Source organism: Clinocottus analis, unplaced genomic scaffold, assembly GCF_023055335.1.
Source record: "Clinocottus analis isolate CAN_PGR_092001 unplaced genomic scaffold, fCliAna1.0.p SCAF_20, whole genome shotgun sequence".
Lineage (NCBI taxonomy): Eukaryota > Metazoa > Chordata > Actinopteri > Perciformes > Cottidae > Clinocottus > Clinocottus analis.
The window spans coordinates 12,167,078-12,239,166 of NW_027175932.1; the positions used below are offsets into that span (position 1 = coordinate 12,167,078).

Consider the following 72,089-nt stretch of genomic DNA (forward strand, 5'->3'; position numbering starts at 1 on the left):
CTAACCGAACCACCCGACAAGCTTTCTATCTCTTTCTTCTCACGCTGACGGTATGAACGTGTGAAATAACCTACAAACCAAGTCAAGACCATTTCATTAACGTAGCCCTGTAAAGCCTTTACACAGTCAGTTGCCAAGGAATAGCTAAACAATATACAAGAGCCCTGCTTTAAATCCAGTCATGCCAAGAACGGGAAGCAAAAAACACTCTAATTGGTTTTCAGATGCAAACATGTGTGAGCGATGGTGTTCATGCCCCATTCACACAAGGGGGAGCGCTATGTGGCGTGGCACCTATTAGGTGTCAGCCGACAAATAAGAAGGGATTGGACGTGATAATGGGTGAGCACATGCATGGGTCTGAAATGACTTATATATCATTATTATACAGTGTATGATGTATTATATACTGTGTCATATGGAGGTCTCCGTGGTCTGAATGCAGCTCAGTCATGAAACATTCGCATGAGTAGATGGACTGCTCGACTCGGCAACGCATTCGTCCCAAAAAGTTGAGCGAGAGGTTTCCAAAGGATTTCAGGCGCTTGACTCTTTAAAAATGCAAAAGACTTTATTAACCGTGGCCAACTCATAACGCACCGGTGCATTTCTGCACACCAGCGTTCTTCGAGTGGAGCATTTACTCGGAGGTTCCTCTGGAAGCTTCAGTTCTACATGGCAATGTTCAAAAATGTGGGCGTAAAAACAGTGTTTTGAAGACGATAAAAAATGTATGTCAATATTTCCGCCAACCCGTGGCCGCGAGTGGAGGTGTGGAGCTTTGCGTGCAGCCCGAAATATGTGACCGCGTAGATGGTGTGACCCACCATCCGTAACTCCCATCCATCCATATGTGCAACGGGCATTTAAAAAACAACAACAATACATATATTTTGCCCAGAATCAGAGTATTGTGATCATGTGAGAGCACAATACAAGACCGCCGCCCTGATGAAAACATCTGCGTTGAACCCATAAGCCCGACCAACCCTCTTGTTCATCAGTCATGTAAGAAAAATATCTGCAGAAAAACAATGTCTGCTGGTCAATCAGAGGCAGAGTGGGGCAGGAAAACATCTATAAAACCACGTGAATAACAGCCCGCGCTACTGCCAATGGCTGTAAAGAAGGCAATTAGGCATATGGACGAGATTGTGCTGCAGCATTTCCAGAAAGCTCTGTTGCACACGTGTTGCTTGTGTGCCTCTGCTCCTGAGCGACAGAGTTTTAAAAGGAAGAGAGGAGATTCACACACAAACGCACACGTGGAAAACAATACTCGTCCTGCTTGTAATCACCTAGGGGCTGTACAGAAAAGAGAGTAACCTTCAATCAACGTTGCGTTTCCCTACTCTGCTGCCAAAATGCCCTCTTATCATAAGACAACTGTCATAACGTCAATCCCACCTCCAATTATTCCTGTACCAGCTTGCACTGCGCACACGTTGAGCCGCAGACTCTCTGAACACTTCCAAAGAGCCTGCGTGGCGGCGTTGGTGCTCTGGAGAGAGAAATAAAAAGGTAACCTGCGTGCGGCAGGATTTCAACTCACGACATTATTGTCACGCGGCCACCAGGATGCTGAAGATCTCATTTTGAGGCTAATCAACTAACTAATCGTTATGAATAATCTTTCCTCCTCCTCCTCTTCCTCCTCTTCTTCCTCCTCCTCGTCCTCCTCCTCTTCTTCCTCCTCCTCCTCCTCCTCCTCCTCCTCCTCTTCTTCCTCCTCCTCCTCCTCCTCGCTAGTTTCTCCTGCTTTTCGCTCTCCTACTTTTCTACCTTCTCTCACTCCATCACTCCTACGGCTCTGGTCTCTCCCCGAGAGAGCAAGATGAATAATGCAGTGTTCTGCTCTGATAATCATCATCATCATCATCATCATCATCATCATCATCGGTCGTTCCTCTGATTTTCTTTCTTTCTTTGTCAGGAGTGGTGTCCCTCTTCGTGCTCTGCTTGTCAGCCAGTGAGACCTCCATCACAGCAGACACGGCATATTGTCACAACACAGTTTGAATCTGGAGCAGATTGTCGAGCCCTCGGAGACAAGCTCGTGATGTTTGGCAAGACAAATATCTGTGACATTATTTCAGAGGTCGTTTGAGTTGCCCAAAGAGAGCCGGTGACTGCTGGTGACTGGGGATTATTCCTTCTGCGTTTGGATATTATGATTTATGTGTCTATATTTCACACGGCTGTTTTTCTTAAAATGTAATTTTCCTGCAAACCTTATTGTCTGTCACTATTCGGGTCGAGGTGAAATCTTAAAAAGAGACATTTCAAAATGAAGCTGAAACTATCGGACTGAGAAAGACAGAAGTGAAGCAGGGCTGCAGGCAGGGATTAGATTAGTGCTCCAGAGAGATTGATTTTAAAGGAGATTATTTAATGCAATTCTGAATCATAATGAAAAAAATCATAGAAATAATTATAACTCATAAATGTGAGTCTATTTGTATTCTTTGTGTGTCTGCATCTGATTATGATTTAATTTGTCGAATTTAGTAAAGCAGCAATCTTTTTAGTCTCTTTGCCTCAATTCTCGTCCTTGTTGTGGACGCTCGTGTTTACAGGCGTCGCTCTCATCAATCGTGAGGTAAGTAGTAATATAATGTTCAGAGATATAAGGAAACAAACCACATATATGAGCATTATCTGTCGTAGGAATAATATATATGACATTGAAAGTTGCTTGTTTTGAAATATGTTTAACATAAACTATATATCTGTATAAACCTACTTTTATGTTTTGGTTGATTGACACACATTGACAGATAAACCATACATGTGTTTTTTTTTAAATACCGAGGTTGTTTAGCAGAACCTTTGACCCTGAAAACCTGAACACACACACACACACACACACACACACAGAGTCGGGACCAGCAGTGTGTATTCAGCGTCGACGTCAACACAAATACACTCTCTCTCTGTGAGGTCTGCGTGTGTGTGTGTGTGTGTGTGTGTGTTCACGGAGGTGTTTCACTCCCTCAAAGCTACAGGTTGCACGATCAATTAGCACACACACACCTACTGACACACACCTACACACGCAGTGCGTGTAACCCGTGGCCTTCACTCTCTTCCTCTGTTTATTTGTCTGAGTGTCTGGGAGGCAGCAGAGCAGCAAAGCCCTCGTCGCCTCAACTCTTTCTTCCCTCCCCCTTTCGCCTCATACTCCACAACCTGTTTTCCATCACGTCTCCCCCTCCCCTCTTTATTTTCACCTCCTCGTCCTCACTCACTCAGTTCCCTCTGCCGTGTTTTGTGTTGCAGCCTTCCTCAATAGCGTGTTTGCATTAGCCTTTGCATGTCCAGAGTGTGAATGAGCACGCGTGCGCTTCATTCATCTCCTTTCAATACTGTCATGCAACGCCGGCGTTTCATTTTCCGTGGGACAGAGAGAGAGAGAGACGCACGATGCCGTGACGCAAAGCGCCGTGCCATCAATTACTCCGTGTTGATGTCCTCAACAGGAGCGGTGTTTGCTGTCGCCGGTCCGATTCGTGTGCTGACGCCCATCAAACAAAGAGACAAGCGCTTTTAAAACGGGCGTGCTTGGATCCCAACATAAATCACACAGAATTCACTGTGCAAGCAAGTCTAATCCGGTTCATGTAATTTAGGATGTTGCTTGTGATCTCGATGGGATTTTGTCTGTCAGAAAAGACTCTGCTTGAGGTTATGCGGGTTACTACAACACGGCGTCGTGTTTCCAGCTCGTGGACCCGACTGCTCACTTGAAACCTGGAATTCGGTCAGGTTAATACAAGTCATGTTTATTTCTGAGGAGGTTTGAACACACGTGAGGACAGCCGGAACAAAAGCAGAGCGGGCGGGAAGGCCGAGTAGGCGCGTGATGACCTCGAGAAGTTTGTCCCCTAAAACTGGGGGACGCAGGTTATTTGTGGCGTCATCGGACGTGAATTCCAAAATAACCTAAGAATTTAAAATTTCAGCCCTCATCTTGCCGCCCTAAGCCCCTCCCATCAGACCAGCACGTGGGCATGGCATTGCACACGTTTTCTACAGCATCCCGTACGCTAGTGATGAGCAGATTCCGGCTCATATTGTCGGGTGATAAAATTGATAAATAAAGTGCTGCTGGGATGACATATTTCTGGATCACACCGGTTCCCTCGGCAAAAAAACAATGTGATTTTTTCATTGCATTTTGTAGTATTGCAGAAAATAAGTACTTACAATATAATGTAATATAATAATTTATGATTTTTGAAGCATAAGTACAGCCTGTTACTGTTTTGAAGCGTGAATACAATCAGCAGAAGTAAAGAAAACAGACTATAAATGACCTTCAGCAATGTCGCACGGATTCACGTCGCCTCCACTAAGTTAAAGACGACTAATGTTCTCGAGATGGCCTTTAGTCCTGTCAGTCAGTCAACTGTTAGCAACGGCCTTTAAGTAAAGCTTCAAAATTGATGAAAGGGTTATTCATTGACGGATTTTATGTGTAGAACAAATCCTTAAAAAAATCTCTTAAAACTACTAAACGTGTTGCTTCGAAAGATTCGACATGTGTCGCCTCTTTCTTCTGTGACAGAAGAGATACCCGCACACTTTGACCGATGCAGAGTGCAACTCCCTTTGGGCTTTCGGTCTGATGGAGCGTCATCACAGCGTCATCTGAGCGTCATCAGAGCGTCATCAGAGCGTCATCACAGCGTCATCACAGCGTCATCAGAGCGTCATCAGAGCGTCATCACAGCGTCATCACAGCGTCATCAGAGCGTCATCACAGCGTCATCACAGCGTCATCACAGCGTCATCACAGCGTCATCACAGCGTCATCAGAGCGTCATCAGAGCGTCATCACAGCGTCATCACAGCGTCATCACAGCGTCATCACAGCGTCATCACAGCGTCATCACAGCGTCATCAGAGCGTCATCACAGCGTCATCACAGCGTCATCACAGCGTCATCACAGCGTCATCACAGCGTCATCAGAGCGTCATCAGAGCGGACAGGAGTCAACTGAAAGGCAGGTGAAGAAACAATCAATCACGTTCCAACCAAAACACCGGAGAGGAAGGTCTGCCAAAGGGAGCTCATCTGTGTTGACTATTTTGATACGCTTCAGCCAAAAGGAGGAATCTGAGACGAGTGATATGCTGTGATCCAAAATGTTTCAAGTGAATTTGGTATCTGTGATTCATGATGGTGATTTGCTTGTTTATTCACCTGCACCGCGTGTGCGCTGCATAGATCCACGAGCACGCTCAGTTTTTGGACCTTGGTATTTCTAAAACCCTGCGTACGCCCGTACCCGCTATGATTGTCGTACGCGTGCTTTACACAACAGCCAAGCGTCTCCCGTCATGGGCTACATTTACTAAAGCCTGAATACAGAGCGACGAGGAGGTGCACGAGTTCACTTTTCTCGCAGGCCGTTTGAATTTCAACATGCTCAAAGATGATTAGACAAATTGCACGAGGATAGACTACAGCGTCAGACTGTATTGCATCTGCAATTAACTGTAACCGCAGTCTGTTCCTGACCTTCAGCCGGTGATGTTTCCATCCTGCAGGCTCGTCTACACAGGAAGCACTTCAGTTGTCTGTCTCACACGGAAAGCGACTCACACGGCTGTCGACACAGGATGGGATTTGGCTCGCGTTTTCAAACTTCCAGGCATTCACAAAACGCGCAGCAGCGTGTGCCTGAACACACCCCGCGATGCTCTGCGTTATGATGTCGTCAATCATGAAGCCATCGTCAAGTTACCATTAATACGATTTTTACATTATATTAAACACCACAGCGGCCATGCTCACATAGTAGTAAGTGAGAAATAGAGTATCAAAACAATTCTCAAACGTTTTACGTTTGCAGGGTGATGCAGAATCTGGCAACAGGGTTTATGTGTATTTATTTTTTCCTTCACTGGCAAAATCTGATTTAAATTGTCGCTATTTAATGAATTCTTTTGTTGAGATGCCTTCATCAAACATTCAAGTTTTTTATATCACACCAGTACACTGTTTATTGTGTTTGTGCGTTTTATTACATGCAAATATATCAAATAAACTCCTCATGACGCGTGATCTTTGGTGGCGAGGTGAGCAGTGTTGCAGCAGGCTTGGCAGGAGAGAGTCAGCGGGACGCCGCCGTGAGGAGAAGGGTTCACGGTCAGGTGAGAGCCGCAGTGAACTTGAGTTATCTGCCCAAACGAGCTCGCAAGCTTTGTTTTAATTGATTTATCGAAGGAGGTATTGTTCATCTTGGTTAAAAGGTTGTGAGTCACTTTTAAAATCGCCAATTGCACTTTAGTCCCGTGACATTCAAAAGACACAAAGATTTCAAAGGAGACAGTGGCCTTCACCCGCTGCACTGGTTCTACGGCTGTAAAGCCGGCAGGTAGCTGGAGTTCATCGATGAGGAGTGGTTTGATTGACAGCTGATCCTGACAGGCGTTCACTCTTTTTTGTCAGTAGAAGAGGCGACCATCCGGCTCAACACCAGGAGACAAACAAGCTCACTTGGTTGTAAAAACAAAGGCGACCCCCACACGGCTGACACATCCTGCCAAAAGCCCCGGGGCCGTTGATGGAGGGTCCATCAGCGTCAAGCTGGCTCTAGTAGACGATGCCACACCTGAGGCTGAAAACATCCGTCAATCCAGGTAATGGCAAAAGGTTGCAACACTTCCCTGCTGGTGAGTCATTAGGATTCAATTTAAACATGAAAGAGCTCCACTGGGGCTGTGGCCATGCTGTCATGGCTGATTCTACATCTGTATACCTTATTTACCACCATGAGTGGAGTCCTGCAGGGCCTGATCCTCTGAACACAACCGAATGGCGACCAAAACACAAGAAGCACGCCGCCCCTCTATCCTGACTGATATACGTACATCACATTAGAGACTCTCTTGCTTCTAAGACGTTATGAAACTCCCTATTTCAGGCGCTACGCATGCGTTTCCTGAAAATCTTGCGATTGATTTGGTGGATAATGTCATAGCTGGACAGCTAGCTGAAACATACTCGCACATCATATTTGCAACGCAGTGTTATTGATTTGAATCTTTTGAGCATAATGTTAGCACTCTGGCTCGTAGCTGAGCCAATGAGCTCATGAGCTGAGCCGATTAGAGAGACCTCCCGTTGCCAAGTCGTACTTAGTGGAGTAGTGCACAACGTGTCTGTTGCATAAGGACCTTACAGGGTAGTAATGCTGGTTCTAGGTATTATGAATACCTTCAGGACAGCACGGTGGGGGTCACCTCGTGCCGCTCTGCGGGCCTTCACCCTCCCGGATGATGATCTTTTGGGCGCTGCCCTCAAATCCAATTACGAGTCACAGAACTGAAGAAACATTTTTAGGAAATAGAAAAACACTAATGCAGAATTGTTACAGCAGTAAATTAAAGTATCTTCAAAAAAAACTTCTCTCAACCCCGACTGCTGGGCGTCAGAGCGCCAGCTAGAGGGCTGCAGAGGTACTGCCCAAGAGAAACCATTAATCTGATTTTTGGGGTAATTTCCGCAACTGTTTTTTTGTTTGTGTGGAAGTTTGAAAGACGAGAACATTTCCCAGCTGGAAAGTTCAAATGAAAGAATCTATACTGATGCATTAAAGGGAAATGTTAATATTTTGACCTGTCAGGATAAATCCGGCTCATTGCTTCTCTTTCTTGTTTATCCTGTAATTCTGCTGTGCGTCAAAGTTAAAACTACATAGTGAGATGTGAAGTGAGGTCACAAATATGATATATTAAATCAAAGCTATGACATAGTCAAAATGTTTACCTGCCATCTCATAGGTTTCAACTTTGTGAGTCAACATTTTTACCTACTGTGACACAATTCTAAAATTTTGTAAGTCAAAATGTTTATTAATTATATCATAATTTTCGTTTTGATCTTTTGAGTAGATTTAATTTCATATATCTGTATATATATATATATATATATATATATATATATATATATATATATATATATATATATATATATATATATATATATACACACACACACACACACACATATATATACACACATATATATACACATATATATATATGTATATATACATATATATATATATATATTTTATTGCAACTAGATCTCATTATTTGTATTGAATACAAACATCTCTTCTTAAACATTTCTTTTTGAATCTATCCTTCCTTCCTTCCTTCCTTCCTTTTCTACCTTCCCTCTTCTGCATATCCTCTCCTCCTCTCCATCTTTCTCTTCTTCGTCCTTCAGCCCTCTCAGCTGACTTTTCCTTTGCTCGGCCTCAGCCATCCCCACTTTCTCCTGTAGAAACTTCCCCCCGCTCCTTTCATATTTGATGATTTCACCTCGGCCCAGGATAATTATTACACAGTTGTCACGTCACGTGGGGATCCCGAGGGGCCCGCTGGAGACGTGCTCGTTAAAAATTAAAAACGTCCTTTACAGTGATGATGCTGAACCAATGAGGGACCTCGTATGATGTATGACTAATGCTTCGTCATTGAGGGGGAAGAAATACACTCCACAGTGTTCCTCACTCCGTAACATGCAGAGAGTGAAACGTGCATGAGCGCAGACGGGTGGGAGCTTTCCTCCTGACGGGATCTGTTGGGGGAATTGATGCATCTCTCCTTCCTGCTCCGGAGATGTCTCTAACATTTTATAAGTTTGTGTTTGCAGCTGAATGCCAGGTACTTATGTGTTAATTGCACAAATAAAGTACACATTTTACCATGAGTTTTGATGAATGCCGCCGTGTGTGTTGGTGCCACTAACATGCGGTTAGCAGGACGCATCACAGGCGAGACGTAAACCTGGTGATGGTTAACTCCAGATGAACGACACGTCTTTTGTTTCAAACGCACTCTCCCTCCTCCAGTTCGTCCTCCCATCTGACGGCTTGCACCCCTTTTGCTTTGTGACGTTGTAGGACCGTGGGAAATGAATGAGGGGACCCATACGGTGGTTTGGTTGTGGGACATTGGCACAAAGCTCTTTTTTTTTAGATTCTGTTAATCATTTTTATTCCGGTTAAACAATTGAACTGTGGAAAAAGTTCTTTAGACGACGTCCAGACACGGCAACAAACGCAGTCTAGTAGAAACACTTACAGACCACAGACCTACAAACAGATTGAACCATTTTCTCACATTTCAATCTATGTGTTTAGAGTTACAAATACAAATGTTAATGGACTGGGTATCTGTTGGATAACTATTGTGTTCCTTTAGAAAACGCTGTCGCTTTCGGTTGTAAACACATCTGTAAAGGCGTTTCCAGTGAAACCGGCTTTATGAGGTCTCTCGGCTCCATAGCACACAAGTGTCCAAACATTTTGAGAATGTGCCTCTGATCGGCTAAACCTTCTGTGAGACTGAGGATCTGCCTTTATGCTTGAGGTTTGGCAGGCTCCAACTGTGCAAACAATAATCTCCATCAAAAAGTCTAAATCCAGCCACAGCTCTTTGATCAGGGCTCAGCCCCAGGGTGTGCATCAACTCCTACTTCTGTTAGAGTTTAATAGTCCATCCACCACCCACCTGTCCAATTATCAGTCAGGTCAGATCTTGCCTGTGTGTGTCGGCCAATAAAAAAAAAAAAAGCACATATAGCTTTACCAGATGTGTTGTTGAGATTGACAAGACATGGAGGAAGAAGACCAGATGTACAGCCAGCAGAAACACTGAGTCTATTTTCATCAACTCAAACAAGACAATTCAGCCGCAGCCACAGACTGGAAGTGGGCGAGGAGAGAGAGAGAGAGAGAGAGAGAGAGAGAGAGAGAGAGAGAGAGAGAGAGAGAGAGAGAGAGAGAGAGAGAGAGAGAGAGAGAGAGAGAGAGAGAGAGAGAGGGGGGGGGTATGACATGTCATCAACAACCCAAGGCCAGAATCAAACCCCGGATGTTGCTGTTTCACACTTATAAGTGTCGGTCTAGAAATCCCCTGATGAGAACTCGCGACCTGCTGGAGGACACGTTACACTCCCTGTAGGACCAGTGGACATGGACGAGGGTAAATAAAATGACAAAGCGCCTTTGAGCAAGGCATTAAGCCTCCAGCTGCTACAATAAAACTATAAATAAGCTACATGTATACATCTTACTGTATGCACCGGTTTACACGGACATTGAGACATTTAGGCTTTCTCACTCTTCAAGAAGGTCACGCGGACTTTGTGTGTGTCTGTACTATACAGCAACTTCACTGTAATACACACACACACACATATATATATATATATATATATATATATATATATATATATATATATATATATATATATATATATATATATATATATATATAATTATTTTTGTTTGTTTGCTCCTGATTACATTAATGTATAGAACAAAGTGTATTTTGCTTCTTAAACTCGTTCAAGTTTTTTTTTTATTTTGTATTTATTGATCAAGGAATACAACCCTGTTTGAAACGCTGCGTCTTGGAGAAACCTGTCCAACGTCAGGCAGCACCACATGAAGACCTAAAGGTTGCTTTGGTCACGCGCACACACATGCACGCTCCTAATTCGATGCCCTAATTCATGTCAGCAGGCTCGCTCCGCTGACAGACAGTGGCAGAATGCAAGCAGGTCTTTGCAGCAGCGTGTGCCAAGAGCCATCTGTCCTGTAACAGAAAGAGAGCTGTAGATTATGTTGTCCAGAGAGAGAGAGAGGGGAGGGAGGGAGAGCGAGAGAGAGAGAGAGAGCGAGAGAGAGAGCGCGCATTACGCACACCCTGATCCTCTCCACGCAGAACCAGTGTGACGCGGAGACAGGCGGCAGTCCTCAGAAAGTGGGAAGTTTTCGCCAAAGGATTCTGTCTACAGACTAATCACCTTCATGTCGACTGTGTTGGATACTAACCCGCCGATGCTATGGTTACCTTTATTACGGTAGGAAGGGCTGCACTCGTGTTTTCATGGGCTTCTTTGCACAGCGTTTCGTTCTTTTCCCTCTGAAGAGCTCTGCGGTCCTTGTGGAATCTGACACGAGTGGAGTGACAGAGGCTGACCCAAAGTGTTCAATATGTGCAGCTGACTCGAGTTGTACTTATAGTGCACCACATCGTGTGATGGAGCGCTTTGGAGAGCTGCTGGAGTAGCTCTCAGAAGTTTTGGCAAATAGCAGGATTTGGCCCCGCAGCGGCGTCAAAATTGGTTGAAAGTGCTCCAGATTAAATATTTACTTTTTGTACAGCAGAGGAGTTTGCATGGCGCGTTCAGGGACGTGTTTCTTCCTCTAAACGCGAGTTTTGGCAGTTAAGAAAAAAACAGTAGAATGAGTGAGACACAAGGCCTGTGCGCTTCCTCAAGGCAAACTCTCTCTCTCTATCACTCTTTCTCTCTCTCACTCTCTCTGTGCACAGGTAGACAAAAGGGCTGGGTCTGGCACAAACACATTGGAGACTCTCCCTCTGTTTGTTTTTCACATGCACTCGGAAGTGTTGCTCTTTTCGGCGCTGTGGCTGTGCGGCGTGTCGGTGCGCACGGGAGCGTCTGTGGTTCCGGTTCTTTGCATCTCGTGGATTACCGACGCGCTACGTGTGCCTCGCTGTGCTCGCAGTGAAAGCTGAGCTGTCACTTTGACTCCCAACACTAAAGGCTTCTTTCCCTCCCGGCGTCCAGGTGTAAATGTAGATATTTAGTCCCCTTTAAGAGAAACATCTTACAGTTTAGCCAAATAAGATGTGAAATATGCAGCTGAAGTGTTGCTTCCTGCATGAATGTGAGTGTGTGATCAGTTCGTCACGTTCCCCATTCAGATATCACAATTGTAATGTTGTTGGGTGCTGTTGATGGGATTACAGCCAAATAGCCAAATAGCCCAGTAACCCAAAAATACCGCCGCGCGCGCCTGTCTGATAACGTAACATGCAGACAGATAGCAGTGCTGCTGCGTGAACAGCTGGTTCAACATCTGGGTTGCAGATATCCGTAACTCACGTCATGATTTATATTTCATTTATCCACAATGTCAATTTTCAACCAAACCCACTTCCACATCACATTTGTACAATCCAATTCTTACCACACACACACACACACACACACACACACACACACATATATATATATATATATATATATATATATATATATATATATATATATATATATATATATATATATATGTTTGAAATAAAAGGATTCCAGATAACCATTATATCATTTTGCCAACATTCATTTTATAGTTACAGTACAAATCCAATGTCCTCTACAGTCAACAGTAAGACGAGAAACTGTTAAATCTGTTCTAAATGTCCAAAAAGAAAAGATTTGCCATAATGGGCCTCTTCAGCTCTGACGTGTAACAGTTAGGTCTATTGAAGACGTCTGAAATGCACATTTTTGAGGATATTTGAGAAGTTCTTTTTGACAAAGAAAACTCAAAAGATGTAGAAATGCAATGTGGATAGCTCGAATGTAAGAACAGGTGAGAGTGAGGTTCCATTCAAAGCGTCCTGCCAGAGCCGTGGTGTCTGATATGCCATGTGGTCTGCAGCTTTGCGTAATGGCACAAATAAATGGGCGTCTTGAGCCTTTGGTGAATGACTTCCTGCTGCCGTGGGAGTCCTCTCATGTGTGTGTGTGTGTGTGTGTGTGTTGGAGTGTGTGCACGTGGGCCAAGGCCGCTGTCCGAGCAGCCGGAGCAGCTGTTGCAGCAGGGGATTTGACGCAGAGCCCCTCCTGACATGCCGGCACACAGCAGGACGAGGAGATTAGGATGCAGGGAAGGACACGAGAGAGGGGCCGGTTCCATTCAAATGAATCCCTTTACGGGCACTTGAGTCCTAACTGGCCTCCCGGGCAGCCTGAGAAACGCCTTCGATACAGATATACAGATGTAGTCTGTTGCGTGCACGTTCAAGCTCTGAGGGCTGTGCAGCTGTGCCGACTCACTTTAACAACTCACATTTTGTGTTTAACTGCAGGGGAAAAGAGAAAAATCAGAGGTGAGGGGTGTGATCATATCAGAGGCTGGGCTCATGGGACTAACATAAAGGAGATGAGGGGGTTTAATACACATGGGAATGTTACTGTGGAGAGTTCCTCTTGTCCCTTTTGGCTCTGCATTCCAACCTTTCAGAGTGGATCCAACTCCCCGCCTCTCTCTGCTTCACTCTTACTCCCCGTACCGGTTTAATTTGCTGCCCAAATTGATATCATTGATGCTGCAGGACTTGTCTGGCAAGAAGCCAGATGACACGAGTAAACAAAGTCGATCTTAGCCTGAAGGTTTACGAAGCAGGGCGCCGGTTTAAATTCACAGGCAAACTTAAATAATGTGTGAGGGGAAGACGCATGCGTAATATTGGTGCCAGTGACAAGGAACAAAACGTGAAAGACGGACAGACATGTGCATGAAGTGATAAACGCTGCACATTGGAAGACATCTCATAGGAACGCTACAGAGTTAGATAGATGAACCTTTCCTGGTCCCATTCAACCCGCTGGTGAGCGATGATTCTCCATCTCTTACAGGAGACACAGCGGTCTTCTCAGACTGTGCAGGACATCTAGTGTCCCTGAATCTCTCCGTCTCACTCGGCATGTGATGTTTCACATTTCTTAACCTCCTCTCATGCTGCGTCATCGCATTCATTTTGTTATTTACACTCAATACAGATTCAACATCTTCCCAAAAACAGCAAATTCAGTTTTATCATACCACTGAATAAAAGTCAGGAGAAGAGCACTCATGTTGGAAGCTGGTCCTCTTTTGAACCAATTTGACTCCATAGCACAAATAAAATGACATGTAAACATAAGGAAAGCATCAGGGAGGGTAAGAATTGATGTGGAATGATGTTCCATAGTCTATTTAAACTTCATAAGAAGCTGGTCAGTCAACTCTTCTTCTGGGCTGAGCGGAGGAACTTTTGTACTCTCTCGCAGTTACGATCCCGAAAAATATAGTCATCAATCCCGATGCCAGTGAAATATCACAATTCTCCATACCTTGTATGTGTTTTATGTGGTGTTTAGGTACGACTGTATTTATCAGTTTTCTTTTCAAAAACAACCTGTAATTTAATTTGAACTCACAGTAATAACGCTGTAATTTACTGCCTAATAATTATGGAATAACGCTTGAATGGTATCCGAATGAAACTCAATGCAATGCCTGTTAACGTTAGCTGTTAGCTGCCCACTGGCTGCTAATGTTAGCTATCTTAAAACGCACTGAACAAGAATGGTGTCTCTTACATTGGTAGTAATTTAGAAAGAGACCTCTATATGGTCAAAGTGAACAAGAGCAATTATTACTCGTCTTGAGCTGAAAGTTGCTCACCAGGAACCCGTGACCCAGGGATCATGTGATTTTGGATCCAGACCCCCAACTCACATGAGACACTTGAATAATCTAGTGACCTTAGTGCTGCGTTTGTCGAGATCTAGTTTGACAAGCCCAAAACATCCAGTCATGAGATATGAATTAGATGTTCAAAGTACATTTTTAAAAGTAAAAACACAAAGAGGAAAAGGTTGGTGGGTGACAGTAACTCAAAATAAATCAATTTTCAACATCTTGCCACTTGCACTGTTTCCACAATTAGGACCTTCAAAAGCACCAACAGTGTCTGAGGTCCACGCATCACTCTGCAGCTCTACAAACCTGTTTCTCTCAGGTCCTTGCTGCTTCTCGAGACCTTGGAGGGGTTCCTAATGAAAGTCAAGTGGAGCTCAAGTACTTTTCTAATAGATTTGCGTCAAATGTGGTTTTTGGAAGACGGCAGGGGTCAAGCGCCTTGAGGGGTTTTCTAGCAGGTTAGTGAACACGAGGGACGTCTGCAAGGCGTTGCGTGAAGTGATGCGCGTTAACGTGACGCTTCATTCCAAAGAGATGAGGGAGACAAAAGATGTTCCGCTTGTGTTCGAGAACAAGTTTGGATTTCCTCCCCACACTTCCCCCACCGAGTCTGTGTGGATCAAGCTGTTCCCCTCAATTCTATACGTTTCACAGCTTCACTGCTCCGAGATGGTTTACACATTTAGCCGACTGTTTACACATCGCACATTCTTACGACTAGTCAGAGCAACACACGCCGGCAGGATTTGGATTTCACGGCGTTCCTGTGCTCATTGGAAACCGAGCAGTGTGAAGGAGCAGAAACACACACACACGACATTCATTTAAGAGGAATTCATTCCTTTAACCTGTCACCTGAAACACTTACCGTGATGTCAACAAGTTCAAATCTTAACTGTAATCCTAGCGCAGAAACAAAAGTTCTTCTCCTCGTCTTTCCCACAATTGGAGACGGAGCAGATAGAGATCATGTGGGCTCAAGGTGAGGCCTTCCAGCACTTCAGTCATATGACAGCTCAGCCCGCCGCTCTCTGTCCGTTTTGACCTGGTAATCTGCCTCAATGATTTTCTTTATCTCCCTCACATTAACTGTCTGGGATCTTTATACCCCCTCACTCGGTACATCCCCCGCTCCATCTCCTCCCTCCCTCTCAGACTCAGTGACCTCCTGATAGCATCCCGGTGCTGAGACAGCTGATGGCTGACAGACTGGACCGGGATGAATTCCCATCCCGGACTATCTTTCACTTACTAATTGGCGTTGACTGATGGGTTATGTTTATGTGTGGATTATATGTATGGATGTTGCTGTGCATCTTTCATGGCCACGTTGACCTACATCTCAAGCCGAGATCGTCACTTTATTCTCGTAGCTTCGTCTGTCAGGTGACTAATCAAATCGACTACTTCCTGTTTGTATTGGATCCATATTGAACAATTTAACCTGAAAAGCCACAAGTTGTTGGAGCTGTCAGATAATTGTTATCCAATAAGAAGGTACACGAGTCGATGTAAAATGTAGTAGAGAAGAAGTAAAAGGTTCTTAAAGTTGACCTTCAATACAGTACAGAGTAAATGGTCCAAAACCTTCTACAAAGGCTGTGCATATTTCCTTGACATTTGGTAGACGAGTCAGCCTCATCCAATGTGCTATTGGATTATATTAAGTGATTATATCAGATTTAGATCTAGAGCCTTTTGCCAGTAAGGCGATTACCGTTTCCTGATTAGAGCTATGAAACTACAACCAGAGTCAAATCTGCCCAAGATCTGTCAGTTTAAACAGAGATTTACACTATCCAGTTCTTGTTAATCTGCTAAACAAAAGCCCATTGTATAATTTGCTGAGACATGGAGATGTTGTTGTGGCCACATGTTTTACCTTCTTTCACTGCTCTTACATCACATCCATGAAAAAAGCTGAAAAAAAAGAGCTTTGTGTTCAAGAGCTCTTGTGTTTCCTCCTCGTTTCACACATGATTCATGCACAGGGATGGAGTCCTTGTTGTTAACAGCTTGTAATGCTCCAGCGTGTCTCGCAGAGTTTGTCTGCAACTCGTTGTCGTGTAATGCCAGCTCAAACACACGGACAGCGGCCATCTTTGTTTCCTCCCTGCAGAATGCGAGGCCTATCGGTGACAGCTGTGTGGACTGACGGGTCCGGTTGGTGGCCACCTTTGATATTCAAGCTGACAGATGTTCAGACAACCCGAGGGTGAAACCAGCCACTCACAAAAAAACACACACACCCAATCCCTACTTGTCTTCTCTTTTGGTTAAACTCTGACCCTAAATTGAGACTAATCCTAACCTTAATCCGAGCCCCGAAGCCACAGCCTGAACCCTAAACATGGCCCATGAAGAAGTGAGGATTGCGGCAGAATAACACATCGTAAACCATGCATATTCGAAATGTCAACGATTTTTAAGATAATTTAAAGGGTTTTTAAATCAATACTTTTGTTCAATTCTGACAAAACTATATTTAATCCACAAAACATAATGTAGATACAGGACATGTTTTTCACTGGTAACTAATCTACATGTTCACACAGTGTGATTTCAAAAAGGCTTTATTGCTGTGATCATAATGAGATACCTCAGGGTCAAAGCTCTGGATTAATAGTGACATTAGTAAGGTGTAATCTGTCACCGTATTATGTTGCCTTGAGACTTTTATGTAACTTTGACAAATGTTAGGCGATAAACTTGAAGGCTTGAGCTGATACAAAAAGTGTGCCAGTGTGGTGCGTTCATGTGCTGGTTGATGCTGAGATCTGACACTTCAGAGCTGTGTGTGGGGAAGCAGTGTTGTGCCTGGTGTTGCTGTTGGGTAGAGACTTTTAAACTTTAAATTTGCTTTTCATAAGTGCTTTAAGGATAAAAAAAAAAGTAGCAGTTGTTGAAAGAAATCAAAGTCAATTGACACCAACATGTGAAACCTCAATAACTCAACACTGTAGTTTTATTACATGACCTCCAAACAGTAGGAAGTGGAGAGCCACTGACCAAGCATCGGTATTTGATATGAACATGTTTGCTGTGGGGTTTCACAGAATTTAAGAGCCTGTGTTCTTGTTTGTAACATCTGTTGCAGCTGTTCTGAGACACTAGTCTTGCGTGTCTTGACCCTTTTTTTTTTTTTTTTAATAATAATATGGCCCTTGTGGCTTTGCAAGTTCCTCTTTTTAAAAAAAAAAAAAATCACAAAATATTTGGTTCTGAAGAAAAATACAAACCAGATTCCACCATAATATTTTGTGTCTACGGTTTTCTACCAAACCACGAACAGCCTTAAGCATCAGGGCAGAAGAGGAAATTCAGATTAGTTTTGGAGCAAGTTGGGTTTCTTTGATTGAGCTTTCAGCTTGAACTCCCATGAGCCTCGTGGTTGTTAAAACAATGAGTAAAACCAGAGGGAAACAAAACCCAACCTCATACGATGCTTTGATGCTGAACAACACACCATGTTGCCACAGTGAGTGTAAAGGACAACAGTGGTTTGTTTGTTTACATCTAAACCAAAAAGACATGTAGAAAAAGCATGACAGGCTAAACCACTGGTGCTTGGTGGTGCGCACAGGCGCCCCACCTGTGGTCAGACGGTTCTGTCTGTCAAAGGCGGCACCCTCTCGAACACCTTACCATCGTCTGTTAGGGAGGGCCCAACCTTTTCCACTTTTAAAAAGCACATGAAGAGATAGATGGTTGTTGTCCAGACAAACTTGTGAACATCGATAGTTGTATAGTTTTGGTCCTGTCTTGGATGTGTGATGTTTTGATGAGTGTTGTTGATGCTTCATGAGAGAGTGAGACCATGAATGTGAAAACTGATGGATGCCCTTGTGTAAAATGTATCTGTGTGCAGCGTGAGGTGTCTTCCCTACAATGTGATTATTGTCTCTTGTTTCTTTAAGATGTATGTGTGGTATGTGTGTCTATGTATGTATGTGTATGTATGTGTATGTGTATATGTGTGTGTGTGTATGTATGTATGTATGTATATGTATATATTGTATATATGTATGTATATATATGCATGTATGTGTGCATGTATGTATGTATGTATGTATGTATGTATGTATATATATATATATACATACATGCAACTCTTTTTTTATCCATTGTTGATGTGTTGGCGAGCTGTTATGTATTGTCAGCGATGGACTGTAGTTTATTGCCTGACCTTTTCCTTCAGGACACTCAGCCTGTACATTCTGGCAGGGGGACAGGCAATGGAAATCATCCTTGCGGCGGGAATTGGGTGCATTTACATTTTAATTTTAAGTGTTCATTAATGTACATTGTCCCTCTTGAGCAAATAAACTTGAACTTGTACTTGACCGCATTTTGTACAAAAAGTTCATTGCATGAAACACAAAGAGCGGAACAGTCAACATGGCTGTTACAGTAACATGACGAAGAAGGTCAAATAGCTGCATTCAGTCACGTGGACAAACACATGCGACTAATGACACCGATTACTGTGTCATAAGCACTAAGTTAATAATGTGATATCCTGACAAGTACATCTCTTCCCAATGCGTGTCATTGCTTTTCTATCCCTGATAATCAAGATTTAAATCCATAACATAGCACCCGATTAAAGAGAACGCTTTCATTTTAGAAAGACTTTCCATATCCGCAAAGCTTTTCAGTGGAAAAACACTTGCGGTGAATTAGTCTTTCCATCAAACGCTGCCTGATGATATTCCAAGAACTAGACAAGCTGGAAGCGGCTTTTTTCAACAATTTCACCAACGTGCTTGTACTGACATGGCGCTAATTTGTGATGTGGCCCGAGGCCTACGTGCACACCTACTCGTCACCGTGTTGTTTTGAATGTGATCGAACGTGTTGTTGGGACTTCACCGTGCGGCTAAAACAAAGGAAACAGGCCGACCTGGGATTTCTAAATCCTGGGCTACGTTTAACTAGCGGCCGTGGCTCAGTGGTTAGCACGCCGGTCTGTCAATCAGCACATGGGTGGTTCTAGCCCCGGCTCTGCATGTCGTTGTGTCCTTGAGCAAGACACTGGACACATAATTGCTCCCCGTTGCTGTGTCTCCACTGTATAGAGCAAGAATGTAAGTCGCTTTGGATAAAAGCGTCAGCTAAACGTAATGCAACTACACGGTGTCAAAATCTCACCTTTATGTGAGATTTGGGTCAAACCAGTTTACTGGCGCCTCAGATGATTGGCCATGACATCACCCGGCTATATAAACCATTGCTCAACGTGACTGTGCCGTCCATGTGACTCAGGTTGCTGACGGAGGTGAAACAACGTTCCCTTTTAAGAAAACCCCCTCGGTGTTAGTCTTCACTTTGCTGGACAAACAATAGGAGAAAACTGATAACTTGCCCGTACTCCACGTCTTGAAGGTATTCCTCAAAGCAAGAGAAGGATAACTCTCTTCCTATTCAAGTCGTCGAAGGGAGGAATTCCCTTAACTTTGGAAGAATTAATTCACGCTGTCATATGGAGGATTTGTCCACAAGAGAAGTTCATAATGAGTTTGTAACCTTGTTTTGTTTGGTTAGCTGTACTATTAACCGTGTTTGTGTGTATTTTACGGACCACCGTTCGGTGTTGTGTGTCATAACCGTAACTGTTATGCTTGTTGCTGCTGTAATGTGGTAATGTGTTGTTTCACGCTGCAGTGCTTTGTTGTGTTTGACTCCGCCACCACGAGTGAAGTCAGCAAGCTGCACTTTAAGAGTTAAAGCTCCAGAGGCTGAACCCGAGTTCTTCTGTGTGATAAAGTTACAGGTGCTGTACTTTGCTGCTGCGGTGATGATCTGCCTGACTGCTTTCTCCTTTAGCTTCTTTCAAACTAACACAAAACCTCACACACACACACACATACACACACTGTTTTGACCCCATGTTAAATAATCGTGGCCTTGCGTATTTCATGATGTGATTACTTTATGTGAGTACGTCTGCCGTCTGGCTCCCTCTCTCTCTTCTACGTCCCCTCACACAGTGTTTTGTGATTATTTTGTGCATATGTGCTGTAATATTAGCTGGAGGCAAAAGTCTTTTCTCTCGTTCCGACCTTCACTGTTCACTCTGAATGTGGAATAGTACTGTGACTATTGACATTGTGGAGACTTTATCTACAGCTTGGTCATTTGCCTCTGATCAGGGTGATGCCTCGTTATTGTTCATATATGTGAATGATCCTCTTGATAAAACTTTTATTTAGTTTTCATACTCTGAACCAAACACGCTCCTGTCAGGTAGCAATGCACCTCACCGGGAGAGAGCAGAGTGTCTGATGTCCCAACATTGTTTGTAGTATCTAAGTATCTAAATACAAAGACAACACATGTGTACACTTACATAATCGGCCTTTGGCATTTCTTAACATGGCTGATTTGCGTCTGCTTTTGTCTGGATCTGCATTTGTATTTCCCGCCCCTTGTGTTTGTTTAAAAACTAAACACGTCGCGTCATGTTTACACACCAACCCCCGATGCTTTTGCCCATCATTAAAGTCTTCAGTATGGTGGGATTTGTGTGCACTTTTTTGCATCCGTCAGGGTTGTTTGACCACTGAGCGAAACGCAAATGGCATCATCCAAAATGTAAACAGATTCCCCTCGTTCGTTCATCTCCCAGAAAGGTCACTTTATGATAAACAATGTAGACGTGGAATTTAAAGACACATTGTGACAGGTTAGTGATGTGAGCTGAAGGCTGTAGCACGGTTAATAAACTAATGTTTTCTAAACTCCAACTTAAACATTGGTTATGGTCAGGTAGAGTTTTTGGTAAATCATCCTTTTGAATGACAATATGGCCGTCGCCATCTTGGTTTTTGGTACAAATGTGACCCTAGAGGTTGAAGCTAAGTACAACCAAATGCTGAATAAGACATTTTAGGTTACAATTAACATGTTTTATGAACTGCAAACACAAAAAACAACCTGTCAATCACAGAGTAGCCCTGTCCGAAAGCATACCCTAGACCAAAGTTCACAAAATAAACAAATTATGTTTACTATGGTAATACATTTCTCACAAGTTTCTCATAAACTTCACTACAATCAGACTTCTCTTGCCCTCTGCTGAAAGGATGCTTGAAGTTAAAGGCTCTTCAGCATTGGCTTCACTTTTCAGAACTGGATGTTTCTTATATTTTTCCCAATTAGTACGACCATCATTCATCCTTTTTACCCAAAAGAGTTTGAAAGAGAAGACAGGTTCATATTTAGGATTCTTTGACAGCGCTTTAGACAATTCAAAACCATTTACTATAGTATAATACGATGTATAAATACAGAGAACAGTGTCAGGTAGTGTTTCTGGTGCTCTACAGCCTAACTAACCCCTCTTCTCTTTTAAACGCCTTGTCAACACAATTTTCCGGTACAATGAAAGACTTTCCTGTTTGCAGATGCTGCTTTGAGTGGCAGAACAAAGACGTTTTATGAAGCTTTCCATTTGCTAGATCAAAATAAGACCACATTTCCAGCCAAACAGCTGACAGGGCGACAATGATGGATGGCACAAAACCAAAACACATTGTCTTTGGACAAGCCGGCGTCCTCTACTGACTGGTAATACGGTTCAGGTCAGGATTTGTCTCCTGGATTGAGAGCTCAGCCGTGTGATGGCCGGTGATTTTAAGGAAAAAAGGGCTTATTTGCCGCTGTTTGAAAACTTGATATCTTGTGTAGGGAAGATACTAATGTCATATTTGAAGAGCCTGGAATGACTGGAGGCCCAACATGTGAGCACATGCTGTGTTCTGTACTGGCAAGAATGCAAAGGTGACCACTAAACGCTCGTCTCGGGATCCTGAAACATCTTGAAATATTGAGGAATTACAGGTTTTACAGTGTAGATTTGTGCATCCATGGAAACATTAATTAGTCCACGGATGCACATTTTCAAAGACAATATGCACATTCGAGTGCCGGGAGGCTCCGGGCGTTTATCAAACCTCAGATTCAAGTTGAGCAATGCAGATTACGTCCTGGTCCCGCTCAGTGCTCTTTACCCTCAAGACCACTGGAGGGTCCTGGGAGTTTGCCCGACCAGTCTACAGGTGCTTAGTGGACCTTGGGAAGGCTTTTGACCGGGACTCTCAGGAATCTTTGTGGGGGATGCTGTGGAAGTGTGTGGTGCCGGACCCATGCGAAACATCTGTCCAGTCACCTGTTTATCTGAGGTCGTCTTTCCTTTAACCACGGGATACACAAGCAGTGAGGACAAAAACAAAAAAGTAATCCCAGAATCTCAGTCAGATGACAAAGAGTGCCCGGGAGGATGTAACAGCAGAAATAGATCCTATCGTCCAGAAATTCATCATGACTTGTTCCAGCCGCCCTGTAGTCGTCTGCTGCTGCTGTTGTTGACGCTTGTCGAAATTAAGTGCAGTTTATTCTTTAATCACTCAGCGGAGGGCTGATCATGTGCACTGCATGCGGCACGTTGTGATGATGACTCTTTCGATCCGTGTCTGATACACCGTGCTTTGAGAGCAATTTATGCTAATTACATGAAGGAGATTACTCTCCCACTAAGCATCAGGGCCTGAATGCACCGCAAAAAAAACGGATGTCAAAAGTTTAAAGGGGGGGGGATTTTAAACATTACAGGGTGTGCCACTACTAATCTGGCGTTCTGCTGCAGTAAACTATAACATTTTAGTTGCTCCGTTATGGCTGCAGGCGGGAGGACCTCTGGTTGTTGCGCTGGCTCACACTTCCTCAAAAGACCTTTTGGTCCTGCTGTGTTTATTACTGCCACTGACTGTCCGCCAACCACTTACTACTCTCAACTGACCCCCTGCAGGCGGGGGAAACCAGTGATGACACAGCTGAGTGCATCGCTCTGACCACAGTGGTGGAGTGGGTGGGGGGGGGGGGTGTTGCTCACTCTAATTGTGTTGGACAGTGTGTTTGGCTGACAGCGAACAGAAGTACACACACAGCTAACTGCTGTCGCTCAGCCCAAGCTCTGCAGTCGCTGGCAGAGTTCTTCCAATGTCTTTTTACTGAGCACCAACACCTCTGTTAACACACAGTTAAAGAAATACATATATATATATATATATATATATATATATATATATATATATATATATATATATATATATATATATATATATATATCCGCTTCAAGACGCAGTTCCACCACCAGAGCAGAGTCAGACGCCGTCACAGAGCCAGTGCTATGTGCTATGTGCTATGACATCTGCACAGAATAAAAGGAAAGCGTATCAGTTGTGCGAGACGTGTGAGTGAAGAACACATTTTAACATTTTATACACTTCTCTAGTTCCATGCTGGAATACTATAGGATTAATATAAGATCTGTTGTGTGTCAATATGATTGAACACACTTTTGTGCAAAATGGAAGTAATAAAGGTCTTACACCTTTATTTTATCCTGGACCTTCTTTTAGATCACACAATAAGGAGAACCTAAATTAAAAGGCAGGCTAATGTCTAGATCTGCTCCGTCTGAAACTCCAAGGACTCTGTGTCAGAAGTGTTGAAACAGAAGTGTCTCCTAGTGGAGGGATTGTATTGTTCCCTGCAATATGCAAAAGTACAGTCAGTCTTTTGGGGAACCCAGGCGGTTGCCCACTTTGTCCGTTGGTAATCCAGCCCTGGCTCCTGGACTATTAATCCAGGAATTACTCCCGACACACACACACACACACACACACACACACACACACACACACACACACACACACACACACACACACAGAGGGAGAGAAGAAATGTCCAAGCCACTGTTGAGCCGTTCCACAGTCTATTCCTGTGTCTGTGATTCTATTAGGCTTGGCACCGGATTAGCTTCCCTGATCTCTGCGGCTGATTTGGGTCGGTTATTACGACCCATTACTGCTCCGTCCCTCTCACACTCGCAAACTTCTCGCCGGTCAACCTGCTCCTGTGTCCTCCGTGGAGACGTCGTGGATTAAAGTATTGGCTGAAAAGTCGACTCAAATGCAACTCCGACGGGCTTTTAACCGAGAACGTTACGACGAAGGAGGCAGGAGCTGTGAGGGAGAGCACAAACATCTGCTCGGCGTCTGTTTGTGTGTGTGACCCCAGTCGCAGCAGACCTCGTCAGATGATGGAAATCCAACACTGCGGTGTCCTGCTGTGTCCGTCTGACCTGCTGCGTAAGCAGGAGACTGACGGGGCCCCCCTCGCTTTCACACCGGGAACAAACAGGCGTGTGTCGTTTATCCAGCAGGTCGAGCAGGGACAGACATGGGCCTGAGGGTCAAGAGTCTGCGTGTTTGCTTTGTCAGCCAAACACTTCAGCAGCTGGTTTCGCTCATTACATCGTCCCCTCCACTTCGAAGCGCAAAGGCTCGGATGAACAGACTTAGTGCTCTGAATGATCTCAATGGCGCATGGGAACCTGCGGCACACTGCACAGTGTGTAGCATGAGGATTCATTGTAAGAAACTGAATGTTAGATTATTAAGCATGCTCTACTTTTGTGTAATCCAAACCATGTTTCTAGAGGGGCCCAGAGCAGACACACACTGGTTCTGAATAGTTCACGCTTCAGTTTCACCGCAAGAGGCCGCCAAATCCTTCACACTGGCCCTTTAAGGCTTTACTTGACAAGATCTTAAGGGACACGCCAGTAATTGTACATATCAAAGTCAATGTACTAGTCACTCAGAGAACTACTACATATACAAACATATTACTAATAAGTATATACCAAAATACATACAAATTAGGGTTGCAACACAATACAATACACCTCTTTCCACAGGAAGAGCTAAATGGTTTCATAATAGCATATTTCAAAGTCTTCTAAACAGTATTTAAGGTACATGTTCTGGAGCTATTTTAACACACTAAAATACATGGTTTACATCTTTGAGACACTATGCACATGTTGGCTTCATTTCCTTTTGCAAAGCCGACTTTCCTTTCTTTTGGGGGGACTTTTTCATAGCTTTATTTGGGATGACAGGAAACAAGAAGAAAGAGAGGCAATGCCCGGACCGGAGACATTGTACTTTAAGGATGGTGTCTTATATCCCTGAGCCAAACTTGGTTTGAATAGAGATGTATGTGCAGATCAGAGTTTAGTACATAATGTAAGACTTTTGCATTAGTAAGTCAACAAAACCAACAGTTTTTGGTTGTAAAGACCACTAATAAACAATGATCCCACTTGATAGACTGCTGCCTGTTAAGGAAGCTAACTGTGAATTCAGTTTTTAACATCCATGTTTACTTGTCTGCAGTCTACTTTCCCCTGCCTTCGCTGGTGCAGGGCTGCATTTCTTGGCATGATGTAGATCAGTGGAATAATGTAATTGCTGGAAAGGCTCCATGGTGCAACGAGAGGTCAAAACACCCACTGGGTGCCTTTTAAGTCACCTCTCCAGACTTTTTCCCACCTTCACTGACCAGAGGGGTTTGTGTGCGGTTGACCCTATGTTAAAGTTCAAAACTCTCAGTTACAAATCATTGCCTTTTGAAGTATATTTTCTTTGAGTCGTGGGGTGGAATCACACTGCCTAATTTGACTGCCAATTGTGAAATGTTCGTTTTGTATTGCTGTTTTGCATGGGCTGTGTTAAACCAGTCATGGGTGTAAAGCGAGTCAATCATCAATTGTTATTGTGGGTTTTAGCTGATGGATGGACTCACTGACAGACAGTCACCAGCTATAAAAGTCCATTGTCTTGTCCACAAGCTGGAATTTCACTATTACACCATCGAAAGCTTATAACAAAAAGTCATACCGATGAGTGATTGTCGGAGTGTCCGTTTCTCCGCTCCATACTGTTACGGCTACATACACCCACTGCTGAACAAAGTCACAATGGACCTTTCAGGACAACATGGGTCTCATGTTTGCAAACACTGTCAACTTTTTAACGTTTAATCCAATCATGAGTACGGATCCCCGGTCGGACAAACTTGTTTACATGATTTAGAATTTGTGTAATAAGTCTCGTGCACTGGGAATCATGACCACGGGTTTAAAGAAAGAACAGAGATCTTCTCTCCTTCTGCTCTTCCTGGTTATTGTCGTCAGACGAGCTTCAAGGTGTGCGTTTGTTTTTCTCTGTCAGTTGAAGGAATGTGTACCTGTAGGTCTGTACATACGTATGTGCATGTACTCTTCAACTCACACTTGTATTGCACACTTACACACACACGCACGCACACACGCACACACCACGTCGTTGACCTCAACACGCTCACTGATCTTCCTCATTCCATCCGAGCTTTTAGAACCCGACTCACACACTTTGACACCGCTGTCACTCTCTTGAACGCACACGCGAACGCACACCACACCAAAGAGTGCTTTTGCAACCGCACATATACACACAAACTAGTTTGCTCAAAGGACAAGGCACGTGACTCATCTGGCATTCAGAGAGTAATTCACTTTCATTGGAATTCTGCCCTTCCCTTCTCTTCCCTTAACATCCTGAGGGTGGAAAGAGAGGTGAGAGGTGACAGGTAGGATAAGCCGCCTGACTTAATGGCCTAAATCACAAAGTTGTACACAAATGTATTCCTATTTGCTCAAGTAAAATGTGGTGTTAGGCATGGCCACTTCTCTTCCCACAGGAAGTGAAATACAAACTATGAAACGTCTCAAAGGAAATCGATACCATGCTAGTTACGAAGCTACAGCCAGCAGCTGGTTAGCTTAGATTATACAAAGACTCAACACAGAAAGACTCACTTAGGCTGACAAAAGTTCATAAAACCAGCACCTCAAAAGCTCACTAATTAACATATTATATCTTGTTTGAGTCATCCGTACAAAGACGGAAGAGTAGAATTGAGCTGTTGTAGCTTCACGAGGCGTTCGGCGCAGTAACTAGCTGGGTTTAGTTGTGACAGTGAGGTCACAGGCATCCAGAAGACGTAGATGAACACCACAACGTGTGGCTTTAACGCTTCACTTTTTACACGCTCACATTCTGAAGATAGCGTCATGGTAAAGTCTGGGTAAAGGTGAATCTAAGATGTTTTTCTCAACACAAACATGGAAAGAAAATAGCGGAAAACATGAGAAACCAATTAAGTACTAAATTGTTTTGAATTAAATTAAATTCCATGTTGGGAAGACCTAACACCTTTCGTTAATCTTTATCGACGCACATGCATGAGTCAAAGCTGTGTTAGTACCTGCATTCTCAATATCATATCCCATTGAGATATGAAAAATTTAAATATTCTGCCGTTCACGCTTTTGGAAAAGTTTGTCTTTCCCCGAGCTGCATGAAACCACTTTGACGATTCAGGACGAAGTCAGCATTGATTCCTAACATAACGTAATCTATAACAGAGTCCAGAGTGCTAATCCTGTTAACTCTCTTTGTTCTGACACCTCAACCATTCTCAAGCTCTTCAGTTTTTCTGTGATGATGAATTACAATTTCCAGAACAAGTAGTTAGCTAGAAACGGACTGTTTGTCTCTGTGTGTGTGCCATCACATCTGGATTCACTTGGACAGTATTAGGGCTCAGACATCGCCGGGGGAAAATCTCTCTGGAGGATTTGTCAGTTTGGCACACTGATGTCTGAACTGCATCACTAAGCACCCTGACTGCATCATCTCTGGGGTCTCCACGGTAACTGCAATGCACACCATCCAACGACCACCGTCTCAATTTGATACGGCTGCGGTTTCACGCGCCAGCAGGTTTTCTGTTTGCAGCCACGAGGTCTCAACAGATGGGCCAGGGGTGTGTTTATGATTTAATTTGAGATAATCCTGCGTGATATCGGTTGTGAGTGCAGCTCGTTATTTGTGGCTTGGCTCATGCTCCCAGATGCAATACAAATATCAAAGACTTGTAGTTTCTTCGTACTTCCACGTGTCGTGAAGTTTCCAGGGTTTTTTTTCGGGAACACTATTGGTGAGACACGCTGGACAAGAGTTGTGTCTTTCAACCCAGTGCATGTTAATCAAAGTCCTGTTCAGGGATTGATGCATGTCAATGGGGTTGGAACCTGTATTTTATATAAATAATGGTTTTATTATGTGATCTATCTCTTCTTGAACAAGTTTATTTCATCAGTACTAAACTCTTTGCTGCGTTGCTTCTTCCGTCTCCTCTGTGTACACGTTTTATTCTAGTGGCTGCCTTATTTTGCAAATCATTATCTTGTGTTAATGACATGATGACATTTCTGTTTTAGTTCTCGTATTAAACTATTCAGCAGATTGTACTTTTAGTTTTCATCCTCAGATCCTCCACAGCTCGACTTTTTGCCAGCTCAGTGAATCGGCAAAGTGAAATACGCCTGCTGGTTTTGAGTGTGTTTTATGGAGTCTACGGACTGTACACTAGAAACACGTAAAAGTTATGACAGCTCTACCAGCCGAACAGGGATCAGTGGATCGTGGCTTGATGGCCATAGCACAAAGAAAGGGTTCAGGGAGTGTTGAAGTGGACAGTTATCTTCATCCTGTACTTTAGCTGAAGCAAGACCAGAGGATTGCTTTTACAGCCGATAACAACCTGCACAAATCAGACAAAAGGAAACCCCATAAATCAAAGCTCCTGATGTATTTAAATCAGGTGTTTGGATAATGAAAACTGCTCAACATGAGTACACTTTTAAAATACATTATAGTGACAATTTAATTAATTGGAAGCGCACACGTTAAGTACACCACCGCCACAGCCTTTAAAGCCGAAGAAGACAGTATGTTTTTTGGCATCATTGGGTCAAAATTACCATAATAACCTTTCAGCATGTTGTAATTCAAGTGGTACATGTGTGTAGGCAGTTTTCAGGGAAAAAGGCACAGGCCGATACATGCACCTCATACAGAGACAAGTAGGAGTACTAGCAGCGATACTAGTACTATCCTAGTACTAGCAGTACTAGGATACTGCCCAGTATCGCCAGAAGATGACCTGATGTGTTCCCTCAGGGTTGGCACAGCCTCCATGGCGAGCTGTGCTTCAGTGACTCATCAGACTGTGTGAAAACACACAGCCAAGACGGGGTTGAAGGTTTGTTGCCTCAACGTATTACAAGCAGACATTTAAACTAAAGTAGCACGTTTGATTTGACTGCTTGGACGTGGGAGATCTCTCCACTGATGACCTCACGAGGTATTTGATGCCAGGACAAACTGAGGAAGTTCCTAATGTCTTCTGTTATGCCTTATTCTGCCTTTAAGATTGTTGTGAGAGAAGTGCATAAGAGTTATGTTTTCCTTTCCTTCTGTGGCATTAGAAAGATATTTTTTCAACCCCACTTCTTTTTAACTCCACTTCTTAAAATAGCTAAATCTTCTCTCACCTTTATTTCGCCCTTTGCCTCACTGCCACATTCAAATTGTATCGTCTCTTCCCACGATACCTCTCCTGATGGTCCTGTTAAATTACAGGTCCTTTGATGTACCACTGTCTTCTCCTCCCCATTCAAAACATTTCAACAGTGAAAGCCTGTATAAAGGCTGTGAGACTGAACATTGTGTAGAGTTTCATTCATGGTGACTGAACATCGATCGGGTGAAAGACTCTTGTCTTATGACTCTTGTTGCTGTACTGAAGGAATTTAGTGCGGTGGAAATGGACATGTTACTGAATGTATTAAGACAACAGGAAGACACGGATGATGTTGTGAGTTTGCGTTAACAGTAGGGGAACAAATTAAGTCCTCTTTCTAATATAAGAGGTAAATGCCTGTTGAGAATTCACGGCACGAGAGAATAATGGTTTCAGATCTCTTTTCAATGCCGTTACAAAATGTTTGAAACTCTTATGTTCATGGAGTTAAACAGCGTTGTCTGGACCTCTGATGTAAAGTCAAAGTAGCAGTAGATCTTTAGGGAAAGAAAGTTGGTGTTACCGAGATGCCGTACTGAACTTATGGCTGATGAGTGTAAATCTAAGGCTGGAAAACCAAATGGGTGAACAAAAACATGTTAAAATGTTAAAAAGATGTAACTTTTCCTTCTTTCCCCCCTTTCTTTTCTCTTATATTCCTTTTCCCCATCTTGGCTTATCTCTCCTGGTTGGCTCCCATTCTGCTACCTCGCTGCCAAACATGGACCAGGCTGCCTCCGTCATTACTTCATGTTAATCAGACAGATGGGCCGGTGGCTGTCTTGCTCTAACACGCTACACTACTGCCGGTAAACACCACTTTTACTGTTCATAGCCTTTACACCGTGAAGTTCAGGGTCGTGTCTTCAATTATGTTTACCGATTAGGGGCCAGGTATCACCGCCACGCCCCAATGAGGATGCACATCTCATCTGGGCTGTCATCTCTTTTTACTTAAACTTCTAAAAAAAATTATTTAGGATGAAGGAGGATTCTTCCCACCACCTCTTTACACTACATCTTTAGGACCAATCAATGTTCCACATTTTCCTGCAGTAATATAAAATCTTTGTGTTTGCATTAAAGCAATGATGGTTGGTGTGATCTCATAAAAGTCATTCCTAATGTTTTTATTATTCATTTTTTTATTACTGCAACAACACGTGTGGCTTTCCTCTTGTTAAGTGCATGCGGTCGTTTCAGAATAAACCTCTAACTTTGGAAGTTACGTGACGAAGAAGGAGATTCCCAAACCGCTAAATATTTGTTTATTATTGGCCTCTTGTCATTGTGGGCAAAGCAAGTTTATTCACCCCGCTTGTGGATACCAGGTCTCATAAACAGTACACTTGGATTTAGAGAGATAATTTGCATGCACACACACACACACACACACACACACACACACACACACACACACACACACACACACACACACACACACACACACACACACACACACACACACACACACACAACGTCAACAAATCCAGACATGATCCGACTTACATTGCCACAGGCTGCACTAACACAGAAGCACGCACACACACAAACACACACACACACACACACACACACACACACACACACACACAGGCATGTTTTTTCAATAAAAATATGTCAAGAGCACTAAACAGATAAAACATTTTTCTAATTTCTGTGACTCGAATGACTTTGAGACCAACAGTCGCTCGATACATGTTTTTAATGACTTATGGCATTATGACTGTTGTACTGCGCTAAAGTCACGTTTGAGTCCTCTCCACTTCCAGCCGTGTTTGTTCTGTTTCAATAGAGATGCATGACGTATGCACCGCAGTGGAAAACAGGCCACAGCGAGTGATCTTGTGACACGGGGATCACAGCCTCCCTGCTCGGTGGCGTGTATCCCGTCCCGGGGGAAAGATCTCCGCAACAGCACGTGATATGAAGGCGCTTGACCTGCGCATGAAAAAGCACAGAGTCCGTCCAGCACGCCACCGCTGAGGAAACCTGTCGGTTCTCCTGCGAAGACGCCGCCGCGCTGAGGCCGGTTATCTGCACGCTCAGGAGTTAAGAGCTCAGACGGCGAGGGCCCGCCCCTTCCTCACACCAGACTGCCTGCAGAGACACTTCTTCTTATTATTATTTGCATGAAATGAAACCTCATCGAGCACAGTCTCGTAAAAGTGCCAACGCTTACTTTGCATTTACAATATGTGCGTAAAGATTTGGGGGAGATTTGCTAAACAATGTTCAAACAGCAAATTGAATTGAACAACTTTTTTTTTTTTTTAAAGCAAATGGACTATATTCTATTGTTTATGTGCAGAGGTTATTAGAGCTTGTGTGTGTGTGTGTGTGTGTGTGTGTGTGTGTGTGTGTGTGTGTGTGTGTGTGTGTGTGTGTACGGGGTATTAGACACAGACGGATAGAGAAAAGGATGAGGAGTGAGGTGATGAAGATGAGCAGCTTGGCCTGTGAGATCATGAGCAGGGGATCCTGTCAGAGGGAGGCGGAGGCGAGATGGACCCTCGTCTAAAAAGGCTGAAGGCCGGTTAGGTCAAACTATAAAGACAGCAAAGGGAGGGGCGAGGCAAACATTGTAAGCTTTGTTCTTCAAAAAGTGAAATCTCTTTTTTCCTGTGGACATTTCATTTGGACTCGATGTCCCACAGATGCCGTCTGCGGTCTTTCCGGCTCCTGATCCATGTGTTTAATATAACATGGGTCTCGTGATGGAGGTTAGTTCTTTAAAACTTAGTTTCTTTATGTGTGTAGCAGCACATTGTGTTCCTACCTTGACCAACTGGATCAAAGTTATTGAATAACGGCTTCTATAATAAGAATAAAAATCATAAAGATAGAATTCAGAACTGGTAGAAGAGACAAAAGAGAGTATTTATTAAAAAAAAGAAGGAAACAGAAACCACTTGTCCCATGTTTTACCTCATACGCTCCAGTCTGTGTCCGTGGCTCCATTTTTCACATTGCACACACACACACACACACACACACACACACACACACACACACACACACACACACACACACACACACACCACAGCTGCTGGGTTGCTATTCTAGTAGTAACTTTGGCAACGGGGGTTGTGTACCCTATTTTGCTCGAGCCAGGTTTTTACTAAAAGTTCTCCTGAAATGCACAGGGAACCGTTGCATCAGATCTAAAAAGCTTCACAAAGTCCTGCAGCTATTTCTACTTGCTGGAATGCGCCAGGCTTTCCTGTAGCTTTTACCGACTGCTGATGGTTCATTTCCATCTTGTTATTTTTGATCTTTTTTTTGTGATTTGTGATGTATTTTGTACGTCGTGAGTCAAATATAAAGCTATGGATCTGCAGCATTTAAGCAGTAAAGAACCAGGACACGTTTTACACGTGAGCGCTCCGAGTCATGTGGAGGAAGTCAACATAAAAAAATGATAATTAGAAAAACAAACACATTAGCCAACTCGACTACACAATACATTTCCACAGTAGTACATGCTGATGATTAATTGGTTTCTTCCCCTCCTGTCATTGTTGCCTCCGCACCCTCGTATGTCCCCACTGCCCCACGCTCCTCTTCTCCATCCGTTGCCACCGGCTCTCGTGAAAGCTCATCCAAATGACTCAAGCCCTGACCTCTCCTCAAATGTCTCTTGTGTTGTTAAAACAAGGTAGATCCAACACTTCATCCTTAGTCATTGTGGTGACTGATGAGTTGTCATAGTGGGAGAGAAGTGGATTGCCAAGGTGAGTGAGTCTGAGTCTTAAAGCTGATCTTTCAATTTACCGGTCAATTATGTTCCAAGCCCTCGTCCACGAGCGCTGTGGGACTGAGGGGACCATGGAGCAGATGAAGTGTCTGAAATATGTCTCCCTGTCAGAAACAACTTGTCCATGAAGGCATATTGATGTCTTAGAGGTTGCTGTTCTCTTTGTCTGCCAGGCTGCACTTTATTGAAGTTCCAGGGTGAGTCGCATTTATTGCTGCACGTGTGCAAAGACTGAATTGTGTTGCGAGTGTCGACATGTGGAGGTTTTTGGGTTGCCATGGGATGTAATGACAACCTGTACTGTATATGAGACATTATCCTTGGCTATATGGGGATTTACGCACATGATAGCAGGCATGCAGCAGGTGTGATGTTCTGGGCTGATTCTGATTTGTTTTTTTTAGGCTACTTCCTGATGTTCAGCCACCAATCTAAAACTGCTCAAGTTGACCAGAGCAATGCATCATATAGAAGTGTTGATACGAGTGCAGTGAGGATAAGACACAATCTGTTGTAGACCTCGCTAAATGATTTAAATAGAAGTGGATCGGTTCTTGCCAGTCGCTTGAGACGGAGCCGAGTGAAAAACAGAAACGCCTCCTGTGTAGCCACACCGACGCTAACATCTGCATGGTAACATACACATGGAAACATAGCTAAAGAACGACAGCGCAGTCCTCCAAGATGAGTGGTCTGGTCCACCGGCAACAGAACAACATCTTGCAAATATTCATGTTCAATTACCGGGAGTCACGAGGGGCGTTGTGGTGGATGCGGGGCGACAAAGCCCCCAAACCCTGCATTCCAGTTGCACATAGTTCTGTGACTATTTTCAGGACACAGTACCATCTGAAAATCACATGAAAAATAGATTTTCCTTGAGCAATTACCCATTTAAGTGTGAAGCACAACGCTCAGGCGGCCGGTGAGTTTTTTTTCTTGTGAATCCCCGTGCTGCTGTGTCGGATCCCCTCTCCACGCTGACCTCACCCTAAAAACCACCGCCGGGCAACGAGCACGCAGTCACGAATACGGAAACTCCACAGACGCTCTGATGACCTGCAGATGAATGTGAGGAATTTTGTGCGTCCCCCCGAGGCTTCAGATGTTTCTTCTTGCCCATACCTGCTCTTTGAGTCATTTACAGTACACATACACTGATCCAGTGCAGGTAACCATCGCGCTCTGATCAGTTTCAGTGGGGGCAACGTTTCAGCTGAAAGGATTACAAAGCCCTCTGGGGGCGGAGACAATGTTGTGTGTCTCTTTTTTTGAGGAACCCTCATTGCATCCAAAGGTTGCATTTTGGAGGAACAGCCGGGTTGTAGCCTCATTACCACTGACAGAGAGACAGGAAAGGTTGGAGTTGGCTTTAAACAAACTGCTTTTATTGTCGGGTCGTTAAAACACATCCAGAGGTTAAGTGTTTGTACCGGATTCTAAAAGTCAGATTTGAAGGAAAAGGTCCGTCATCAAATGACAAAGTGACACGCACAAACGGGCAAAGCGATCAGCGTCGCCATGTTGAGAGCCGTTGTGAAGCAATAAAAATGTTCCCAATCTGATTCTACACAATCTTTATAAAGTATTAACTAAGTATTATAATCACCAGCTGCAACTTTATAATTGCCATGCACTACACATGAACTAGTTAAAAAAACAATTATGAACCATGAATAAAGTGTAACAAATATCTGTGAAACGTTTCAAGATGTTTTACAAGAGGTTCTTTAAGGTCTACAAGTCATTCATAAATACTTCATAGGGTATATAACATGGTATAATGTGTGCAATAATGTCGATCAGCATGCATCCTGTCAATTATCCTATTTCATTACATTAACTTGCTTGATTATGATATTATCTTGCATTGACTCATGCGGCCTCCTGTCCTGCAGAGGCAGACTGAAAGACAAGGGAACGAGCACAAAGTGTTTGCCATTCATTATAAGCTCTGTGGTTCATTAATATAATGTCTGATATTGACCTTCATGCCTAGGGAACAGGCGGACGCATAATATCCTGACAATCTGTGTCTTCACACCGGTATAGTTTATTTTCTTTCGGGAGCATTAACATCTGTCAGCATCCCTCTCAGGCACACTTTGACTTTCAACGACTACATTTACTCCCTCACGTTAACCCAACACCTAAATATAAACCGAACGCTAAACCCAAGTCCTGAAATAACATTTTGTGTAGGTGAGGACGGTCAAAGTGTCCTCAGCGGGGACGTCTTTCCTCGTTTCCCCGTCCTTGTGCGGACTCCTGAACAATAAGCATAGAATCGCAGGACACACGCACACACACACGCACACACACGCACACACAAGCCTGTACATTTCTGAATGTCAACACCATAAACTACCATCAGGCTTGTATTGTCAGCAAGAGGGGAAATTAGATGCAGATTTCATGGACCAGGCGCCTGATTAACAGAGAGATCCTTATTTATACGTTTGGATTTAACTCTCAAAGCAGAGGCAAATAAATTTAGCTAAAAACTCAAAGGCCGTGTCACAATAAGTGTTAGTGTCAAATTGCCAAAATGCCATTGGGGCTGATCATATCTGCCTCTCTTAAGAACAGAGTTCCAGGCAGAGTTGCAACTCAAATTTTAACACAATTTATAGCACCCAGATGTCATTTAGAGAGCAAATGCTGCTTTTCATTTGATTAAAGGGGTTATATCGCGCTCATTTTCAGGCTCTTACTCATATTTTTGGTTTCCGCTAAAACATGTTTACATACTTTAATGCTCAAAAAGCACATTATCTTTCTCAGACTGTCTTTTTGGTTCACACTCTGTCTGAGACGCACCGTTTGAACGCCCGTCACTTCGAGCACACCCGATAAAGCTCAGTCTGCTCGAAATGGCTTCAGAGAAAAGTACGGCAAGTCGTGGGAGGAGATTCTCAGAAGGCGAGTCGGTATAATGCGCCTGCAGCAACCGGGCCTCTCACTGTCATAAGTATATCGACTTATTGTGAGATATGTGGTCATGACATTGAACATGTTTGCTGACCTTGACATTGCCTGTGTTTGTTTACACAAGAATGTCACCAACATCTTAGTCCACACAATCAGGGGCGGACTCGCGGTAGAAAGTGTCCTGGGAGTTACTGTCAGACCGGCCGACTCAATGCATCGCACGTATCGACCGGTCAGAGCCTATTTTGGACGATTACAAAGAAATTACACCATATATGTTTTTTTTAATAACATTTGGATACACTAATCAGCCTGTATGGACACATGAAATAAAATGATAATGCTATTTTAACACTCCAAGCTAGGCATAGTTCTCTAAATGAATAAGCTTAACTCTGGGCTCGTATCAGATGGTCGTACGTGTAACTACAGAGCCTTAAGGAATGAATGTCAGAAGAGTGAGACCACACAATAAAGAAACTCGCATCAGAGGGTAGAATTAGTATGAACTGTATTGTAGAAATGAACAGAACATACTGTACCGGAGGCAGGAAGAAGTTGTTCTAGAGAAGAAGACTGGTGATTGTAATTACTGGGTTCAGGAGGTCAGTGAAGGTCTCATGAGCTTCTATGACCGGGAGCAGAGGTGAAGCATGTTAAGGAGTTTTAACGGTGTTGACTGTTGTCTCCTCCAACAGTCGCCTGTTCTTGTTACAGAATGAACTACACAATAAGAAAGCTAACGTCTCGTAGCTTTCCTGACCCAGGGTCGCTACGATACCGTGGGGTGTGAACGTCAGTGGTATCAGCAGTGCTGCAGGCTGGGATTGTGTTTGTGTGTGAGTGAGTGAATATATATATATTCATATAGGGGTGTTTACGTGCATGTAAACGGCTTAAAAAACGTCTTTGTCTGCAAGTGAGTGACGCGAGTGTTGAGTAGGCTAGAGTGATTGACATTTACTAACACCTAAAACAAAATTAGACTGACGGAAGAGATTAGATGAGTAAATAAGATTGAGCGCATGAGTGTGAATACAGATTGCGAGGAGTAGTATAAAAGTCAGTCAGTGATGATTGACTTCAGGTATTAGAGTAAATGTAATGTGTTTTGTGAAGCAACAGAAGCGGGTCCGGCGATGTCACAGTAAGGGCGGGTTGGTGATGGAGGGGGGGCGGTGTTGGACCGGCCCAACCCCGTCGGCCGACCAGGGATTTATCCTCTATGACCAGTACGCCCCTGCACACTATCCCAGAAAAAAAGAGTTTTCTTTCCACTGTAACACTGTGGACATTACACATTTTATGAAAATATTAGTTATCGTGACGGGGCAAGTTTCTTGATTTATGCAACGCACAAAAAGAAGAATGCATCAAAGTAAAAAAGTGAGAGGATTTATAGACGCTTAAACGTGACAAATGTTCCAACAGTGTGTGTGTGCATTAGATCCATGTTTTCATATTATTATGACTCTGACGGGGGGGTTGTTGAAGGGTTAACACGTAGCGTCAGAGTTACGGTATGCGTCAAGGTATTGAAGCAATGAGGGTCCTTGAGACTAAAAGTACGAGTCTGTGCAAGACTTTAAACAGCTTTTCCAATATTCAAATTTATACTTCTCTTTGAACAGAAACGAGAGAAATTAGCATGTGTGTGTGTGTGTGTGTGTGTGTGTGTGTGTGTGTGTGTGTTCTTATCATTTCTGATTGATCGTAAGGTGACATTGTTGCTGAACAGATGCCCCTCTCTCCTTCCCTCCCTCTGTATCATCCAGCCATATCATTGCTGATGGGAAGAAATCATCTCTTTGTGTTCACATCTGTTGGTCCTTTATATGCGTCCATGTGACTCAAGGAAACTGCATTTCCTGTGAACACCGAAGGTTATTTTGAATAGAAAGATAACTTGTTGCTGGAGGGGAACTTGAGCGTCATAGTCTGAAGCGCAGGGCCACTGAACAGACGATGGTGACTGACAAGTTGGGCGTGAGAACGCGTTAGCGTGTGTGCGTTGCATTGCAACAGAAACAACAACTTATGTGAAACATGAAATGTGCATCACCACCTGCTTCTCTGTGGGAATACTATAATTACACAGAGTGACACATGAGAGAAGTATGCCGATACCAGATTTTTGTCTTTTGACTTTCTCATAGATTGTAAAAAAAAATGTCTTCAAGGGAACGCTGGTGTTTATAAATCAGAGGGAACGTCAGGCCAGGATTGACAGCCCATAATATAAGAATATAAATATTAAAGCAAGCACATTCTGGTTAGCGTTTTTGTCCTTGTGTTTAAGCGGAGAAATACTGTACAATCATTTTTCTTGGCTTTTCTTTATACTCACACAAACACATTCACTGCAAATACAGCTGCGACGCATCACCCCGACCCGACTGATGCTGCAAAGAAAACTGTTCAATCACAGAGCACTTGTATTGTTTAAGTTGGTCACAGCTGTTAGAAACCCCTAACGCATCACACCAACTTATCATTTTGCCCACAGTAAAACGACTTGTCTTCGAGCATCGTACGGCACCTGAAGAGTTGAAAGCGAACGCGTCACGGTTCCATTGTTTTCACCGCAGACCATCAGGCTGAGAAATATAATCCGTCTAGAAACTGACAGCGGAGGAGAATTCCAGACATTGTTGGCTGGAGCGTCTTTGCAATAAAAGTGCCGAAGAGAGAATGGAGAGTTACTTTGAAACGGCTTTCAGGGACAACAGCGAAGAGGATTACCAAACTTATTGAATGTGCCTCAGTTATTGTGGCACGCAGTGTCCCTGCATGTTTAAAGAAGCTGTAAACTATTTGTTTCCAACGATGGATTACGTGACAATTTGAACCGACCACATCCGCTCCACCTGCGTCCATGTTTGCGAGTAGCGAGTGAGGCTGTGTCGTCACATCTTAGATGGCCACGTTTGCAGCCACCCACTTTGAGCTTGACAACGACTTCACAGACCTGTGGATGATGTCACGAAGACAACAACCGTACTTTAAAGTCTTTGGTGGTAATAAAACCAGATAACTCTATAAAACTGGTATTCCACCCAGAGGAAAGTGCCTTACAGCCTCTGTGTTGTGCGCCCTATTCAATCTATATTGGCTCTGTACTTTTAGGATAAGATAGCAAAACAACAAAGTTGTTCATTAAATTAATCTTTGCCTTGGTTTTCCACGATTAACCCCACCTTTGATTCAGTCTCACCGCTCTCATCCGCATTGTTTTCATCCACATTCAGTCGTGGTTTCTAGTGAACACACGTTAGCAGCTAGCCGGTGAATGTAGATGAGCTAAAGAGGCCGGTATTTCCCTCAGGAGTTGGTGGAGACCAAAGCAGAGCTAAAGGGAGGCAGATTATTGGATTGTGTCAGTTAACCAGAAAACTAAAATGCTGTCTGCTGTATGTGCAAATGAGTGAACCTGTTGACGAGTTTTACTAACAAACTCTCAATATGCATCTATGTTAGTGTTGTGTTCATCGTTTGTTTCTGCTGCTCCCAAATAGCTCGAAAATCAGTTTTGAAGTTGTAGAAATCGCCGGATGAAAAGTGAGAAGCGAAGCAAAAGAAAACAAATGAAAAACACTTCCCCACAAGTAGGGCCAAGCGTAGAGACTGTGGCTGCAGTTACACGATGTAAGAAGAGGAACATTGTTGAGGAGAGTCAGCTTTAGTGAAAGAAAATAGGAAAAAAGACACAAACAGTACTAGGAAGTGGTAATAACTCTTCCCTGATGTTTTACACCACCAGCACATCCTGACCCATGCTGACTGGCTGCTGAAACATCTGTCTTTGCGAGTGTGCATAAACAAACACAAACTGTGTGAACATGCTCTCTGACACCATGTCGTACTATGAACTCCTTCTGATTACCACAGGGTTTAAAAACTCTTCTGGGAGTGATCGGCCGTGAAAAAAAGAAAAAAGTCCAAAATAAATGAAAACGACGGAGCTTCAGCTTGATAGGATGACTGGGTCCCAAATGAACCGTAGGAGTAAAAGTCTCCATCGAGTGCACAGAGCCAAGAGCTGACGGACGATACGGCAGCAAAGGTAGACACTTCAGGTCGGGCTCGGCTCTCATTTCTGGCTCCGACTGGAGGAAGTGAGACAAGAACCAGCCGCCGTGGTGCAAGCCTTGACTAACATGTCCAATACTCCAAGAATCATCCTACTCCTCCCCGGATTTGAACTGGCAACCTTTTGCATTTCTAAAAAGCATTTACTGCGGGCATGAGACAGCGACACCCTTTGGCGAGACAGCAAAGTGTCTGTGTGTGTGTGTGTGTGTGTGTGTGCCATGTTTCATGCTCGTGTCAAGCGGTCTACACGTCCTACAAGCAGAGCTGTGGGTGTTTCATGGCCACATGGTATGCTGTACATGTAGCAGCACGTCAGCTGCAGAGCTGTTCATACACACAAGCCGCTGCTGTTATTTACAATGTGGGACCTGAGTTCAAGCCAAAAGGTTCCCACAAAGCCACAAATGCATGTTGAAATATCTATTAGAGATTCCTGTTGGCAATGTAAACGTAGATGTGCAGATGACTACAACCTGGAATACTTTGCAAGAAAACCTTAACAAGTAATGATTAAGTAAGTTATAAGCCGTTGGAGATAATTATATACTCAGGAAGTTAAGTCACACAGAATCGACCTGCTGCTGCTGCAACAGCTGTCCTGTGAAGGAGCTGCCAAATGAACGGGGCAAACTACAATAATGCACGACTTGTTAGCGACTAAGTAGGCGTCGGGAGGAGGTCGTGTCAAACAAACACGGGACTTCAACTGAAGAGACCGCTGTTTGTGTCCCCTAAGAAACTCAACGTTGAGAATATTTTACAAAACTTTTGTTAGATGACTTAAAAAAGTACTTAACTAATGCATGCTGGAAGGAACTTAGTTTATTTTGGCCCAAACCTAACCAAGTAGTTGTGTTAGTTGTGTTGCCTCCACGGGGTCTGATTGCTTGTTGCTGCATATTTGTAGGAAAATGGACAAAAATTGAAATACATTTTGGCAAGATATCATACGCATCATAGCATGAGAGTACGTTGCCTCACGCAGTAGCTTTACCTTCTCCTCAGACAGGGGCTGTGTTAAATGTGAAAGAACAGAGAAAACAGTATTTCCTTAGTCATGACGAGAACCAGGAGTAAAGCATATCTCTCAAAAGTGTCTCTCTCTGTCTCCGCAGATCTTACAGGTGAATCTAGTGATGTCCATCCTGCTGTACGTGATGGTCCTCGTGTACCTCTACGGTATCCAGGCGACCAACATGGACAGCAGTCGCCAGGGGCAACAGCAGCAGCAGCAGCAGCCGAGTCCCGACCCCTTAAACTCGCTCATCATCCAGCTGCTTCAGGCGGACCTGACGAGGGGGAAGACCAGGGGCAGCCAAAGCCATCAGGGGAAAAGCAGGGACCCCGAGCCCCCGGACACGCTGCCCCCCATTCTCGGCGGAAACGTACCTTCGGAGGAGCAGGCCGACGCAGAGCAGTGGGGGACGGGGGGGCGCAGCGAATACGCGGCCGACCAGCAGGTCATGCTGTTGAACTCGGACGTCCTCAGGCAGCACAGGCGGTACAACTCGCCCCGGGTGCTGCTGAGCGACCGGCCGCCGCTGCAGCCCCCGCCGCTGTACCTCACGGACGATTACAGTAGCAGCTTGGACGGGGCGGCGGGCAACAAGACGCGGAAGAAGCGCTACGTGGAGCACAAGAGCTACCGCGGGGAGTATTCTGTGTGCGACAGCGAGAGCCAGTGGGTGACGAATAAAACCCAAGCGGTGGACACGGGGGGCTACCCCGTCACCGTCCTGGCCAAATTTAAAATCAGTGCCACGCAGGACATCAAACAGTTCTTCTATGAGACGCGCTGTCGGACCCCCAGGCCCTTCAAAGGGGGCTGCAGGGGCATCGACGACAAGAACTGGAACTCGCAGTGCAAGACGACGCAGACGTACGTCCGAGCGCTGACGCAGGTCCGCAACTCGGTGGGCTGGAGGTGGATACGCATAGACACCTCCTGCGTCTGCGCGCTGTCAAGGAAACGTCGCAGGACGTAAGCTAAACCGCGCGCGCCCCGCTGGAGACTACCTGTGTGGAGTTCTACTCCCTGTATAGGATTCTACTTCCTGTTCACGATGCCCACCCCTCACCCGTCCACCCATCCACCCATCACCACAGGGTGATGTGTCACGGTGGCGTAGAGCAGCACTCGGCTCTGAAATGAAACTTCTCCTGAAGAATTCTCGGGTCCGTTTAAATGATATTTCACTTCAAAGAGCCGCGAATCCACAAGCTGGGCAGAGCCGCTGTTACGGGACTTGTGTGAGGGGCTGAGGGCGGGAGGGAGAGTGTGAGGGGGAACTGTACATATAAATTATTTAAATTATACGAAATGCATGTAGTTTATACATGTTTATCTATCTATATATGACTTATGAATATATTTGTGTTATTTATTGAAGGTCTTCTCAAAAGGATTGAAATGTCTACAAAAAAAGGAACGAAACAAGCTATGAACTCACTTTGAGACTTTAATACGGAGCTGGGCGGTAAAGGTGCTTCACGGTAAGATTTGACATGTGCCTTGACGAGTGTGGCTGCAGAGCAGAGGACATGGTATTCACACACAGCAGCTACCGCACATTGTTTAGAGGGATGGACCTAAAAAAGGCATCCCATGACGAAAACCCCCCCATCAGGACACCGTGTCCACCACGGGTCCATTCAGCCCTCTGGGAGACAGTTTTGATGATATTAAAAATAGGATTTCCTCTTGTGGACCCTGCTGGCAGTGACTGACGGAGATTCAAGAAGATCCAACTGTTTGGTTTTCATCAGACCACCTTGACTCTGTTCACCACGTTTTACTCTCAACTGTTACCATGAGATGTTTTTGTTTCTTCCTTTTAATAAAAAAAACTATATTTCTTAAAGCGGCAAGCATTTTATTACCAAATACCCATTTTAAAGTTTGAAAAATAAAGTAATAAGATGATAAAGTTTGCAATATGTAGGTGATACATCATTGTACTGAAACTGTACTGTTTTAGAGGAGCTTAGGAAAAAGTATTTTGACTCTAAAACATGCTACTCAACTGATTGTTGGGATTTGAATACATGAGGAACACCACTGGGAAGCTACACAATTATATAAAAACAAGTTTTGGTTTCTTCCTGGGATTTGGAGTTAATACAGGACAAAAAGAATATTGTCTGGTGTCTCCCAGTCGTCTGCTCATGGACTTCCAGGGAGTTGAGCCACTGAGGGAAAACGTGATCGATGATCAGAGGCCTGATCAATAGTCCTTTATTCTGATATCTGATCAGATGTTTCACACTTGACTGTCACGGGAAGCTCGGAGAGTGAGGACCCAAATGCCCATGCAACACTTCCCAGTAATTTATTTTAGCAAAACAACACTAGAGACATACTACACACAGGGAACCGAGGAACACACAGTACACACAGTACACACAGTACACACAGTACACACAGTACGACCGACAAGGGGACTGGAGACAAATGGGGTTTAAATACAAGAGGAGGTAACGAGGAACAGATAAACACAATGAGGGCAGCGCAGGTGAAGGGAATACTCAGTCAGGAACCAGGTAGACAGACAATCACCAGGACAGGAAGTGCAGAGACACAAGACTACAAAATAAAAGCAGAAAACAAAAAACTGAAATGATGACATGGACAGCACAGAGAGAGAACAGAGGCATCAGTGCAGAGCTTAATCACACAAAGTCAGTGGTGAAAAGATGTGGACGATGTAAAAAGTGACAAAGAAGTGTGTGCATATGTGTGTGTAACACTGATGCGTTCAAGGCACAACGTCCTGCAGAGGCCTCACAGCATTTCACTGGTTCTCGAGGGACTCATGCGTTGGCTCCCACTGTGGATGAATACAAATGAAAAGGCACTCGGCAATCAAACTACGGCAATAGTTATTCCAGCGATATTTTTTATAATCTATGATATTAATCATAGTGTTTAGAGTTTTTAAAAGCCAGAGGCTTTTCTAAAGATCAAAGCCTGGACTTCAGGGTCAAATGGAAGAGCAAACCAGCCTGGGTCATAATGTTTCCTATTGTTCTTCTTCTCGCCTGAAAAGGGGAAGAAAGACCACATCCCGCCTCCGAGAAGGAGGTTTCAGAAACATCCAGAGCAGGGAAAAACCACTTGAAAAAAATGAGGCAATTAATGTGACATTTCGCAGCGCTCGGACGCAAATCTGAAGTTACGGGATAATTGTCGACAGACCAAACTGAAAAATCTGGCGAGGCATATCTCCAAATGTGCAGCGAGCGACGGAAACAAAACAGACGATTGACGAAAGATACGAATCAGTCATTATCAGATTCCTCAGAGGTCAATGCAGATCACAGGCTGTGTGTGTAAACAGAGAAGGTATGCTGGGTATGAGATGGTATATGAGGAGATGTAAGGAGTGGTGAACAACAAATGATTGCTGGCGCGACAGCGACGCATGTCCTGGCTCATGGCGGTGTGAGTCATCGGCCAACACAAGTACACTTAGATTCCACTCTGTGGTTTCAATATTCACAGATTTTTAGCTATTAGGTTTTTCAAAACTGGATGTTCAGTGTTTTGGCTCGGCCTGCGTGGGATCTTTGTTGAATAATCTTTGGCTTTCAGAGGAAACCTCTTCAAACACCTTTTAGCTAAATAAACGATAGCTTCTGTCAGAAAATGTTACAGTGACCTTGAACGATGTCAGGTTTTGTTGTCAAAGAGAATCAAAAAGATATTGCTTCTCGCTGAAGACGCTAACGTGCATCAATGAACATCAGTTACGTGAGGAAAAGGTCTATACTGATGCAGATTATGAACATTTGGAGCCCCTCAGAAGATTTGCTGCAGCGACGTGTCATGGTGAGGTATTACTGGCCTTCCAGTGAAGCCAGTGGATATCCACACTTGAGAGACGACATTAACGACCCCGGTGTTTCCCCTGTAGCCAAAGTAAACCGATAAGAAGCTAAACATCTTCCTAAAGACTGGGGCAGATGGATGAACGGATCAAACACAGGACTTTCATCCCAGGAGAACAGAGATTGTGTCTCGTGTGAAGAGCAGGACGAGCAGTTTAACACTATACCGTGGACACACACGGATGTACTAATGTTTATTTGTTTTTTTATCAACTATTAACTCTACCACGCTTTAATGCAACAGTTGTTAAAGGAAATGCACAAACACTTATTGTGTGAATGAAGCACTTAGTTGTTAAAGTTGATTTGTTGTGTTTGGTAATGTCGCTGAGTCGGTTTAGCTCATGCTGAACGGTCAAAGTGGCAGCGGTGCTCTGACGTTGTGTTCTTACAGTAAAAGCCTCAAAAGGAAATAATCTTCTGAAACACATTTTGTCGCCAATAGACTTTGACGAAACGATGACGGACACAAAGTGTTCGTCATTACCAAGTTATGAGGTCGTCCCCCGCTGATTATCTCTCACCAGAGCTGGTCACAAAATGTGACAACACCAATTAGATCTCCTGTGATAATCCATCAACCTTCTCTGCCCCCCTTTAACTCCTCCGTCCTCGGGCCGGGGATGGTTCCTCCCTTTTGTTCCTGGGACATGCGATCACCCATGCGGCCCTGCTGAGGCCCTTTCAGGCGGGGCCTGAAGAGGCGTTTGATTTACTGTTAATTTGAAGCAGGTGTGGAAAGCGAGCTGAGGGAAGCAGCAGAATGTGTTGTCTCTAATGACCCAGAGGTTTTACAGAAGGGTAAAGCTGACTTAAGGAGATGCACATACATGCAGAGCTGGGATTTGAGGGCGGTAATCCCCTATTCTAAGAGGAGCTTACCACTTGTCAGGCTGCAGTGGAGAGCAGATCAGCGACGCCTCCAATACGCTGGCTGAAGGAGCGTGCTCATATTTAAAGTGTTTTAGGTGTAAAAGTCAAATTTCCGTCAATTCATTCATCAATAAACTCGAACAAGTTTTGTTTTTATTGGATTTCTAGCCCTAAAACCAACTCAGCTCGCTATGCTACCAGACCTCAAAGCTCATCCCCCCCTCATATCACAAATATGCCTAGAGATAGCCTCCACCGAGGTGTTAGTGTCTTAATTTATATCCCTGTTGCATACATGGCAATGAGGAAAAGGAGGCAGATTATAATCAGGGAATAAGGATTTGACAGACGTAAACATATTGAGGGCTTTCTGAACTTCACAAGGTTTTAGTCCCCGAGCCTACGTGGATACCTGTAGCAGGGATTTGAAGACAGAACCCCGGAGCCTGCTGACAGCCTGGAGGTCGCAGGTCACAGGTTTTTACAGATGGCAGGATCAGCACAGAGATAAGATGTGTCAGTCATGCTCACCGCTGTAGCTGTATTTCAGACTGGAGCCCATGAGGTCGATATAACATTAAACTAAGTGAGCCACCTAACTTCAGGCTTTGAAGACTTCTGCTGGGAAAGTTCAAAAGGGGTTTTGTTTCCACCCATTGTTGTCGGTTTGTGTCGAGATATCTGAAAAATGTCAGAAGTAATCTGGCTGGAATTCGGTGTATCAGGTGATCAGATGATTGTGTTGATTGTTGCAATGAAATTCATTTATCTTCTTGGCGGTCAGTCTCAAGCTGCGTTGCTGTAAGCCGAGCATGGGTGTTGTTGTTTTCTTTATTTTTTAATCAGGATATCAAACAACAAATGTGAACCATTATGGGAGCCAAGGCCCTGTGAGAACTTCCCCTCAACGTGCTCTGCTGAGCGTTATCGGGTTAGCAGTGGGATGTTTTCAGAGCATGAACTCAAAGGGAAAATATAAATGACCGATCGAGAAAAAGTCAAGTGGGTTGGGAGGAGTCCCCGAGGAGGCCCGATGATTTATACAGAAAATTAATACGAGGGGAATTATCCAGGAAGTGAGTGAATTGCCAAATGGGTGAAGCGGGCGTCTGCCCTCAGGACTTAGCTCCTTACTGGTTTGTGATAATTACACATTCCCTGAATACATAAGTGTGAGTCAGTCTGAGGGCTATCACTTTGCCCATCATCTCTCCCAAATGTCACACTATTTATGATCCGTTTTCTCACTTGTCATTGTCTTTGAGATTACAACCTATCCCTGGCTCTGTACCGGTGGCTTCCTGCTGGAAGAAAAACATATTTACTCTTAATCCATTTCTGTTTCACTGTTATGTTCAGACTTCTCATTGAACCGTCTGTTTAATCTGACACACAAACTTGACATGTCTCCTGACAGCCATGAGTCTGGGGAGTCTGTTTGTCTCTGAAAGAACGTGTAATTTCATTGTTATCATACCACGCCGAGGCCGATCTAAAGACGTAATGGAGGGATGAAGCCATGAAGACGTCATGTTGGCCTCTGTGTATTGATAACTATAAGCTATTTAAAAAAGGTGGTCGAGGATGTGCACTTTGCCTGTCACGTTGTACTTCTGACTTTGCTCCTTTCTTGCATTGAATAAAAGTCCTGAATTGTTATTTTACCTCCAGGTGTCGAGTAAGAGTCGACAGAGATGTTTCCGGCCCCTATGAATCCTACCACTACCATCCAAACCACAATACAGCTACACCAAATGTAATGTCAACTCAAAATGCTATTTGAGCTGCACAGACTTATTCTGTATTATTTCTTGAGAATTAAAAGGAAATTGTAAAGTATTTAAGATTTAGAAAAATGCTTTTGCGGTGTACTTTTATTCCATCTTTAAAAGTCACCAGGATGCAGAAACCAAGTCTCTGAACACCCATCACCCCGCTTAGGGAATCCTCTCTATGTTAGAGGAATAAATGTTGGCAGGTTTGACCGCACCACAAAGCTTTAAACATGACCTTCTTGCATTACGTTCTGCATGAACTTTTCTTGTGAATTCAACACACTTCCCTCAGGAGGAAGCCTGCTGATTTTGGGGATCCCTTCACTCGTTCCTTCAGCGCCACAATAAGGTTGACATTTGTTTTTTGCATTCGGTTGACAAAGACTGAATACAGGTTTATTCAAACGCATGAGCAAAAACAAATCTTGTCTTTTGACAATTAATTCTTGTAAACATGTTGTGAAAATGAGCTTGATATGTCTCCTTTAAAGGCATGACAGTTCGGCTCTTGACATAATAAAAGAGCTCATCGATTCTTCTTCTAAAACTTCTTGTACAGTTCTCAAACCTTGTAAAATTTAAGCATATGATTTGTGTTTAGGAGCCCAGCTTTCATGCTAAGAGCTTTGACTTTCCGAGGATTAAACATTACTTTCGGGGGCCAGGTCGTACCCAGAACAAGTGCTCCGTTCAACATTAAACATTCCACCAAACGGCTTCGAGGGATCCACTAACACCATGTTTTTAAACTCCCAGGAGACGACTTCAAGGTACAAGTCCTAATATGGTCCTCAGGGTGGGCAACTTACAGGATTGCCAAACATAGGTATGTTCTGCAATACATTTTAATCTATGCATGCTGAGCCATCAAATTATGTTTAATGGTGAGTTAAGTCACCCATTATGCTGCAAATCAGGAACACGTTTACTCAGTTTGGTTTAGGGTCAATCAAAAAGCTGCATACATGCCGGAGATTCGACTTGATTCACAAATTTAGTTTCCAAAGCTGTTCCGCAAGAGATTCAAAGTGACATTTCCTGCCACTAGAACAGTGAGGTTTGATCTATTTAAGCAAGAATGAGCCTAAAGCTGATGCCGTGCCAGAACCGGAAAAACTGAAGCTACCGCACATCAGGTTGTACAACGAATCAAAACCTGAACGCGGTTCACAAGTTATCCAGTAATGTGCTTTGCTCTCTATCTGAATGCCACAAAGTGTTAAGCTGGCAGAGGCCCTTGACATTGGAAGGCAAAAGGAAAACAGAGGCGTTGCCAAAAGCTTGATCAAAAATGAAAACAAAAATCCTTAAAGTCTTAAGGGATTTTTAAGCTACAGTACGTTCAGTGTTGACACTGGCAGCGGAACAGAGACACTGTCCCACATGCACACTTTTAATTGGTTGGCCTGTGTACACAGCAGAGGGTGAGCCCATATTGACACACACACACACAAACACACACACACACACACACACACACAGGAAATGAGATGGTATGATTCAACAAAATGAGTGACAGGTGAAATTTGTTGTGAGGCCGTCACTGAGCTGACCTGCAGTGTGAACATCTGGACTTGAACGCAGGATTGACCACCCACTGGGTCTATGAGTGTGTGTGTAAGTGGGTCTGTGCATATGTGTGTGTGTGTGTGTGTGTCTATGAGAGAGAGTGAGAGAGACGTAGATCACGGGGGCGCAAAGTATGGCTTTGTACAGCAATGGTTCAGGCTTTTCAGAGCACAGAGTTCATTAGGAGTGTGTTTCCTCTGCGAGGGTTGGGAGGCAAGGCAAACACACAGAAAAGGCCGTCTCTGTGGTCTCCTTCACAATATCCGCCGATAGGTTATAAATTTCAAACTGTCAAGTCGATTTGAAATGGACAGACCAGCAATCAACAGCTCGGCAGTAAAACAACACAAAAGCGAACAATGGAACAATTATGACGGCATTATTTCCCGAAAGGAACCGGAGCGGAGGAGAAATCTGAGAGCGGACGTTTCCCCGAGCGCACAGAAGCGGCCCGAGTGTGAGGGAAAAGGACTCACGCTGGGAAATCTGTGCGAGCAACAATTTATCTGAGCACAAGCACGCTGTGTGTGAGATCTAAGAGTCAAGCTGTCAAATTGAAAGGCCACGTTCTCGAATGAAAATATGACTATTTCAGAATAAAATCAATATTAATATGACCTTTGGATTATCCTTAAATTACATAACGGTGCCGTTCAGAAAACATAACACCATTTTATTTGATGTTCCTGTTTCAGCTTTACTAAAGGATCATTGTGTGTTGACGCACTTCTGAGGTCAAGCTACAAACTTATCTGAAAAGATGACATTTCAGATATTTCCCTTCACCCAACAGCTGCAATAAATGGACAAAATGTACGTCATTCGCAAAATGTTCCACCACATGTGAGAGAAGTCCGATATGGGAGAGGAGGGAGGACCAAGAGATTAACATCTCTGGAAGAGTTTGGTTGTGAGTCTTGTCGAGAAAATATCAATTTGACAGAGCCTCATTTGAATTTATCGTGCGTGAGTTACAAAAGAGGTTTTGTTGGTTCTGATCAGCTCAGTCTCCGCTGTGTCCTCTCTGTTCTGTGAATGCTGCGTTTGAGTTTTGTCTCTTGGTGTCCTCGTTGCAGGTCTCCATGGTGGAGAAGAGCTTGTGGGCTCCGGTCCTATTTGTGTTTGGCAGCACGGGGAAGCCGCTTGAGTTTCTTCTTTTTTTCCATTCATGTTTACAATCAGTATTTTTTTCCCACTCAAGTGTCCATGCTGCACCTTTACAACGTTCCTCCGGTTCCTCAAGGTGACTTGTGTATCGCTGGACCACAACTTTAGAGGATGGACTTCAATCAACCAACAAGCAGATATCTGTCACAATGAAATGTTTCCTTGTTTCCATCTCTAAATTGTCATTACGCGCCGCAGCTTGACAGTTAGCACGACCCCGTTTGGCGTCTAAAAACCAGTCACGCCAGCAGACCAGACTCCAGTGCAATGAATAGATGTCTACGGCTTCCTCTTACCGAACGTATCTCCATGTGCCAAAAGATAAAAACACATAATGAAAAGAGTCTTTGTGCACTCGCTCGTCACATTCTTAGCTCCCCTGAGCTATTCTTAATCTCTAAAGAATGAAATTAATTTGACAGTTATTCTATTTTAGTAAAGTGAAGCTGACACCATTGAGTTAAGTGAGTCTGCTGAGTCACACCTATCCACATCCTTGCATGTGTTGAATGTCGAGGGTCATGTTATGGTTTGAAATCCCCTGATCGTGCAGATTGTATGCTTTTCTTTTCCTCTGGCAAAGAGTCCAAAGTGGGCTCGGCTCACACAGGTGGGCCGGATGGGAATAGACTTCCACATTTCAAAGTGTAAAAGTCTGACTGAGTTTGTACAGTATGCATGGTAAAGCTTCTTGATTATGGACAATACTCTAAAAACAGAAGGAACAAGAACAGAGAAGGAAGGCCATGAAATCCACAGTTAGAACACAAACATGAAGCAGACCTCTTCATGTTTGACCTGTACAATAAATACAACAAAGACCATGCATGAGAGTAGTCCAATAGTGGCTGATGTCAAACCATGCATCTTGCAGACAACAACATAGCAACAGACAGCTGCAAGACTCTGCCGCCCCAACCTGCAGTGCTTATGCAAGTACAGAAGATATAAACACAGCAGTAAACAGTGACGGCCTGCAGAACTTCTTGTGCAGGCCGTCACGAATCAACGAAGACTAAACCCGTATGAAACTCAGAAAAAACTTTTGATGGATTTACATGAAGATTTGACGTTCAACGCCACACCAGGCAACAGTTTTAACTACAAATACAAAATACCCAAAGAAAGTGACTTATAAAAGTGCTATGTAAGACTGAAGTATTATTACCATGCAGCTGGCCGGGTGCACCCAGTCAAAAAGGATATTTGAGTAATGTGGGGAAGTTTTCTGACCACAGAGAAGTGTGCAGAGTAAGTTTTTAATGAGAAATGTGCAAAAAGCCTGTGTGTGATCCCTCAAGAGAAGACAGGCTGTCTGACAGCACTAATAGCAGGATCAACGCTAAAACATCAAGGTGGACTTCCGCAACAGCGGCTACTTTACGGCGCATTGGGAATTCAATGGCGATCACTCTTGTTTTCATAATGTATGTGAGAGCCAAAGTGCTGATTCCTCCAACATCTCAGATTGCCTTGAAAAATTACATTAGCTATCCAAATTGTTTTTACAGTAATCTTTCCTCCATTTTTTTTTTTACTTTACATATATATTGTACACTCAATAGAATCAGTCACTTTGCGTGGTTGTTATTTTAAAAATCCAGACAGTTTGGGATTAGGATTTGAGTTGGAAGAACCTTGAGGTGTTTTCCCAGTGTGGCATGTCCTCGATGTTTGGTCTGTTCCCATGTCGAAGAGAGCAAAAGGGTGTAGGACAGAAATGTGAGCTCTCAGCCTCAACAAGTCAGAGAACCTCTCCACAGCCCTCCTGTTCCCACAACTCTCTGACATAATGTTATTTTAGTCCTCGACGAAGTGGAGTCATAACCTGGTCACTCTCAATAATACCTCGTCTGTTTCTCTCACAGCTTGCGTACCCCAGATTTGGTCATAAAACCTCATGTTTATCTTCGTATGTCACAAAAAACCGGCAACTCCAGTCTCTAAGCGGATGGATCACCAAGAGAAATCTCATTAATTTTACTGCGGTTCACAGAGGGATAGTATCATTAATCACTGAGTCTGGCAAGCAGACAAACTTGACTCGACTGTATACTCCTCCTCCTACATGCAAGTGGAAGTTTGATATTTTGGTCAAACCATTTTCTGGAAAGCATTAAATACACCAACTATGTTGGTTGAGCTACATCTCGTCCACAAAGCGTGTTTACAGAACGAGTCCCAGTTACTTCATGGAGCAGTGTCGCGTCTATAAGGAACCATTTCAGAAAGTAGTTCCCATGAAAACTGTATATAGTGAAGTCTGTGGATCACCCAGAGGCCCCAGGTTATTGTTACTTCTGTGTTTGGGCCCATGCCCAGAGGCAGAATCTACATAACTTGCTTGTCCCCTGACTTTTCCTGTCGCGCCACCCTGAGGTCGCGCCTGAGGTTGACATTTTTGGAGTTGAGTGAAACGTCCTATTGCATCTCCACGGCTGCTTCTGTCTGCTGGGAGCTCCTGAGCTTTGCAGTGCGAGCAGCAGGTCGACTTGATCGGTGTCCCATCATCTTCTAGATGGAGCGCCAGCACATTTTGCACAGACAATGAATGCTAAAGGCCACTTTGAAGGTGACATTTGTGGTTTTGAGTCAATATCTCAACATACTTAGTTTTTTCATTGATAAAGCCATGAGCAATCAGAAAAAAATGTGGTTTATGAGCAAAAACCTAATGATGTTCCTTTCGGCCGCCGCTGTACTTTGTGTTGAGTTAATTAACAATTGATACTCTGGTGGCCCAGGAGGTCAAAATGCCAACCGTAAACTATAGATAGTGCTTTGGGATGATGTGGGTGTTGAGCAGAGGCCATTCTGGATGATAACGTTTGCACAGACGGTGGCTCTGAGTGGTCAAACAGCGGATGCAAAAGAACGCACTACTTACTTACTCAACATATAGATGTACTTATTTTTAAATCCATGATGATTTCGAACAAAAAATACATATATACAGTATATATCTATATATTATGAGCATCACAAACAAAATGAATGAATGATGACTAAAGAAATGATTGAGCTATGTGTATTTGGTCCCCATCATAGTGGAATATTTTAGTTGGTGCAGTAGTAAGGACTCTTGGGGCACAAAGTAAATTCTCTGAATGTGATAAAACATTTAAACAAAAAATAAGACTATACACGCATGTTGGTGCAAACAGTTTTTGTGCAGGGATCGGGATGACGCTCAACACATAACGACAGCGTCCGATACGCATGCACACTCCTTCCCCCAGAAAGCTTTAGGTCACAGGACTGTAAACAGTGTCAGTGCCAACAACAGTCACAGCACTACTCTTCCTCGTACAACAGGATCTGCACACAGACACAAGCACACTTCTCAGAAAGACAAAGGAGGGAGTTTCAGATGTGTGCTCCCACACCCAAACACGTCCGAACATCTGCACTTCAGCGAGTGTTCCCCTCGGAGGAGCCGAGTCCTCTGGAGCCTGGAAACGTGCTGCACAACGGGCACGGGGGAGGAGTTAAGCCTCTTGCGGTGCACAACTTAGTGGACGAGGGATCAGGCATTAAGACACGAGGCGAGTTGGGGATTCCTCATGACAAGAGCTTTTCACGGAGTCACTCCAGGTCACCACGCAGCCGCCCGTCGCCCATCTGATTCCGGGCGACGAATTTGATCTTTGGGATGAAAAAAGGACGTGATGTCACGCCGCCGCCGTGGCACAGCTGGAATACAGTTTGCTCTCGGGTCACTTCAGGTAACCTGTGGACTGAGTGAGGCTCTGCACACGCTCTTCATGCGGTGTCGAACGCAGCTGTCCCAGTGCGTCTGCAGCTGTGCGAGGCCTCCGGACAGAATTTAACATTTCAGTTTTGGGAGCTGGATAAATGTGACAACATTCTGGAAGAATTGATTTGATTGCTCAATACAGTCCTGCGACAGCTACAAAACACTCGTTACTTTTTTCGTCGTGCATTTTATTTATTTTTTATTGCCGTCAGAAAGAGAATTTGAACAAATAACAAAAAAATGTTTTGAAGATATTATTATATAGCTAGAGATATTGTGAGTTCAGAACACACAAACATGAAGGCACTTAAACCTAACTTTGCCATTTTCACACTGCGGCCCTCGGATGTGTAACATTTAGCACATCCCTTCTGTTGCGGGAACTTAACGCTTATAGATGCAGCAAAAGTTTAGAGGGAAAGCCAAAACAGAAACATCCCTGTTCCCCGCACCGGGTCCGACATGAAGTATCGATGACGAGATGCGTCCAGACCACCAACGAGTCACTGAGTTTAAAAAACACTAATTAATGTTAACCGTTTGCTAAAGGGCTCCTTCACATTTTTAAAAGTCCAGCTGTGTTTCCTGTTATGAGCAGGGGGATGAGTGATGTCAGGGCGTCGGGGATGTTCATAGGCCAGAGGTCAAAGGTCACAGCTCGTTGCTCTCTCCGGGTGCTGAATGTACGGAGGTTGTGTGAAGCGATGCGGGAGAGTAGGTTGTGTGTTTTTGAGAGCATGTGGACGCCATCAGTGCCCTTTGCGGTTTGAGACTTCATGCGTGACTCCATTCTCAGATGCCCTGTAACAATTAGGATGTTCCTGCTTATTGCATGCTGTGATCAAACGTCATGTTAGGATGTTTAGGCAGCTGCAGACTTTACTGTCAGTGTGGCTTCAATTTAGGCATCTACACACAGACACACACACACACACACACTTACATTAACATGAACATTGTTCATATATATTCCAGGCCTGCCAGACTTTGCTATTTCTCATCACGAGCTTATTTAACAACCTATAAAAGGCTTTTTAAAACTACAGCGAGATTAACGTACATTATTCTACGGTGGGAGGATGCAAAAGTCGCACCTCGTAAAAGAAGAAACTCTGGACATAACACACCCTCAGTCATGCTTTACTGCGTTTTGTCATTCGCAGTCTGCTCTCACTTCCCCGACAACAATCCTGCTGTTAACCTCAGCTCCGCCTCGAGAGCCGAGGCTCCTGGAGCGCAAGAGCTCCTCTCACATTTTGTCTGACATCGTATCTAAAGGCTGGTATGGTTTCGGTTTAGCTATATTTTGTATATATTATGATAATGATATCAAACAATGTAATGTAAAATGTTATTTAGGAAAATGTGTGCAGAATATTTGCATATCACTGTGGAAATATTGTTTTAAATGATTTACAGTTTAAGGTCAGTGGAAAAGATGTTTATATTTCTTTTCTCTTTTTATTTTAAAAGAAAATAATCATTATTATGTCCTGAAATAAAACTTATTGAATTATTTTATGGGAGATTTTTTTCAGATTTTGGTCCATTCGTTTTGACATGTTCATTTAATACAATATACCGCATGTACCAAAAACATAATAGATATAATATGATCAATGATCAATGTCATGCACATGCAATGTTGTTTTTTTCATGTTGTTTTTGTATAATCTTACTTTGCCAAATCACTGCATCATCTACCGTATAGAGTAAAGTTCCTCAAGAGAATATGTTGTTTTCTGTCAACATCCAGTCAAATGGATCAGATGACTGCGCTGTGCTGCTTTATGCAATCTGAAAGAGAAGCGAATCATGTAACTCTGACTGCTCCTCATATGTTCCAGCAGCGCCGTAACAGATCCCAGACGTGTTTTTCTTGAATGTGTCAATGCCCTGTCGAGTGAGTTCACATCTCGGCTTCTGTGTGTGATGAGGCTGCCAGGCTTCTTATTAGCAGCCTGCTGAAAGGCCATTAATTAGGATCAGATGGCGTGGAGAACTATATTGATCCCAAAGGATAAATACAGCAAGGATTGTCGCAACTCTGCACAGGGAGCGCCGTTAACGTATTAGACTAAACTGTATGATCCTCATTACACCCTGACAGATCACGTCACGTCTTTATGCTAAATATGAAGCGACAACCCTGTCAGAGTCATGCTCAGTCAAACAGTGACTGAAGGGTTTTTTAAAATATTTTTAATGACTTTTTTTATGGTTGATTGTTTTTTGTACTCTTTGTTTATAGTTGTATATAAATTGCCAGTTTTGTTGATGGAACCTCCCTGAGGTATTGAGCATAACGCCATGAGTGGTATTAATCGTCTCACCTAAATCTCAACAAGAAAGCTGATAGGCTTCTTTTTTTTTTTTTTAAATGTCAAACTCTTAATTGAAAGCATTTACTGTTTTTTCACAGTTTTGTTCTTTGGATGGATGGAAAACAGCTTCTAGAATAAAACAATACACTACCAACCTGAAGGCCTTCTGGTATTGGTAAGGGTTGAGAAACACTGACCTGAAGCCTCATACTGATCTTAATAAAGAAAAAGCTATCCATTATGATCTTGACTCGCTCTATTAGTGCGACAGTGGCACTTCTGTCACCGCACTGTGGGAATAACTAGCATGTAGGTTGCAGGCCGTCACTGGATAAGAACCTTTATAACGCTGATCCCAAACTTTCTGTCCGGACTTTAAACTAGAGAAGGATGCAGGAAGGATCTGTGGTTATAATGAGACACTGAAGACATAAAGAGGACATAAGCAGAGAGAAGCAAAGGGTTTCGATCACAGTGGACACTGGTTTGACAGTGTTGACCTACAGGTGAGTAATTGATGGACTATTAATGAGTAATGTGACTATTTTAAATTGGATTTTCCTCCAAATCTTAATACTTTTTATTCATGACGTAAGCTGTTATAATGGAGATGTACATTTCTCCCTGAGGTATTTGTACAACTGACAATGTAAATGCCTCAAAGTCAGTGAGACTTCATTATTCAAACTGTGGATATCGATGCATCATGAGCAGCAGACCTGTCCTGGACCAAGATGAATCACATGAAGCGGTTTCAAGGCATTCCAATGTCAAAGGTACGTGATTAAAACGCTGGAACCAACTCGACTATAAAGACAACACTTTGATGGATTGGCTTGTGGTTATTAAAACTGCTCATGCACATGAGTGGCGGCGGTTTAACAACTTTCTTAGCATGCTCTAGTCCTCAGTAACCCAGCGGATGATTCTTCCACCAATATCCATTAGCGGAACCAAACCGTTTCTCCAAGGAGACCATGAAAAACACAACAGCATAAACATTCATTTCTTCAGGGGATTTGTTCCAAATATGTATTTTGTTATTTGGGTAGACATCTGGTGAATGAAGGCATATGATTTGCATCATTTTCAAAGTCAAACTATTCCCTTACATTCATGTTGGTGTGTCAAAATTGACTTATTTTATTTTATGAACTTTTGTACTTCACTAGCGACAACGTACGTAAGTTAAACAGACACTTACTTTAAGAGAAACCAGAATGTTTTCGTAAACCTAACCAGGTAGTTTTGCTGCTTAAACCTTCAGTTGTTTTATTTAAATTCATGACCGCATGTTTCACTTTCACAACAATGTGATCGACGGGTCACTAAAACTACCAGAACTGTGTACGACACCTCTACGTCACCCCTCCACTGTCCAAATGTGGTCATTTTGGTTCACTGCTTGCAAAAACCCTCGATGGTGATGGCCGATATTAAAACCACAGTCCAGAAACCGACGGGTGACGTCACAACTACGTTGTGCTAAACAGTCTATGGCAATACTCAAATCAATGTGAACCTCAGCAGAACAAGTGAACGAGTATCTCACTCGATTAATGGCTGTTCTTCTGATCCTAGTCAATGAGAGGTTTGTGCAAAGAGGAGGACTACGCGTTTCTAGGACCGTCAGAAAAGACAACAGCAGGAACTGCTCATGGAGCTTTGGAGGACGACTGGAGAGACAAAAAGGAGGATCGGGTAAGAGATGAGGAAGCTCTTCAATTATTGTACAACCCACTTTCAATTATTGTACAAGCCACTGTCACTAAAAGCCAGGAAGTGGAAAAAAACAAAGACAAGTCATGTGTGTAAGTCTGTGTGTTTCAGGTCCGCCGGCGGCTGGAGAGGGAACGTGTGGAACAAGAGAGACTCCGAGAAATGGAGGAGATCAAGAAGGTGGACACACACACACACGCACACACACACACACACACACACACACACACACACACACACACACTTAATGTTAAAAGCAATTAGCAACTGTCAAAGTGAGTTTACTTCTGTTCGCCACTCGTTGGTCACGAGGTAAGACAAGATGTTGTGAGACCAGGAGGTTCTGATCGGCCTGAAAGTCACTTTGTGGCTCGCTGCAAAATCAGATACACAACTGAACTAAAACTCTGGCCCTGTGCCAAGGCTGCCGCTGCCACACACAAACACACACAAACACACAGTGTTTATTCTTTATATACATTTGAAACACACGTCATAACAGATGAACAGCCTCACAGACATGGAATGCTCTCTCACACACACACACACACACACACACACACACACACACACACACACACACACACACACACACACACACACACACACACACACACACACACACACACACACACAGCTGTTGGTGCTTTGAGCAGACTCTCTGACAAGAGTGTGTGAGGTCAACAACTGACATTGGCTGTTGTCAGTGTTTCCGCTGCACGCACGCACACACACACACACACACACACACACACACACACACACACACACACACACACACACACACACACAGGAAGCTGATGACTACATTTACTCTGATAAAGAGGACAGTCACTCTCACCTCAGTGTGGAATGTACTGAACCCTAACCCCACACAAACAAACAAACAAACAAACAAACAAACACACGTGTACTCCATGACCCTTGACTTGTGCACAAACCCAATAATGCACATATGCATGTATAGCAGATGTATATATGCAGCTTGGACGCGCACACACACACACACACACACACACACACACACACACACACACACACACACACACACACACACACACACACACACACACAGTGTGTAACTCTGGATACAATCCCACCTACACACATCGCTGGTACGTCACTCTCGAGCCAGACGGATTCCAGAAACGCGCTGTAATGTTCTTTGCTTATTATTATCAAACAACAGAGACAACAACATCCCGGTCGGCCGTTGGTGCATTGTAATGCGATCCATTGTGTTCTCTGGGAGAAAGGCCGTCTGAGTTGGTTTCCCAAAGTATTCTTCCACAACTAAACCAACACACATTGGATGGACTGTGTCGACATAATTGGCAGAGAGATAAAGTAAAACGGGAGAAAAGCACAAACAACATTTTTGTGTAGCCCTCCAGGCAACCAGGATTTTTTCTTTGCAGACATGCCGACTAAATTCAGGGAGTGCAGTGTGATAACTGGACAGGTGATACCTCCAACACCAGAGGGATCCCGTTGGATCCCTCTGGGCTGAGATTAGCCTTCATTTATTCTGTGAATTCAACATTTTTTGGCACAAACGTTCACGCAGACAATCACGGATCCCAGACGGTGAATCCCTCTTACTATGTTCATCCATGTGGTGTCTAATATCAAATGGCTAATGTTAGCATGCTAATAGCATGCAGCCTTGGTCTGAACTTTCAAAAAACAAATCTCTATTACGCACCTCTGCTTTCCAGGTATGCACACAATGTTCTCTCCCTCTCCCTCCTTTGCTTTTTTTAAACAATTAAAAGTTATACCTATTTTATAATGTAATTGTTTGTCACAAATACACCACATGTATTATAATTCTGTTCTCGTCGAGCGGCTCCTGTCTGTGCTCCTGCTGGTCAGCTCGACACGCGCTCCTTAACGCTCTTCGACCAATCACGTCTCACCTCTTCTGTACTTAAGGTGGTGCCTGAGGCCTCTCCTAGTCAAGTGGTTGCGCTACTCAAAGAAGAACGCTTTAATTAAAAGTACAAGTATCTGGAGGAAGGTGGGGTGGGGGGGGGTTACGCAATCAGCTGTTAAACTCTACAGCTGGCGTAATATCTATATATATTATAGCTCAGTTCATCCTCTGTCTGTCCTCTGTCACATTTTCATTTTGTGTCGTCTCTTTGAGCCCCAAACACTCAGAAAAGCCCCGTCTGAACCTATGTGACCTATGAAGGGGAAACAAATCTGATTGGCTTGTTGAATCATTTCCCTTTTAGGCAACTCCAAAAAAATAAAAGAATGTTTGGCCAGGATACCTAAATATGTGCACACGTTTTTCATTAAATGTCCTCTTTAAATTCCCAAGTATTGTATATTTAGCTACACTTTATGCAATTTAGAAAATAATGTAGCTGGGATTATTTTTGTCCGTCCAACAGCTCACCACTGGCCAGATGGCAAATTGCCCCCATGATGCTGTGATTGGATCAGAGACAGAAAACAAGCCTTAAAGGCAATTCATCAATTTGTCAATGATTGCCGATTGAAGGCAATTTGCTCAAAGCGTGCTGCTCCATTTCCACACACCATGAAGACAAACAAGTGTGTAAAGAACGTGAATGAAGTGATCACTCAAATGTCCAATTGCTCATTTTGACTCAAGGTCTCTTTGGAAACAATGTCCTGATTCTTCGTCTGAACGTGTGTGTGTGTGTGTGTGTGTGTGTGTGTGTGTGTGTAATTGAAGAGGTAACAGTTTAACTGCTTTCACCTTCACTCCATATGTGTCAGCGTGTTTTAGTCTTTAAATTGACATTAAACTAAATGATTCCTTTGATTAGATCTTCCTCTGCACATTTTTTGCTCACACAGACACACGCACGCGCACACACACGCACGCCAGAAAGGCTAATTGATGACAGACTGTCCGTTGAGAGCCACTGGCCTCGGCCACCTCACATGTATCCCATCTGAGCCGTTTAAAGTCTTCCATACACAAGCTGAAAAGATTTATCATTTTCTCACACACGTGAAAACTATACATACAAACACAGAGCAGGAAACCGGATTCAATAGAGTGATACAAAGTACAATTTGAGGTCAGGGATAGACAGCCAGCACTTTTCATCAAGCAGACACACACACACACGCCTGCTCGAGGCTTGGGGGTATAGCCGAGCAGAGTGTATGCAGTGTTACCTCGTTGTACCAGAGGAGCTTTGTAAGCTTCTCAATGTTCCTACAGAGCTTGAACTCATCACAGAGGATCTCCTATGAGAGGTTGGGAGTGTTTGCGCTACACAGAAAGAGTGACATTTTAAATTAAATCCATCAAAGCTTTGTATGAGTTTATTAATTAAATATTAACTCAATTTTTCAGACTAACACAAAAAAATTAAAAACCTTCAGAACTGCCTTTTCTAATATAAGATGCCAGGAAAAAGATTTTGATATGCGTTTGTTTTTTTTCTTTCATAGACTCCTACCAGGGAGGCTCAGAGCAAACAAGGTAGTTTCTGTAGCACAACGGATGAGCTGATTGTGTCAAATCAACATGGGACTTTCACCCAGAGGACAGCTGCTTGTATCCAGCGTAAAACCAAAATAAGCACTTGTTTTGTTCTGGCGTTACTTAACGCAGGTACTCCTGTTACGTCATATGATTACTCCTGTTACGTAGCATTGTTACACTTACATTACATATTAATGTAAGAAAGTCTAGTCAGGACAGGTGTTATGTATTACACTAGTTACATTACTAAGTCATTATTTTAACACAAACCATGATCCTCTTTATGACATCGACAAAGTCGTTAAGTGGCCGAAACCAAACCATTGGCCGAAACCAAAGCCGATATGAAACATATCAATGAGACATTTTTAATTCAGAAACATGCTGAACGCTAGAAGCAACGCTCATGAGAGCAGTGACCAAAAAAAGGAAAATTACAGTTTATGACATCAAGACAATCAGCAGAAAGACGCTAAGGAGCTCTGCGGGTAACTGCAGAGTCAGACGGTAATTCATTGCAAGATTACAAAGTCAGTGGGTCCATTGTTTCACTGAAAATACTGATGGATGCATCTTTAAAACTGTATGTTGATGTTCAGTCTTGTGTATATCCATGTGTCAGGAGAAGCAGCAGCAGTGGCGGACTCATGTAGAAACGCTGACCTCCAGCCAGGAGAAGACGCTGCAAGACAGACTGGCAAGACTCAGGAGATTTAGGGTACACACACTCACACACACACACACACACACACACACACACACACACACACACACACACACACACACACACACACACACACACACACGTTGTCATGCTACGGCTGACAGTAAGAGTCTGAGATTCAACACCACAGCGCGGCGGCTTTAGCAGCAACAACGCGTCTAAAGTTTCAAAGCACCTGCAGGATAGAAAAAGCTTTTTGGAAGATCAGAGGCGAGCTATCGATCAAACGCCAAGAGTTTCTGGACGGGCGCCGTCATCGAGTTACACAGTTCACAGTCCCTGATCAGGTGCTGATTGAAAGAGCCTTGTCGGTAGCTCCACATGTTTGATAAAGTGAATCATTCAAAGCCGTCATGCTGGTGTTAGCTTTTATTCCATGTCTCTCAGATGCCAAGTAAGCATTGCTAAAATACTGTCGGCAGGAGTTAAGACGAGTCTGGACACTGTTCAATCTTTTCCTTTTTCCTTTCCTCCTCCTGCAGGAGTTCCAGAGGAAGGTGCTGCTCGAGGAGTCGGGCATGGAGGCCGTGGGGGGCCAGCCTCACGGTCAACCAGCTCCTCACCAGGATGTAGACTCATGAGAAATGTGTGTTGTTGCTGCTGCTGTTGCACTTTAACATCAATAAATGACTAGTCAGTCAACTGAGACATGAGTGTGCATGAATGAGATGATGTTGAGTTTTCTGAGGTTGGATTGTACGACCTGATTGTTCCACAAGGTGTAGTTTACAAGCTCCTTTCAACGCAATACAAATCTAAATAATTGTCAGATGATAGCCGGTGGGTTCCCAGGTGGTATTTCAGCTCTCCACACAGACGGTCAGACTGCATTCAACTGCTGCAGTGAGATTGGTCGATACGACTGGGACTACAAGCAGAAACCAGAAACGCGTCCGATACCAACATTTAGTCCCGTTGCCTTCAGATATTCACAGATGAAGCTGAATCAATAACCACCTAAACAATTTTAGATCTTTAATGATGCCCTAAAAAAACAAAAGCTACAATATCCCCAAGCGCCATCTAATGATCATTCCAGAGTACAACAATAAAATAATCCCATGTTGATTGTGTGTCTGTGTTTCAAAGCCTCAGTTCTGCTCTGTGTTCCCGCGTGTCCAATGAGAAAATCATGAGGCCTGCAAGCCATTTTTGGGCCATAAAACATCATTTAAACACATTTTTTGTGGAATTTTTGCTCTCAATGTAACAAACCCTGAGAGCAGACAATGAGTAATGGTGCGTCGGTTCAGGTTCTGAGAGATTTATCTGACCAAGATCATAAATCAACAGCAGCTCTGATACTTATTTTTAATGCATTCCGGTAAATGTGCATATGTCTGTGGGCAGAGTGTGTGTGTGTGTCCGTGTCTGTATCCATGTCTGCCTGTCTGTCTAAACAAGATTTAAGAGGTCCTCAGACTTCAGCTCACTGTGGCCTTCTTTGGTAAACGTGGGGCCAGAAGAAGAAAATAGCAGAAAATAGTCAGTGACATTAATAAATATAAAGCTTGAAGCTTCAGGGCCACACTGCTAGACATAAACATAAATAAAAACATGTCCAGAGATGGTCCAGCAGTAAAGATTCTCATCTTGGGAGCAGCATTCATCTTTGGCAGTCAGGGATCACATCCTTCTCTGCTCTCCAGTAATGAATCTTCCACCATTACTTTGGAATAAAGTCACCATTTAACCTTTTCTCATCCAAAGTCGTATCCACAACATTGAAATAAAGATATTATTCCACTGCCTTGTTTACGAAGTCGCACAGACACAACATTGAAGAAAAACAGCTAACAAATCACCGCATAGCTCACTGCAACTCAACTTATTAAAGCTTTAGGCTCATTGTTTTGGTTTTTGCAGAACATTTACTGCAGAGTTCAGTCTTATCGCTCATCAACTATTCAAGCACTAATGAATACACACACTCTCCCTGGAACAGCAGACGAACCTAATCAGCAAGTAGCTGGTGAAGAAAGTCACTTATCTGGCAGCAAAAGGCCCAGATCTCTCCGTCTGGAGGGTGGAGACCAACATGAAGCTGAAAGGAGAGGAAATATTTCAGTTAAGGCGCTCAATACAACATTATGAATGAATGTACTGCTTTCAGCTGAGCTGGGTGGCTCGCAGCTCACAAAGCTAACAGTTTAACAATAAACAACAGCAACAGAGCTGAACGAGCTGACCCTGTTTACCTGGGGGAAAGCCAGAGGGGGGGGGGGGCCGCTCTGCTTCCACGACGCCGTGGGCATGCACAAAAACACACAAGCGCACACACACCTCACACTTAATTGTATTTACACAGATGCACAGAGAATGGGGAGTTTCCTGGCTGCAATCTCTATGGATGCGTTTGTGTGTGCAGGAGCGTGGGTGTTAGAGTTCCAGCATGGCTGTGTGTGTGTGTGCACGCTGCAAGAATGCAAACACAATGTTTTGCACATGTGTGATTGTGGTTTTTTTGTTAAGTGTTAGGCGTGCATGTGCAAACATACATATCAGTGTGTTGGTAGATTTGTGCGTTATTTGAATACATGGAGGCCTCTGGTGCGTGTGTGTGTGTGTGTGTGTGTGTGTGTGTGTGTGTGTGTGTGTGTGGCCCTGGGCATTTTCTCAAAATGACACATGAAAGACTTCACATCAGAGCTCTATAGAGGTCTTTCACGTGGGGCGTGGGGAGCAAAAGCTGAGAGAGAAAGAGAGACAGAGGAAGATGAGATGAGGAAGAACAGGAATTTCCAGTGTGTCAGATGGGGAAAAAGGAGAAGTATATGTCTTACAATGCAAAGTATAGTATTGCCCAAGGACACAGACATACAGGAACATGACCTCTCTGTTCTAGCCCCCCTTTCTCTCCCCCCTCTAGCTTTTGAGATGTGCTATGCATGATCCATATGTTTTCAGCGCAGGGGTGACCCAATAGCCAGAAGATATTCATACCATTTCTAGAGCTCCAGTAAAGCTGATTGATCCTCCTTCCTGTCAATGCAGTCAGCTGCCATTACAATCCAGTCTCAGATGCCCCCGTGACGTAAATACCCCACATATGAGTTTTGCTTTTTTCAAAACATGCATCTCTTTGAACTTCAGTTTGGAATTAGCAAAACAATCTAATCGCGTCTGATGTCTCTATAGAATAGAGGCATGAAGTACCACAAAAAGACAAAGGAAATGGGACAAAAGGACTACATTAGAGGTCCCATATGAAGGAAGTGAGATGTCCATGTCTTGTTGGACTGTGAAGCAGGTCTAGGTGCTACATCGATGCACCGAGACGCATGAAAATATTTTTGGGTGAGAGCAGGTTCAAGAGACTTTAAAATGTCCGCTGCCAATATTTTAAAAATACATTATCACTGCCATCAGTTGTTCCTGTAATTATTATTATTATTGTGAGTGATGATGTACTGAAAAGTGTGTGAATATAAGCAGTTCTTCATCACTATGTGTGTCGGTTAATCCTTTGTGGTTGCTTTTCGTTCAGAGTCGCCCCATCGGTGTTTTCCATCTGCCTGATTAGCCCTCTCCTCAGCCGTGTGGGCGTGTACAGACTGTGATTGACTCCTCCCTCACTGCCCCCGTTTGGTTCTGTTGCACCTGTAAAAGGCGCTCACAGCTTATCTGTTCGCCTCCGTTCAGTCAAAAGAGCAGGCGTGTTGAGCTTAATCCTGGTGTGCGTACTCTCTGCAGTTCATTGACTCCATTGGGAAAAAGTGCATAACATAAAACATGTTGGTCTTGATGACAATAGCCAAAACCATTCCTTAAAATGTAACTGCATCGACTGGTGACTTGTCCTGTAGTGAGCCTTGATGCGTGAGAACGCCTGAGTTGCTGCAGGTCTTTCATTGGAATACAGCAGAAGTGTCCCTGACGTGCACATATGCATGAATAAGCTATAGAAACTGATTTCAAAACATTTCCTTTGGAGCTGAAAACCCTGTAGTGGGTGTTTGTGAATGGAGCTTTGTCTTGAGTACACATTCTTTACAATGAAGAGTATTTTTGTGTGGGGAGTGATATTCAAACTACTACTTCTCTGAAAGAGTAGAATAAGTACAAGCAGGTTAGTAAATGAACACTTGAGACGAATCAGGGCAGGCCAGGAATTAGCCAGAGGCTGTGAACACACACTGACACGTCGGGTAGAAATGCACCCGACATCACCTCGTGAAGACCTGACACACTGCAGGGAGAGCTGGTAACCACACACAGTGAATGAAAACAAGTTTAATATAAAGTTACACGCAAAACCAGTGTGTTTGAAGAGCTCTGTGTAATCTACACCGTGTGTCGCAATAATGTTATTTAAAAAAGAAATTGTTTTCTTTGGGTGCCTTTCATGAAGGATTCAGCGTGTGTTCACTTTAAAATGTTGAAACATGAACTGCTTTTGTTTGATCCTTCATTCAGATGCCAGTGGTTCTTCACCTTATTGGAGGTACTGAACCCTGCAGGCTTCATTAGTGCATTCACCAAACCCTTCCAATTGGAAAAATAAAATATGATTCCTTCAAAACATAGGTATATATTTTATTAGTGCACAAAATAAACCACGCATCAGTTGCACACATAATCTCTGTGCTCGCAAAAACAGGGCTAATTCCACACGCATGGCAAAAACACAGTTCAGCACCTTTCCCCAGGATAACCACCGAACAACAGAATGGTACAGAAGTACCTTGAATTCAAGGCCCATTTTCTTTACACAACTCTTTAAAGATGCGATGCTTCATAGCACTATTTCATACGCAGTACACACATTCAACTACAATTTTTTAATACTTTTGCCGGTTTTGGCGGCAAGGTTTTTGTTGCCAACGCATGCCTGTGCAGAACGCAGTGCGTAACAATGATGTGTGGTGATGGCTGGAGCTCCTAACAAATTGCAGAAACCATATTCCACGAAAGATTGTCGTCTCTGAAGTCATCCATGAGTTTCTTCACATCGACTGCCTTGGTTGTTGTTGTAAGAGGCCAACAAGATTGACCCCTGCCGAACCCAGGTTAGGAACCACTGCTCTATGCCATACTGTACCCGACTCCAGGCATAATACTAAAGCACACGTGTATGGCATCGATACGTCATAATCCGGCAGTACTGGATGGATTATATTTCTTCAAATATATTATGAATACTATGTGTGCGCTGATGTTTTGCAGGCCTGCACATGAAAATAAGAGTGAAAGACACCAAAGAAAGGCCGTGCTGCTCGATGTTTTTTTGGAGTTTATGAATTATGGTAAACAGATAACTCTTTTGCAGAACAACAAGGGAATTGCCAGGGATTGACTGCAAGAGCATGTGTGAATAACCAGGTCCAGTTGCCATCATTGAGCTCAGCTCAGAACCCTGCTGTATGAATGAAACATCCATCGGCTGAGGTGAGTCGAGACATCATCGGTGAAGTGATGATTCAAACTTCTGAATCGTCACTTCAGCACAGGATTCACCATGTTCATTCGGTTTACTCACTCGTTCTTCTTTTTAGGTTTACGTCACTTGTTTGAGTGTTTTGCCCTTTTCTTTGTTATTTACTAGAGTTAATCCTTTCGATTTCTTGTGGTTAATATTGAGATAGAAAACTGTCAATGTTATGGGTCGAGCACCAACGTGGTCGACGGAGGCCCCATTGAAGTCTGTAGGATTGTTATTTACGTATTTTTCTATTTTTCCGAACTCAAGCAACCTTTCGCGGGGCTAGGTGCTCAAAAACCTCACTGAACTTGAACCAGAAATGGCGGCAAATTGACATTCAGGGGTCTCAAGGCTTTATCAAACTTCTCCTACAGAATCAATGCGTAGCCGTTGGTCAGTACAATCAGAAGGTCTACCGCTAAATAGCGAAAGGAAGCCATGTACCATTCGCAATACATTATCTCTCGTGTCCAATGGCCGCACAGCCAAGCTCACCTTCGCTGTGACGGTAGCCTCGAGGCGTCTGCAGGTGAGAGTTCATTGCCGCTTTCATTAGTAGAGCTACTGCATTGTTTTGTCAGCCAGTATATTTGAAATAGTTCATAGTTATATTGTGTAATTCAGCCACTGGGGTCTGCTGCAGTGTAGTGTGCTGTACATAGTTTTGACTCTACGCTGGAAAAGCACAGGTGGAATTAATAAGGTTAACGATGGCTCATTCCATTTAGGTGAGCTGGTTGGAGGGCCGTGCTATTGCGCATGCTGACTCACTGACATAGCCTCGTGGAAAACTTAATGGGATGGATCGTTAACGTGATTATTTGCACCTGTGCTTGTCAGTGTGTCTGCTGTGAAGAAGGGTCTTTCACATCCAGTACTGGTGACCCCTTTTAGGGCCCATTGAAGTTCATATCCACTTTTCTTGTTAGTGGAGTAAACAAAACCCCGACGCCTGTTTATAATCTAAAGTGCTGAATTATCACTCAATGCAGCTGTCAAACATCTGCAGGTGACTTCGGCCTTGTGGAACACTGAACCACCCAAAACGTCTACGTTCAAGATGGAACAGGTCGCCTCTTGGCACGGTTCAAAGATTGTCTGGTGAATGGAAAATGTGAAATGAGAAAGCATGCATCGGTTCCTCCTCTCTCTGTAAACACTCTCTGTAAACACTCTTAATACTGTTCTCTTTTCTGTTCTCTGCAACCTTTCTCCTCCTTTTTCCAGCTTTTGTCCTCATCTATCCGAAGTAGAGGACACACCAGTGGGCATTACCCCAAACCGGCTTTTACGGTTGTCCCTTTTTTAACAAATCCACTCCATCACCTGTTTATCTACTCTGATGTATTTGCCATGTGGTGCAGCTCGTATTATATTAGCCTGTTTTTGCTTTCATAGGAAACAGAGATTGTAACAGGTTCGCGCAACTCTTGACACGCGACCCGCCATCAGCTTATGTTCTGCCTGTGTCAAGGCTAAGCCTCTAAAAAGCCAAATATTGACGTGCCTCTGGTCACTGAGAGCAGGTTTTGTCGAATGACCAGACTACACTATTGTAAAGCCTTCAACTTACATAATCCTCTTTGGAAGTGCACGCAATTATACACTCGCACTCAGCGCAGACAGATCGGATTTATGAATATAGAGCTATACAATCTGCTGCGCATCCGGATTTGGCTAAGTTGTGGCTTATTGCATCATCACCAGAGCACAGCAGCTTTTTCTTGGAGAGCAGTTTACTGCTGCTCTTAATGTGCATTCAGTGCATGAAAAGGCTGCTTTGTGGTTTGTACTTAGCGGCTAACGCAATTCACCAAAAGCTGCAGAGCTTTTGGCTCCGTTCCCGTTACGCTGCAGGAATGTGGATCCCATAAAGTTACACTCAGGATGCTTGAACGTCTCCTCCGCCGCCCACAGCTGAGCAGCTGGTGTTGATCATGTTGTTAATGCTACACTCATGTAAGCAGCTTTTGATTGGACGCCGTGGTTGCTGATTCCTTATGTTGCATTATTGCAGCGTTAATGTTGAATGTTTCTGGGGAACGTACATGTACTGCTGCCAATTCATCTTGCTGACAAGGCATAAAATGGACCCCAGACCTTAAAATCCCATCAGATTGTCCTTAGCACGATAGCTAAGCATGTTTCCTGGTAGCATAGGAGCCAACCAGAAGACAGTTGACACAATTGGCAATTCAAGAGGTTGCTAGATTCATACATACACACACACTGCAGTCTCCAACCCCCACTAGGTAAGCATGTATGTAAGCGCTAACCGCAGCTCGTTTTTCTGCCATGAGCTTTTGCGAAATGATGTTGTGGATGCAGTCCAAGTTGGCTTCATACTTCAGAAAGGAAAACTACCTGATGTTCCACTGCCACAAACACACAAAGTCAAATTCAGCGACGCGGCACATTAGCAGGTTTAGATAAGCGATTCCCAACAGGGAACTTGTATCCGAGAAAGGGAACTTATGCAGTTTCCAGCAGGTACATTGAAAGTTTGTCCCTCAACTTTTGACATTTAAAAAGTAGCAGTTACACTTTGATTAACAAGGAAACCCTTTGTGGAGATTGCAGTTAGCGAAATGGAATAGATATGAATGACTTTACAGTTCAAATACCTAAATGAATAATGAATAATAATAATAATAATGAATAACAGATTTAAACTCCAAACTAAAAGTAGTAAAGGTTCAGGTGCTTAACTCAAAGTAATAAACAAATGGTTTAAACGCTTTACTGAAAGTAATAACGTTGAAAAGCGTAGCTTAAAGTAATGAGTAAACAGTAAAAACAGTCACTGATGAACTGGTAAAGCTTTACAGCTCCTCCAAAACTATAAAATATCAGCTAAACTGCAAACTACTGTTTCCAATATACTTCCACACTTCCAGCTCTTTTAAATTCATAAAAGCTTGAACACGACGCACTGCGTACATGTCACAGGTTTGTCCTCTTTGCTTTTCAACCTCATGCTTTTAAAAACAATCTTTTCTTCCTCTTAATAATCCAAATCATGAAAACATGGTTTCCGAGCATAACATATCATCTGGCTCCCATCTGTGATGACCAACAATGATTCAACTTCAGACCAACATTTACTGTTTCAAACAAACGTTCAGGATTCAGAATGTATGAAACCTCTGCATCTTATTTCATGCATTGCTGACATAAAAACCTTTTGGTGCCTTCAAAGGAAAAACCTCACAACTCCACACATGGCATGCATTCATTTACTTGGATTAGACTGGCTATGACAAAAACAAAAAATATACAATGTGTTACTGAAGCATTGCCATCAGTTTCTCTAAAACTAAGCAGAGCTGAGACACTCGAAGCGCTTCTGAATATTAAATCTGTTTATTTTCTAAACATCAGTCTGGTGCTCATTCATTTAGGTATTTTTATCTTTCATCCATGAGAATAAACTCCCATGCCGCTCCCAGCTGTCTCGGCTGCAGTAAAGCCTGCGTCAAAAGGAAAACGTTCATGGCTCCGTTTCTTACAGGTGTCAGTGTGACTGGACCCCCACTACTGTTTACACTAAAAAACACTCGACAACTCCAAGACTAACACAAAAAAGTACAATATTGATTGCGAAGTTAAAGCCAAATTCTAGTGAGAGGTAGTTGTTTAAAAAACGGTTTTAATTGATCTTGATGGAAACAGCTTTGTTTGCTTATGAAAAGGTAACAACTAAATGAAGTATTCTAACGTCGTATTTCCATAGCATAGGAAAGTACAATGAGAAAGTACACAAGCTACTCTCTCTCAAAGTCTCACACCTGAGACAGAAACAATTGTTTGCGCATCCTCAGAACATTCCTGTCATCTGTAACATCTTTCTCAATTAATTGTTTGTCGCATTTCTTTTAAACTTTCTACTTGATGGCATCAAACATTTGAGTTGTAGCTCTCTAGTTTATGGATTTAGGAGACTTTATAGGAGAAGAGGTATCACATGAAGTTTAGTCCATCGACCCAGCC

General features: G+C 43.5%; 1 protein-coding gene across 1 annotated transcript; it reads left to right on the forward strand.

The window, feature by feature from the left end:
• Positions 1-10,801: 10,801 nt before the first annotated feature.
• On the forward strand, positions 10,802-42,574 carry ntf3 (neurotrophin 3). The gene is made up of 2 exons (XM_068586775.1): positions 10,802-10,888; positions 41,523-42,574. Exons 1-2 carry the CDS (start codon positions 10,871-10,873, stop codon positions 42,390-42,392), a joined length of 888 nt encoding a protein of 295 aa, XP_068442876.1. The 5' UTR covers positions 10,802-10,870; the 3' UTR covers positions 42,393-42,574.
• The last annotated feature ends 29,515 nt before the right edge of the window (positions 42,575-72,089 follow it).